This window comes from Pleurodeles waltl, chromosome 10, assembly GCF_031143425.1.
Source record: "Pleurodeles waltl isolate 20211129_DDA chromosome 10, aPleWal1.hap1.20221129, whole genome shotgun sequence".
In the NCBI taxonomy this organism is placed as follows: domain Eukaryota; kingdom Metazoa; phylum Chordata; class Amphibia; order Caudata; family Salamandridae; genus Pleurodeles; species Pleurodeles waltl.
The window spans coordinates 190,063,810-190,135,898 of record NC_090449.1 but is presented as its reverse complement, the minus strand read 5'-3'; positions in this window follow the sequence as shown (position 1 = coordinate 190,135,898).

Genomic DNA, 72,089 nt, shown 5'->3' with positions numbered 1-72,089 from the left:
TCTTCAATTGCTTTGGAAGAGCTGGAGAGAAGAGACACAGAAGAAACGGTAGCTGGTATAAGCAATTTTCCTGATGGTAAACAGCTTATTCTGGAGGAAGAGGAGGAAGAAGTGGAGGTACGTCCATCTTAGAGGAAACCCTGCATAGTTTGGGATTTTTTTGTTTTCCAGATGGAGAAAAAAATGTGAATGCCATGATAGTGACTTGTAATATCTGTCACAAAGTGCCTTCCAGAGGAAGAGAAAGGAAGTACAGCTGTGGAACTAGCAGCATATTCAAGCGTCTCAGTATGATGCATAGTACCCTATGATTGTGCAAATCATAAATGCACATAAATGTTAATTTTCTTTTTTCCTTTACTTTGCCTATTGCATTGTTCATGAGTTTTTTTACCTTCCGTTGCAAGTGACGTTATTTGCTCATGTTACTTAAAAAAATACAAAAATAATTTCAAAACTGTTTAAAAAGCACAAAAACACAAAACTCTTCCAAAAACACACAAAAAATGGTTCTTCTTAGAACCACCTTTTTCTATTACAAAAAAGGATGACTGAGTCACTGTAATAGTGCCTATTTAGAAGAATGAACAGCTGGATAAGTGCCTGTATGAGTGAGTAACTGGATGTTTGAGTCACTCTAGAAATGAGTAACCGGGTGTGTAAGTGGCTGTGTTGGTGAGTGAGTTAGTGCATCAGTTTGTGTATAGGTGAGTGGCTGGGTGCATGGTTGTCTGCATGGGTGACTCAGTGCCTGCATGACTGTGTGTATGTTTGACTGAATACATCTGTGAGAGGCTGTATGCTTGAGTGCCTGAATGGGTGAGTGATTTGGTGTGAGAGTGGTTGTACAAGAGACTGATGGGGTCCTTACGAGTTTGGCAGAGGGAAAACTCTATCCGCTAAATTTCTGACAGGGTGGCCACAGCTCACGCAATGGTCACTGTCTGCAAAGCAGACAGTGACAGTGTGACAGTGCCTGGTGCTGGGCAGGGGGGCCCCCTTGCACCTTTTCTCCACCAGCCTTTTTATGGCAGTGTTGCTGCCATGAAACGTCATGTGGAGAACGAAGTTGTAATCCCCAGGGCAGAGTTGCTTGCAGCGCTGCCATAGCAGTTTAGGATCTCTGCCACTTCCAGACTGCCGGAATTCAAGATCCTGGAAGAGCTGATGGTTTATTGGTGGTCCAACCTCCAGGGTTATAATGTGGCAGTCAGACCACCGTACTGGCAGCTGTCTAAACCGCCACACTCGTAATGACCCCCTGAATGTCTGCAAGAGTGCGTATATGGGTGACTAACTGGGTACTTGAGGGCTTGTATAGATAAATGACTGGCTAAGTGGCTGTGAGAGTGAGTGAATGACTGTGCAAATATCTGTATAGGTGAATGACTAAATATATGTATGAGTGGCTATATGACTGGCTGCCTGTGTGCATGGCTGAATGGGTGATACACTGGTTGCATGAATATCTGTATGCATAAGCCCCTGGTTGTATTGATGCCTGTATGAGTAAGTCATTGAGTGTGTTAGTACATCAATCAGTGTCTGAATGGGTGTATGTGTAGCTCTATAGATGTATGACTGGGTGTGTAAGTAGGTGCATGGCTGACTGAGTGGATGGATAAATGTGTACATGGGTGAGTAACTGGGTGCATTATTGTGTGTATGTCTGAGTGACTGCAGGATTACTGTCTGTATGCTAAACTGAGTACATTGTGAGTGGGACTATAGGTGAATGAGTGGTTTGATCAGTTATTGAATGGTGAGTATCTGGGTGTGAGAGTGGCTGTAGAAATGACTGAGTGGGTGAATGAAAGCCTGAATCGGTGACTGAGTGGCTGTACATGTGACTGCATGGGTGAGGGAGAGGGTGTGTAAGTGAGAATATGGATGAGTGTCTGAATATGTTAGTAACTGTTTGGGTGAGTGAATCAATGTATGAGTACCTGTATGGGTGAGTGAATGTATGTGTCAGTGGCTGAATCATTCAGTAAATTTCTCCATAGGTTGGTGTATAAGTGAGTCACTGGATGTTTGAGTTGCCTGTATGGGTGTGTGACAGTACATCAATGGCTGTCCAGTTGAATGACTGGGTCCATGACTGTCTGTATAGGCGAATAACTGGGTGAATGGGTGACTGGATGGGTAAGTGACCGGGTGCATAAGTGCTTATATGGGTGAGTCACAGTATTTATGACTGACTCTGTGGGTGACTCAGTGCCTCTGTAAGTGCCTGTAAAGACAGATCAGTGCATGCATGAGTGGCTGCATGGGTGATGCAATGGATGCATGAGTGACTATCTGGGTGACTAAATTCCTACCTCATTAAGTGTATGTGTGAGTGAATGGATGCATTTATAGCTGTATGTGTTAGTCGATGTTTACATAAAGTGTTTTTTGTCAGTGAGTGCCTGGGTGCATGAGTGGCTGTATGGATAATTGATAGGGATCACAAGTGGATGTATGGGTAAATGACTGGGTGTGTCAGTGACTACATGGCTGACATACTATGTATATGGTTGTGTGTGTAGGTGAGTAAATGTGAGCCTGAGTAGGTGTAATTGTGAATTACCTGATGTATAAGTGGGTGTGTAACTGAGTTACAGGGTGCATGAGTTCCTCTATGCATCAATAATAGTATTCATGACTACCTGTATGGTTGAATGAATGGATGTATAAATAACTATAGGAATGAGTGAAGTGGGTATATGAGTGGCTTAATGGTTTGAGAATAGATGCATGAGGGCCTCATTGGGTGAGTAAATATGTGTATGAGTACATGTAGTGGTGAGTTACTGTGTGCGTAATGATATGTATACATAATCTATTGATGAAGCAATATTTACTGGGTGAATGGGTGAGCATCTGGGTATATGAGTGCTTTTAAAAGCGACTAGTTGGTTGTATAAGTGCTAGCAATAGAGAGTGACTTGTTATGTAAGTAGCTGGGTGGCTGACTGGCTACATGAGTATATGTAGGGCTCAGTGACTTGGCATGTAACTGCCTCTATCAGTGAGTATCTGTCACTATGAGTGAATGGATATGTGATTGACTGAGTACATCACTACCTCTATTGGTTACTGTCTGCATAACTGAATAGCTGTATGGGTGAGGGAGTGCATGTCTGAGTATATAAATAGCTATTATAAGTTATTAAAGCAGCACAAGTTATTAAAGTAACATGTATTTGCTTACCTTTATCAGTGCTAAAAAAATTGTTCAAGCTGTATTAAAATGAAAAAGAGAGAAAAATAGTTAATGTTTTGTATAATAATAAATATACATATTAACATTTGCTAACCTGCAATATAAAATCCATAATTATTAACAAAACAGAAACATCTTTTTTGTCTGCAATATAGCAATAGCACAATACATATATACAGATTATGCTCCCCTGTCCACTATTCTCAGCTGCTATACTTCTATTATATAATAGAAGTGTGTATAGCTGCTCATCACTGATCAATGAGGGGAAAAACCATCATATGGACACAAAAAAAAAAAAAAGCACATAGTATGTTACTTAAAGTCACAAACTATGTATAACTATAACTCTCTACCACTTCTAACTACCATTTGTTACACTATAGTCACTGTACTGAGAAAAATAAAAAATCTACAATCCTATTAGTAATTATACCTCATACAAAACAGTTTTTTTTATAAAAGCAATATTAAGAACTTTATTCACAGTTAATTTTCCAATAGCTGTTCTTGACATCACCTTTGATAGGCCGAATTATATCTTGAACAATGATGAACATGCAAGGCTGTGTACTTATTTGTTTTCCTGAAAACTATCAGAATATATTTTAAGCAAAAAAAAAATGTATAAAATGTTTTTGAAGACGTCACCCTTGGTAGGCTGAATGATGTCTGAAGTAGTCAAAATCCATGTACAAAGAAAATTATATTTAATACTATCATACTCATGTGACTCAAACTTTGGTTGAAGAAACAGTAAATAAGAATTAGGAAGTTTGAAAAATAGTTTTTGTTTAAATTGAAGTGTATTATCATTGAATTCTGTCCATCGGTTTTGAGTCTTTAAATATACAGTATAATGTCCAGAGGTGATGTTTATCCCTTTATGGAAGATGACAACCAAAGTACAATATTTTGTACCAGAAATTGAAATTTGCTAGCTTTAAAGTTGGTCATTTCAGTATCCAATTTTGTCCCATCAGTTCTGCATCATTGTAACATTCCTATAATATATTTACCAGTCCTCTGTATAACCAATGTAGAGAATTCATTTGAATTGCAATTTGCACACATCATATTTTGATCCCTAATTTTTTATAATTTTTAAAAAAACACAATTTTGCAATCGGACAGAGTTAAGTACAGAATTCGCGCAGATTGAATTTCAATAGCAGATGTGAAAGAGCAAGTTTCAGACCCATGAGTCCATGTATAACTGAGTCCAAATATATCTTAAATTTTCACATTTTCTTCTTCTAAAATTCCAAAGATCACCATGATAAACTCCAGACATCCTATTGAGCAGTCAGAGTGAATACCACAGAGCCACTATATTTGTCTACGACTTCTCTAATTCCTGAAACACTTTGCATTAAAGTTCTGTTACAAGATAACCATTTAAGGCAGTTGAATAGTGCTGTACACAATGTGTTCTGTGGTTTTTCCTGGATTGCATTTACCACATGTGGGAGATGGAACATAACATTCAAAACAACATCAGCATAGCAGTTAACACCAGTAGTGTTATGAAACTGATAACCAACCATGTCTCCATCTTTTTCCACTTTCTGTTTCTTAACACCTTCTTCTTAGGCTGTGATTTCAGACGTTTGTATGATCTGTGTTGCTTCTCTTGTCAATTTCCACTCAGGACATAATACCTTTTTCTCATAAACAGGATATTGTCCTAAATAAGGAGCATATTTAGTTCTTAGTCTATTATACTCTCTGACTCAATTTGCATCTGCACTAACCTTCTCATCAAAATCAACCAGAAACAAACCATATAATGTTCAAACTCTTGACAATGCTACATATGACATTCCCTCTTTAAAAAATGTACTTCCAATATTTATAAATACAGCATCAACACTTAAATTTGAAGCTTGGGGAGAGTTACAGCATTTGCTACACAAACTGGAAACTGTTTTGTCTTACACACAAATCTTCAGCAAGCATAAACCATATAACACATTATCCGTTTTGTTTCTCACCATCAACCTGCTCAAACTTTATATCTAAGAATTTGACCTGATCACAATTACGAAAATTAATGAGATCAACAGCTTTACCAATAGCACCATTTAGCAATCCTTCTTCCATATTTAAATTACGTTTTAAAATTACTCTGCAGATTTTACAAACATGTAAATGTTTCTCTAGATCAGCAGCGTTGGGTACAGACATTTCCAAAGAGTCTAATTTATCTTGTAATTTTGCTCTCAAAACTACAGTTCCACCTTGATGTTCCATCTTATCAGTTGCCGTAATCTCCAAAATCTGTTCATTTTCAAGTTCAAGTAATTCCTCTTTAAATGTAGCACACTCTTGAGTAGTAGGCATCAATGACACTATCTGTTTCCCCTCTATCCAAAAGTTATACATTACTTCTGCTGACATCTTATTAGAAGGAAAAAACATTTTAATAAGTTGACTTTCCAAAATATTTTTTGCCACTTTTGTCAGAACTCCCACTCTGATGTCCTTTAAAATATTTCCATAGTCCATATCAGACACTTGACATATGATTTTGACAAATTATTTGTATTGCAAATACTGCTAAATGTTTACATTGCCAATGCTTCCCAATAGGTTTCAAGTCTCATCTTGTGAAAGAGTTTTGAAAACATGCTGTTCTTTTACTGGAGTAAGATGCAATAGGTCTACAAAAACAATCAAATGCTTTCCTCTGAACAAGACATCATATAGAGTTTTTAAAATCTTCTACAGTGGAAAGTGGACAAAGGCAAGCAATAGATTTCAAACCATGCTTACCTCATCTCATCAATAATCAAAAGTTTAATTTTCTTCAAACCTCTTGCTACCACATGACAAGCTTCACCTGATTTTCTAACTTCTGGTATTCCAGTTTATTGTCATGTTAAACTGGCAGCATTAAAGGTCTATATAGAGTAATTCCTTTGATATGTGCAGCTAATCCAGTAGATGCTGTTACCATACACAATACATTTGAATCTATAGTCTTTTGTAGATATGTAGATAAGTTGACAGAACTTTAATTAAAGAAGCTTTTTCCAGTGCCAACTTGACCAGTAAAATATAATAATATTAGCTTAAAAGATGACCAATTGCGTTCATTCTTATCATGTTGTAAGCCATGTTCTATTTTACTTTTTACTTTGATATAAGATTCCTGCTTAGCTATTGGAGTTTCATTAACAAGAATAGGTTTTCTAAGAGAATGTGGACTTGAAGGTGATGAGCTTTGGCTGCTTTGGGAGCTATCCTTAGCTAACTCAGCTGCAGTCATTTCTTCCTGTTAGATCTCATTGTTTAGTATTTTTAAGTAGTTATTAAACAGAGGACATTGAATACTATCTTTGACAACATTTAAATAATCTTCATAGAATTTGTAATCCCCAAGTAATTCCAATTCACTATACCAATGTTTGAACAACTGAAGGAGTGCTAAATGAAAAAAACTCTGTTTTTCCTGAGTTTGACAGGTCATTTACCAATGGTTAATTAAATGTTGTTTTTCATGTTTTACCAAGCATCCATCACAACCATAAACGACAAATGTACCTTCATCTATGTTCTCAGAGACATTCTTTTAAACCTGTAGTTTGAAGAATTTCATAAAGACATTTGTCCTCTATACTGTATGTGGACTTCTTCTTGGACAGTATGTATCCAACATATTTGATTTCACTATATCAGTACTTGCTGTGTCAAACTCTGCCAGATACTTCAATACTCTGTTTTTTTATGGTAGACAGACCAAGATTAACCCAAATAATTCCTTTAGATTTTGAGTACAAACTTAACCTGCCACAGGCTTCATAACTCCCAATTTCCTATGAGAAAGCATTTTCAAGTTAAATGATTACAATTTCTTGCTAAGAATCTTCTCTGCAGAAATCTCCTCCCACATCACCTTCATTTCACTCTTCTCAGATTTTGTGATGTATGATGTTACATATCGAGCCACAGCAATGGAGTTGCCTACAACAAATCGAATATTTATGTTAGCATTCCACATTTTAAAAATGACAGGATTGTAGTCATTAATATATTTGGAATCTTCACTTCTTTTTAAGTTATATCTGTTATTTGGTGATTTCTGAGTTACTGTATGTCTTACTGAAGAGAAAAAGCTGTTCACTCTTCCTTTTGAAATAACAAGTTGTCGAAAACCAAACCGACATTGTGTATAACAGTTTCCTTTTGATCTGTAGCTACGACAACAATACTTCCCACAAAACGCAAAACTTGTTCTCTGAGCCCTTTGTAAGCACTCTGTTTTGGTATAGCACATGTGACATACTGATCTATAAAAGACAAACAGAGTCATCACTTTCTTATCCAAACTTTGGTGCATCTTTTATCCATAGTAGCATGTGAATATGAGGATCACCTCTTGCCTGGTACTCTTTCTGTCAAAAAAGTCTGTTACTGCTCCAAGAGAAGGATTGCTTTTGTTGCATTTAAAGGCAAGGATATCTGTGGAATCTGTAATTAAAATATCTGCGAACATTAGCAGGATCTAATGAGTACAGTTCACCAGCTGTCTTCAAATTAACATCTTTCAGATTAGAGTTTGCTTCCCTCAAAAATTAAATGAGATCATCCCATGCATACTCTGCACAACTCAATGTCAAAAACCACGTTGGTGGTCCTAGGTTTGTCAGCATACATTTTACTTCTCCATGACAGCGGTACCAATATTCATTGGTACCACATTGCACACCATTAAATTAATTTGGTTATAATCCAACGTTTTCTTCAACTTTGTTAACAAACTCTCTTGCAGACATATTTTGAAGATAAACTCATTTTTTAAAGATATGCACTGTCTAAACCTTGAATCTTCTGAATATAATCTTGTTGACTGGTATTCAGCTTCCGGTATTTATACAGGCTGATCATCATACTGACCTCCTACTTCTGTAGGAAACAAGTTTGGGAAGCAATGAGTCTCCAAGCTTTTTTCCACGCACTCATCGGAGCTCCCTTTTCTTGCTTAATCTGGTAAAGATCTATAGCATCACCAATGATGTCAAAGCCCAGCTCACCTGAGTTCTTGTTCAGTTCTGATGGAGGTTGAAGACAATCCGACCCCACCCTGAAACTGCTTGCTCCAGCACACTAGTTTTTAAAACAGTGCACTAAGAACAGAAGCTCAAGGGAAGGGGGGAAGTGGATAAAATAAAAAAAAGAGAGACAACACCGTTCTTGCGTTTCCACTGTTGAAGTGCTGCACAAATCTGCGGCCCTTTCTGACTTCTGTAGAAACTGGTGCCTAATGAAACATAAACAAAGAACAGATAAGTGCAACCTATTCCTAAATGGGTTCCTGACTATCCCTTTATTTATTGGAAATTCTCTTCTAAAAGTACCTCTTGGATCCTGGTCTCTAGTTTCCAGGTTTGGAATGTGTTACTGCTCTGGGATGTGTTTTCTATTACTGTTAAGCTTCTAAAAAATTAAACAAATACCGTTATCAGAATTACCAATATCAAACATTCATCATAATATAACTAAAGCCTAAATTCCCAATAGCAGACTCACTTTTCGCATATTTCCAGAATCTTTTATAAAACAAATACTGTACTTTTACATCAAAATACAGCATGTAATTTGTGCAAGTCCTTGATTTACTGTTTTCCTTGCTGTCAATGGTTTCCACTGTTCGATTCCCAAAAGTTCCATGAAAAAAAACAATGTCCGCTTCACAAAGTCCTGCAAAATAATCCTGCAACAAAGAGCCTGAATCACAATGCTCGAGGAAGGCACTTCGCCTCAAACTGTCTATACACGAATCCAGAAATTGCCGTCAAAGCTCCCTCAGGTAATAAAAAGTTTTGCACTTACTTGTTGCTGGCAAGAGATACTGATCAGTCTAACCTTGTCTTCTTTCTCTTTTGCAGGTTACTCGTAGGAGAGAGGCTGAGGCAAGGAGGAACCGGAAACCGGAAGAAGGAAGAGCCAGCAGCTGCGCCAATTGAAGTCAAAGAAAGTCTGTAAAGAGCAGGAGTGCCAGCGCCAAGGGATCTGTTCTCAGGTAAGCGGGAGGTAGACGAGCACAAGCACTGGGTGAGGCTCGGGGGATGCCTTTTATAGACAGGGCTGGGTGTGGTTCGAAGAGCTGGGTGTGGTTTGAAGGGCTGGGTGTGGTCCTCACATGCTGCACATGTTCTTGGAAGGTGTGCAGAGCTGGGTGTGGTTTGAAGAGCTGGGTGTGGTCCTCACATGCTGCACATGTTCTTGAAAGGTGTGCAGAGTTTCAGTTATTATGCAAATGAGTTGGATTAACACATGGCCTAGGGAGGAGTGTTTTAAAGAAGCCTTGGTAAAAGCAAGGCCCAATGTGTAAACAAAACAGCACATTAAACAACATACACGGAAGCCTAGGGGGGGGGGAAGGTGAGATAACAAGAAAGGCTTTGAATAGTAAGTTTAAAAGGGAGCTATTACAGAACCCACTAGTGCAGTGAGAGGGGACATGCTCTTTGCTGTGTACAAACCCTAACAGTTGCCCCCCTCAAAGGCCCTCCTACAGGACGGGGTTTTCCTGGATTTTTTAAATAAAACCGTCTAATCAGCTGTGGGGCATGTACATATGATGCTGGTTCCCATGAATTCTCAGATTCATCATATCCTTTCCATTCTACTAAATAAAACAGACGTCCACTAATTCTTTTTGAGTCTTTTATGCTTTTCACTTCATATTCCAGATTTCCTTTAATTGGTATGGGTGGAGGTGGTGGTTCAGGTCGGGTTTTTGAGTTGTACGGCTTAAGCAAGGACACATGGAATGTAGTATGTACTGGATATTCTTTTGGTAAATCTAATTTTACTGTTACCGGGTTTACTATGGCAGTTATACTAAAGGGTCCAATGAAACGTGGTTGCAGCTTTCGGGATCCCTCTATGTTTAGGTTTTTTGTGGAGAGCCATACCTTGTCACCAATTTTATACATTGGGGCCTCAGACCTGTGTTTGTCTGCTTGTCTTTTCATGCTTTCCTTGTACTTTAATAAATGTTTCCTGGCTTTGTCTTGTATGTCACCTAACCTCGTTAGTCTATCCGTTACTGTAGGCAACAGGGAATCTTCTAACAAAATGGGTATAGCTCTTGGATGATACCCCTGCAAGAAATAGAATGGTGAGCAAAGTAGAGCTGAATGCTCAGTATTATTATAAACAAACTCTGCTACAGGAAGAGCTTCCAACCATTCACTAGAATAATCAGCCAATAAACAACGTAGCGTTTGAAGTAAGGTTTGGTTCAGTCGTTCAGTCTGTCCATCTGTCTCTGGGTGGAAAGCAGTGGATAAGGCCACATCTATTTTCAGTTTTTCACATAATTTTTTCCAAAATCTGGAGTTGAACTGGCTCCCTCGGTCTGACACCACTTTGCTTGGCAAACCATGTAAACGCACAATTTCCCTTATAAAAATATCGGCAAATTCTGCCGCCGTGGGTAATTTCCGTAATGGTACAAAATGTGCCATTTTAGATAAAAAATCCACTATAACCAACACTGTTGTGAAGGATTTTACAGGTGGTAAACCTACAATAAAGTCTACGCTCACAGTGTGCCAAGGTTGTTTGGGTGTTGGCATTGGTATTAACAAGCCGTCAGGAGCCTTATGAGAAGATTTATGTCTTGCACAAATTGGACAGGTAGTGACAAATTGCTTAATGTCCTTTCTTATAGTGTCCCACCAAAAGTGTTTTTGCACATTTTCCAGGGTTTTTACCCAACCAGGATGACCTGCCAACGGTGAGGCGTGATGCCAAATTATCACCTGTGTTTGTAATTCAGAGGTGGGCACTAACAGCATGTTGTCGTGATACAATAAACCTCGTTGTATTGTGTTATGGGAATCCTTTAACCAATCCTGAGGTGCTATTTGCATGTGTGCATTATATAGATCTGTGATGAAATCCTTCTGTTGTACTGGTGCCAACAACTTTTGGGGAGGAATAATGGGTTCTCCTATTTTATCTTGTTTCATGTCTGAGGTATGTCCGTATCTAGATAACACATCAGATTGAATTTGTTGTGCACCTGGTCTATAGGTTATAACAAAGTCAAATGTGCTAAAAAAAATTAACCAGCGCATCTGACGTGGTGTTAGTGCTTTAAGTGATCCAAAAAACTGTAGGTTCTTATGGTCAGAAAAGATTGTAACTGGGTACTTGGCTCCCATTAAATGGTGCCTCCATTCTGAAAAGGCTACTTTGATAGCTAGTAGTTCCCTTTCAGCCACAGTGTAGTTTTGTTCAGCTGGTAATAACTTTTTGGAATAGAAGGCTATAGGATGTAACTGGCCATCTACTGCATCTCGTTGAGAGAGTACTCCTCCTAAAGCTACTTGTGAAGCATCCGCTTCAACAAAAAAGGGCAAGTCAGGATCAGGATGTTTCAGAATTGGGGCTGAAGTGAACTTTTGTTTTAGGAGTTGAAAGGCGTGTGCCGCCTCATCAGTCCAAAGAAATCGTTGCCCTTTCCGCAACAAGGTAGTTATTGGGGCTGCAATGTCTGCAAAATGTGCAATAAACCTCCTATAAAAATTGGCGAAACCCAGAAATTTCTGAATATCTTTTACAGAGGATGGTTCTGGCCAATCAGCAATAGCACTGATTTTCTTTACATCCATAGTTATTCCTCGAGGTGACAGGCAGTATCCTAAAAAGTCCACCTTGTTGACATTAAAAGTACACTTTTCTAACTTAGCAAAAAGATGATTTTCTTTTAACTTTGATAATACTGCACGAACATGTTGGGTATGTTCTTCTGAGTTCTTAGAGTAAATGAGGATGTCGTCTATGTATACTATGACACAAACGTCCAGGAATTCGTGTAGGACCTCATTTATAAAGAACTGAAAGGCCGCAGGGGCATTACATAACCCAAAGGGCATTACTGTGTACTCAAATAAACCAAACTTTGTCTTGAAAGCTGTCTTCCACTCATCCCCCTCTTTTACTCGGACCAGGTGGTAAGCTCCCCGCAGATCTAGTTTAGTGTATACAGTAGAATGTCTTAATTGATCCAACAACACAGGTATTAGAGGAAGAGGATATTTATTCTTTATTGTAGCCTTATTTAGTCCTCTATAATCGATACACGCGCGCAGGGATTTATCCGGCTTCGGGATAAAAAAGAGTGGAGATGACACTGGAGATGTGGAATGACGGATGAACCCAGACTGTAGTAGGTCATCTAGGTAGGTTCTTAAGTATTTGGTTTCTTCGTCAGTCAAAGCATATACTCTGTTATTAGGTAAAGGGGCCCCTGGGATAAGATCTATACGGCAGTCATAAGACCGATGTGGGGGCAGCACACTAGCCTTTACTGGATCAAAGACGTCTTTAAAGTCAGAATATTCAGGAGGGAGACTTGGTTCATCTTGTGTAACACTAGCACAGTGTAATACTGTGCTCTGTTCTGTACCTGCTTCTTGATAGCAATTGGTTCTACAGAAAGAGGAATCCAAAGTAACAGTTCTATTCACCCAATCAATTTTTGGGTTATGAGTTGTTAACCAGGGTACCCCGAGAATCAAACCAAAATTAGGAGTATCTATCAGATCAAAGCTAATCACCTCTGTGTGCCCGTTCTGACAGACCATAACAAGTGGACTTGTTTGTTTTGTGATTAATCCAGAGGTCAATTCTGACCCATCCACTGCACATACTGCTTCTGGACAAGGCTTTAGGCACATAGGAAGTCCTAAGATTTCAGCTAACTTATTATCCACAAAATTTCCTGTCGCGCCTGAGTCCAGTAGGACAGGGAGAGAATGCCTCACTTGGGTAGTAACAATTAAAACGACCTGAATTATGAAATGTCTAGGTATGTGCGGTACCCTGAAGGCTGCAGCATTAGAGGTTTGATTAAGATGTTTTCTCGAACAAGTAACCTCTCCCCTTGTCGAGCTTAATCGTTTCCCGATTCAGTTGAGGAGGTGGAGGAAACAGCACCCTTTCGTGGAGTTTTAGGCTTTACTGGACATTCTCTGGCAAAGTGACCTGCCCTGCCACAATATAAACATAATTGAAATGTTCTCCTTCTTTCTTTTTCCTCTGATGTGAGTGGACCTCTGAGTGTCCCTATTTCCATAGGCTCTGGTTCAGGGAGTTTATTATCTGTGTCTTTCTTCTCGTGTCTAATAAAAGTTAACCGTGATTCCAGTTTGTATTTATCTCTCTTTCTTTCTCCTAGTCTATGTTCTAATTTCACAACTAAATCTACAAAGTCTGAATAGTCTTTTGGCAAATCAACGATATGAGCCAGCACGTCTTTTAACTCGTCTCTCAAACCTTTATAAAAAAGGGAGAAACGCTTTTCTTCTGGCCACTGTGTCTCGGTGAGTAAACGATTAAAACTAGTGAGATAGGTCAATAAATCCTTGTTACCTTGTTTAAGATTTAAAAGCTCATTATCACTTGCCTGCATGAAAGTGTGTTTTGCAAAAAGGCTGGTCATGGTACGTTTAAATTGATTCCAATTATGGAGGATGGGATCATCTCTATCCACGAAAGGAATTGACCAATTGGCTGCTGTGCCACCCAAATAAGACAAGACGAATGCCACTTTCGTATCATCAGTAGGGAACTGTTGTGGCTTACAAATGAAGTGTAATTGACATTGATTGATAAAAACATGGAATTTGTTACTATCTCCATGAAAACGTTCAGGTGCTGCTAAGGGCACAACATTAGGAACATTAACAGTAACCTCAACTGGGGAAGGCAAAGTTGTATGTTTTGATGGCGCCCCTGTCTCTGAGGAGGTTTTAAACAAAGGCGTAGAAGCTGTGTTCCTCTGAGATCCCCTAAATTTATACCTGCTTAAATCCTGTTTTAAAGAGGTATTCTCCATCTTTAATCTCTCTATTTCCTCTTGCATATGTTGCAAGATGCCAGACACTGATTCATTATGAGCCAAGTCCTCATTTAGGGCCTGCGCCATATCCGTGACGTCAATGCCCTCTATTTCTTCCCCGGTATTCATCGTCCACCAGAACTGAAATTATTTTTTAAGGCTTGTGCTTCTGTCAAAGCCCAGCTCACCTGAGTTCTTGTTCAGTTCTGATGGAGGTTGAAGACAATCCGACCCCACCCTGAAACTGCTTGCTCCAGCACACTAGTTTTTAAAACAGTGCACTAAGAACAGAAGCTCAAGGGAAGGGGGGAAGTGGATAAAATAAAAAAAGAGAGACAACACCGTTCTTGCGTTTCCACTGTTGAAGTGCTGCACAAATCTGCGGCCCTTTCTGACTTCTGTAGAAACTGGTGCCTAATGAAACATAAACAAAGAACAGATAAGTGCAACCTATTCCTAAATGGGTTCCTGACTATCCCTTTATTTATTGGAAATTCTCTTCTAAAAGTACCTCTTGGATCCTGGTCTCTAGTTTCCAGGTTTGGAATGTGTTACTGCTCTGGGATGTGTTTTCTATTACTGTTAAGCTTCTAAAAAATTAAACAAATACCGTTATCAGAATTACCAATATCAAACATTCATCATAATATAACTAAAGCCTAAATTCCCAATAGCAGACTCACTTTTCGCATATTTCCAGAATCTTTTATAAAACAAATACTGTACTTTTACATCAAAATACAGCATGTAATTTGTGCAAGTCCTTGATTTACTGTTTTCCTTGCTGTCAATGGTTTCCACTGTTCGATTCCCAAAAGTTCCATGAAAAAAAACAATGTCCGCTTCACAAAGTCCTGCAAAATAATCCTGCAACAAAGAGCCTGAATCACAATGCTCGAGGAAGGCACTTCGCCTCAAACTGTCTATACACGAATCCAGAAATTGCCGTCAAAGCTCCCTCAGGTAATAAAAAGTTTTGCACTTACTTGTTGCTGGCAAGAGATACTGATCAGTCTAACCTTGTCTTCTTTCTCTTTTGCAGGTTACTCGTAGGAGAGAGGCTGAGGCAAGGAGGAACCGGAAACCGGAAGAAGGAAGAGCCAGCAGCTGCGCCAATTGAAGTCAAAGAAAGTCTGTAAAGAGCAGGAGTGCCAGCGCCAAGGGATCTGTTCTCAGGTAAGCGGGAGGTAGACGAGCACAAGCACTGGGTGAGGCTCGGGGGATGCCTTTTATAGACAGGGCTGGGTGTGGTTCGAAGAGCTGGGTGTGGTTTGAAGGGCTGGGTGTGGTCCTCACATGCTGCACATGTTCTTGGAAGGTGTGCAGAGCTGGGTGTGGTTTGAAGAGCTGGGTGTGGTCCTCACATGCTGCACATGTTCTTGAAAGGTGTGCAGAGTTTCAGTTATTATGCAAATGAGTTGGATTAACACATGGCCTAGGGAGGAGTGTTTTAAAGAAGCCTTGGTAAAAGCAAGGCCCAATGTGTAAACAAAACAGCACATTAAACAACATACACGGAAGCCTAGGGGGGGGGAAGGTGAGATAACAAGAAAGGCTTTGAATAGTAAGTTTAAAAGGGAGCTATTACAGAACCCACTAGTGCAGTGAGAGGGGACATGCTCTTTGCTGTGTACAAACCCTAACAAATGACTTCTTTTGAATGTAATGGGTGGATGCTGTAGTGCTGATAGTTATTTTCAGAATGGCTTGAATCTACTTTGTCTATTTGTCCCATTCCAGCCAAACTCTCATCATTTTAATCAGTATTTTCAATATCATTCTGCACATCAGCATCTTTATAATAACCATTATTTTTTACCTGATTTAAAATGGCTTCTTTAGCTTTATAAAAATCAACCAACTCTTGCTAAATTATCTTATTCTAAGTAAGTACACCATTTACTAAAATTATGAGTGGTTCTTCATGATCTTTATCAACTCCTATGGTTTCAACATTTTTCGCATAATCTAATGGCAGATATGCTACTTTTTCTTTTAGGCCTTTAATCAACTCTGAGGATTGAAATACCTGTCTTTGGTTCCAAACGTACAATTGCTGAAAATGAATGTACAGATTGTATAAGGATAGATTAATACACAATTAAATCTTGTAGTTTTTCTGGAACCATTATAACTTCTAGACCATTAGATACTGTACTTACAAATAACTTGTCAGACTGACAAATCAAAACGTTCTTCTAGAAATAAATAAGCACCAAGTTCCTTCCACTTTTCCTTGTCTCCACCTTCACTTTTTGAAAACACATCTACATTTTGTACATGTATTTGACTGCGAGTGAATCTACAGCAAATGCAAACATAATTTGGCTTCGAACAACTAGTTTTATTGAATTTTGTAATCTTTTCCTGGAAGTTCTCAGTGCCAATTTCTGAACTCTCTTCTACAGTTTCTCTACCTACACATTCCTCATTCACATTACAATCCTCTTCAGTACCAAAGAACCAAAACTGAACAGTGTCACAAACTTTTTCTACCTCTTGTACAGTACCATGCAAAAGTACTCTATTCATCTCTCCTAAATATAGTGCTGGAGTCTTCATATAGTAAAGTCTCTGAGCAAAACTTCTCAACTTTGAATGGTGAACTGCTAGCATTTTAAAGTGATGAAAGGTGTTCTGGCACACTTTCCAAGATAAATATGCCAAATAACGTCCTTGTAAATGTGTTAGATTATTTAATTTGTGTGGATCAAAGCCTCGCAAAATAGAAATTTTTCTCTTAAGAGTCCTACTTGTAAATTCACCTACAAAAGCTCGTAATAAATCAATAGGTTGTTGCCGAATGATACAAATACTACTACAACTCCACTGGTAAACAGGGAGCTCTGTACATGTCCCTGAATGTCCATTGCTATGAATCTTTCATCCTCTCTAGTAACAATCTTTTCTTTTTCTATTGGACTCCCTTCCTTCATGTCATAACATTGACCAGTTGAATCCACTGCATGCACTAATGTATTCTCTTGCAAGTATGCTTCTACATTAAAGTAAGGTTCTGTGCTGAATGTATGCTTCCATTGTCCACTAAATATTTTACAAAAATTACTTTTATTAGCAAGTATTTTCCTTAGGCTGCATCTTTTCATACCCATTTTGTGCAAGCCTCTCATCCTCTTTATGATAAAAATGAAAACTTTCCTCCTCAAGTCAAATGCCTTTTCAACAACATCTTCAAACATTTTTTTTTGCTTCATTACTTTTGTTCTCCTCCAAAAAAATGTTACCCTCTTAAGAAGATTCTGAATTACTCTAGCATGAAATATTCTCACTCCAATTCTGTTGAACTGTTGTTGCCTTCAGATTGACTTTTCCACTTTCTTGTTTAAATTTGTCTGTCTATTCTCACCACTTTTTTTTGTTTCCACAACTGATTTACATCTTTCTCTTTCTTTTCTCCATTTTGGAAATAGTTCAGTTTGCCACACACAGCTTTTGAAAATGTTTTGGTTGGATTACCAGCAACTTCTTTGTGTTTACTGACATTTTCCACATGTTGTTTTTGTTTTTCATGAATTGCAAGTAGATAATAAAATGCTTACACTTTCTTTTTCTGTTGTATTTTGTTCAGCATTTCCCACTTCTCTTCCACTTTAGAAATATATCTGTGCAAATAAAACATTTTTTTTGAATTCCTTCAGTATAAAATACTCTCATTGTCAATTACAAAAATATTGTTTTGCGTATTTCAAAAAACAATGCAGAATGTTGAACATTCTGTGCATTCCACTTCCACATACATTTCAACATCATCACAATGGCAAACAATAACATACATTTTATTTTCACAAATACTCTAAACATTTTATATGTTAAGATAAAGTTGAACAACAATACACAAAGGGGGTCACTCTGACCCCGGCGGGCGGAGGTTGCCGCCCGCCTGGCGGGAACCGCCATTTGGCCGCCCCGCGGTCAAAAGACCGCTGGTGACATTCCAACTTTCCCGCTGGGCCGGCGGGCGCTACCCAAGGTAGCGCCCGCCGGCCCAGCGGGAAGGAGGCCTGCAACACTGAAGCCGGCTCCGAATGGAATTGCACCCGTCGCGCTTTTCACTGTATGCTAGGCAGACAGTGAAAAGCATGCTGGGGCCCTGTTAGGGGGCCCCTGCACTGCCCATGCCAGTGGCAGCGGCATGGGCAGTGCAGGGGCCACCAGAGGCCCCTAGACACCCGTTACCGCCAGCCTCTTCCTGGCAGTGACAACCGCCAGAAACAGGCTGGCGGTAAGGGGGTCAGGATCCCCATGGCGGCTCTGCTTGCAGCGCCGCCATGGCGGATTCGCCCAGCTGGGGGTAAACCGGCAGGAAACCGCCGGCCCCGGTTTTCTGACCGCGGCTTTACCGCCGTGGTCAGAATGGGCAAGGAAGCACCGCCAGCCTGTTGGCGGTGCTTCCGTCATTCGCGGCCCTGGCAGTCTTTGACCGCCAGGGTCGGAATGACCCCCAAAATTACCTACACTACATTACAGCATAGCCCCTAGAAATCTGCACCTATATATAATATAGTTTATATAATTGTTTATCTACTAATGAAGGATACATTTTGTCAATTAATGCACCTTTTCCCTCACACTGTCTTTGTGTTCTCTAATATATGCCAGAGGTAAAAATGGAAGTGATCATCTCAATTCTGTCCACAAATAGACAAAGACAGGGAACATGTTAATAAAACTGTTTCAGCATTTTAGAGACCATAACATGGGCTGCCTACAATAATAACCTCCACTTTGACATGGATGGCAAATGCAGAAGAGATGGATTGCACTTCACAGATGAAGGCAACAGAGTATGTCTAAGTAACTTAAAACTGTGCATTTGCTTATATATACACTAAACATATTCAGCCAGCAATCACAAAGGCTCTTCTTAGAGCCACCCTACATTCAAAATACCTTTTAAATTTAAAAGCAAGTCTCATTTTTTTTTAACAAACAATTAGATTTGCAACTCCGTGGCGGGTCAACAAACTAAAAGCACAATTCAATGCAAAACAACCAACATATTTATCATATATTTTTTTGTATTGTCTATATCCAACAGTACATTTTGCAATACATCACAGGAAATAAAATTGCCTACTATTACTCAATGGAGAACATTCACAGTGGTTTCTGATTGGGTGAAAAATTCTATAACTATGTCGGTGAGTGGGTCAATGAGTGTATGAGTGGGTCTGTCAGTGGGTATATCACTATATGAGAAGGTCTCCTAGTGGGTGCATAACTGTAACAGAGAGAACCTCAGCACCTATGTGACTATCAGAGTGGGTCTGTGATTGGGTGTGTTAGAGTCTCGGTAAGTCTGTGAATGGGTACCTCAGGTTCTGTGACTGGGTGGAAGAGGTTCTCGGTGGGTTTGTGAGTGGGTGAAGGAGTCTCTCAGTGCATCTATGTGTGGGTGTACAAGTATCTCAGTGGCTCTCTTAGTGGATATGTTACTATCTCAGTTGTTCTGTGAGTGCATATGTGAGTATCTTAGTGACTGTGTTAATGGGTACCCGAGGTTCTCAGTGGGTCTGTAAGATGGTACATGAGGTTCTCACTCAGTTTGTCACTAATGAAAAGAGTTTTCAAATAGGTCTCTGACTGGGTACACAACTATCTATGAGTGCCTAAGAATGAATGTACAAGTCTCTCTGTATGTTGTGACTGAATGTCAGAGTGTTTAAGTTGGTCTGTAAATAGGTTACTTTAGTTCAGAGTGGGTGTCTAAGTGGGTGCAAGAAACTCATCACTGGATGCATGACTCTCACAGTGAGTTTGTTGCTGCCTCCATTATTGTCTGAATCAGTCAGTCGGGACAAACACAAGGGTCCAAGTATGTCTTTGACGGCATACATCAGTGTCAGAATTTCAATCCGAGTGGCTGCCTCAGTGTCTCAGTGGGTCTGAGTCTATAAGTGTGAACATCAGTCTCTCACAGGGTCTCTAAGTGGGTGTGCCACTCTCTAAGTGCATCTCTGAACTGCTCTATCGGTGTTCAAATGGGTCTATGAGTGCCTAGATAATTATCTCAATGGGTATGTGACTGTCTGTGACTGGCTGTCATAGTCTGTGAGTGACTCTGTCAGTGAGCGTGTGAAGATTTCATTAGGTTTCTGCCTGGATGCACCAGGCTGTCATAGGATCTCTGAATGAGCCAATTAGTCTCTCAGTGGCTCTGTAAGTAACTGTGTGAATGGGTCTCAAAGTGGATTCATGAGATTTTTATTGGCTTTATGATTGAGTGGAATGCTCTTTGGGTACATGTGTGAGTGGGTGCCTAAGTGCCTCAATGTGTGTAGGAAAGTCCTGCTTTTTGCCCTGGTCACCCCCAAATGTTTTGAAAAGGTACTGGTGGTTACTGACTCTTGGCTGTGCCTTGGATACTGCTTACCAACCCTAGGGCCAGTGCTCTGTGACGAGGGGATATGCAAATAAGGTGAAATATAATTGGCAGCATCAACCTACCTATAAGTCCCTCGTATATGGTAGGACATGTAGGTGTAGGGACCCCAGCATAGGTAATGCACCCACAGGTGCACTGCTGTGGTGCCCAGTATCATTGTAAAGGCAGGCCTGCCTTGTTGGCGGCTTTTAAACTAAAGTTATATTCAAATTTGACTTTGGAATTAAAAGTTCTTTCAAAATGTTAAACTACCTTATTTTTACATATAAGGCTCCCCAAGGGTGTGCCCTATGTGCCCCTAGGGTTGGGTGCCATATACCTATAAGCAGGGACCATATATAAATTGTTCTAGAAGCCTTGGTGAAGTAAAATAGCCAAATGTGTTTTTCCCTCACTGTAGTGAATGGCCTCCATAGGCTAAAATGGGGGGGGGACTTTATTTTAATTAACAAAGTCCCCATAACTGCCAGGTACTTGAGTTTGGTATCAAATTAATTGTTGTAGTAAATCCCACAACTTACAATTGTTGGATTTAATATAACTAGTTCAGGTAAAGAGTTTGAAAATTCTACCTGAAAGTTGCCAACTTCAGCTCTGTAGTGCCCTTCTCTGATTGTCCAGCCTCTGGCAGCTTGGCTAGGTTGCCGTGATGAGGTGATAAGTGGTCTGGGCTGAACATCAAGGATGTGACTGGGGGAACAGATTTGCCTCAGCAGATGGTGAAATGGGATGGGGAGAGTAGGCAAACTAGTCTTCAAAGGCAGGGAAGGACATGTGGAGCAACTCAGGACCTCCCCTACTTCCTGCAACCCCAGACAATTAGGTGCCGTATTGATTAGATTAGGATAGGGCAGGAGAGGGGTGTGTTCAGGATTTTTAATCCCACCAGTGGGTGTGTTCAGCCAGATCTAACCTCCAAAAATCACTTTCAGCCATGTTGGATTTTTGAAGAATGTTGCTCCCTGGGATTGATTTTTGCCACACGTCCCAGGAAGTGGTCATCAAAGGGGGAAGGAGCCTGCCTGTGATTGGACAAGCAGGACCCCCCGACTTTCCACCCAAGAGCAAGGATAAATATGGCAGAGCTGCACCCACAACTAAGATTCCTACAAGGAAGAACATCAGAAGAAAAAGGACTACCCTGCTGGACCCCTGACCTGCACCTGGACAATGCACTCTGAAGGACTGCACCAGCTGCACCTCAGAGCTTCTGGAACCTTGGGGTGTGCTGTGGACTCCTAAATGACTTTCAAAGACCTTCAGCCACTTGAAAGACCGTGGCCTTGCAGTCCCCAGGACCTTGCACTGGGCATGTTGCCCCCTCCAGGACCAGTGTGCATTGTACCATCTTCCGGCTGAGGTTCCCTGTCCCCCTGAGGTGCCTGGCTATTTTTGACCTGATGCCCCTGCAGTGTTCTCTCCGTGTTGTTGCAGGAGTGAGGTGGGGCCTTGGACTTTGTGATGTGGCCCTATGGCCAACGAACATTGAGGACTGGGCAGTATCACTTGATTTGTAAATATGTATATACTTTTTGATTTGGATGCATGCCTTGCTACTAATTTATCTTATTACACTCTATTTACTCTATTGTAGTTGTCCTTGCATTATTCCTGAGGGGTGCGAGGTAAATATGTTATGTTGCTGCATCTGCTTCTGTGTATGGTGTTGGGGGTGTTTTGTGTGTGTGTCACTCTTTTTTTCCTCCCTCCCTCCCCTGTGTGCTAGGTGACTGTACTCACCCTGGTCGTCTTCACCGTCGTTGGTGTTCGTACTGGAGTAGCACATAGAAGAGCATTGGGAAGACATGCAGCTCGGGCTCCATGGCGGCGTGGTTGTTCCCTGAGTCTTCACAGGTAAGTCCTTTGATTTCTGAGCTCTGTTTCCGCCAGGCTTTTGATGTTGTTGGCACCACCCCAGAAAAGGTGGCGGATTGGCCTCTCATAATATGGTGAGCGAAACATTGTCTACCGCCTGGCTGTAGGCGTTTACCACCGTGGTGCCTGTTCATTCCGCCCTGGCAGTCGTTGTGTTGAAGTGGCTTTCTGTCTGAGCTGTTTCTGCCATGGTCATAATTTGGCAGTAATTACCGCCAGCCTGTTGGCGGTATTACTGCCACTTTATCACCGACCGCCAGGGTTGTAATTAGGGCCTTTGTCTCCTAAATTGAGCATTGTTGCTTATTGCCAAACTACCAAGAGTTGAGCTGGGTTTAATTTATTGAGACCTAATTGAACCTAGTGGGGATTAGTGGCCTATTGCTAAGTGTAGGTACTATCCTGCCCTTACCAAAAATCCACTTTCGAACATTTTTGGTGGCAGCGGTGGGATCCAGTACTTGTGTTCAGTGTCACTCTACGGTTTTAAGTAAAGCAAACTAACAATCCTTTAAACTGTCCTAGTGCAAAAATTGCTTTGGATTTTTAACTTGGATTAATTTCAATTATTCAATTTTTGTGATTTTTCTAAATTCTTGTTTCCAATTTTTGCTAATAATTTTTGTTGACACAAAACTAGGGAACCATGGAGCTTGATCTGGCTAGCCTACCCACAATTACAGTAGTCAAGCTTTGGAGTAGTGTACTGAGAGGGGGTTGCCTGCAGCGACTAACCCGAGGAAAAGTGTTTTGATTAAATCCCTGACAGCCTGGGCTGAGGCCCAAGAGGTAGACACAGAGGAAGCTCCAGGGGAGGAGGAAGTAGGGGAAGAATCCAGCTCCTACCACTCAGGGAAGGAGGGCATCTGAGCCTTGGTGAGGATGAAGAAGACCGGTCCTCAATGTACACAGTTACCAGGGCCATACCCAAAGCTAGTTGGAGTAAGGGTGGCCCTTCTGAAAAACAGAACCTGTCCCTTAGAGAAAGAGGGCTGGAGGCCCAGCTCGTATATATAGCTTTGGAGGCAGGAAAGCTGACCTTGGGAAAGAAAAAGTGAGCAAGGGAAGAGAAAAGAGATAGTGGCAGCGACAGAGAAGCCAAGATGTCCATGGGTGGAGGGTTTTGTCCCAGACTACCCAAGGATATGGTCCTGCCTATGTAGACAGGGATAATATAGATAAATGTCTGGAGGCCTTTGAGAATGTGCTCCAAATTAGGAGAGTTAAGTCTCAATACTGGGGTTCACTTTTATGGGAGTTGGTCCGCAACTCTGGGAGGGATAGGCTTTTGACCGTAAATGGGGAGGAGGCAAATTCATACCCTAGTATGAAGAGGTACTTAACTAAAACGTTTGGTCTGATCCGAGAACACTATAGGCTTAAGTTTAGGGACACCCAGAAGACAGCTGCCCAGTCCTGGGTTGATTTTGTGGACATCTCAGTTAAGACACTAGAGGGCTCGATACAAGGCAATAAGATAAATATCTTTGAGGGGCTTTGCAATTTGATTATGAGGAAGAACTTTCTGACTAATTGTGCCCAAGAGAAGCTCCATCAGTATCTAGTTGACTGTAAGTTGACTAACCCCAGGGAGCTGGCTAAGGCAGCAGATGACTGGTTAAGAACTAGGGTTAACTAGAAACCCCTAAGGGGTGACCAGAGAAAGGAAGGACATGGTTCTTCTCAGTGAAAGAACCAGAGGAAAGATGATACAAATACCAAGGAATCCTCACAAGAGTCCCCAAAGCCTTCTCAGGGTGGGGGAGCCCCGAGCCATGCCACTTCAAAGGGGAAGTGGTACCAGGGGAAGAATTATGATCCTGTTAAGGCAGAAAGGGTTCAGGAGCTTGCTAAGGCCAGCAAGTGTTTTGGGTGTCATCAACCTGGACACAAGAGAGGGGATGCTATCTGCTCCAAGAATCCCCCCAATGGTCGACAGTCCCATGAGATTGCTAGTGTAGATGTGGAGGTGGGAGTTGTCCCAGGGCTGTTATCAGGGTACACAGAGGTCACATTAGTATCCATGGGTGGGGTGGACATTGCAACTGTGGCCCCCTTACCTCCCAGCATGGAGATATATAGGCAGAGGCCTAATGTCAATGGGACTGAGGTGGAAGCTCTAAGAGATACAAGAGCCAGTGTGACAATGGTCACAGAAAAGCTGGTTTCTCCAGAGCAGGTCTTAGCTAGTGTCTTCCACCAAGTGATTTATGCAGATAGCTAACTCCATCCCATAGCCATTGTGAGCCAGGAATGGGGAGTGTGATTGTCCCTAAGAAGGTGGAAGTAGCTCCTTCTGTCCCGGTAGAATGTCTGCTGGGAAATGATCTGAAAGCGTCTGAATGGTCAGAGGTGGAAAGAAGGATCCTTGTGCAGATGCTGGACCTCCATGAATGGGTGTGTGCTGTGACCAGGTCTCAGGCAGCACAATAGGGAAGTGCTGGACACTTGGACCCTGGTGCAATGGGCCAAACCTCCAAGAAGAAGAGAAAGGGCACTGGGTCTGTCTTCCCAACCCCACCAAGTACACAGAGTCAGTAGGAATCCAAACCGGAGAAGGAGGATCTGACTTCTGGGGAAGGGACCCTTCCCCTGCAAGCCCTGCCTCACTTGGAAGAATGATAAGGGGCAGGTGGACCCACCAGAAAGGAACTGTGCCAGGGACGAAGAGAGTGTCCCACTCTTGAGTGCTTGAGGCAGACTCCTGCAAGGCAAGACCAAGGGGATACCACTGGGCCCTACAAGGTTTATTGGGAGGATGGAGTTCTCTATACAGAGGCAAGAGACCCCACACCAGGAGCAACCAGTAGAGTGGTGGTCCCCTAGAAGTATTGAAAATTTCTTCTAATATTAGGGCATGATATTGCCTTAGATTGACATTTGGAGCAGACCAAGACCTGAAACAGGCTAGTCAACCATTTCTATAGACCCGCATGTCAGAGAAAGTCAATAGGTTTTGCAGCTCCTGTGTCACCTGCCAGACCAGTGGTAAGGCAGGGGGCAAGCCAAAGGCTCCCTTGGTATCACTGCCAGTGGTTGGAACTTCCTTTGAGAGGGTGGGGATTGACATATTTTGTGCCCTAGACCCACCAACTGCCTAAGGCAACCATTACATTTTGGTGGTTGTGGACAATGCCACCAGGTACCCTGGGGCACTACCCCTCAGGACAGTCATTGCTCCCACAGTGGCTAGGGCCCTACTTGATGTGTTAACCAGTGTAGGATTCCCAAATGAGGTGGACTCAGATAAGGGCACCAATTTTATGTCAGCCTATCTGAAAGCAATGTGGGATGAGTGTGGTGTTACCTATAAGTTCACCAACCCTTATAATCCCCAGACCATTAGTCTAGTGGAAAGATTTAACAAGACCCTGAAGGGCATGATCATGGGTTTGTCTGACAAGCTCAGGAGATGGGATTTTCTCCTCCCAAGCCTGCTGTTTGCATACAGGGACGTACCACAAAGAGGGTTGAATTCAGCCCTTTTGAGTTACTGTTTGGGAAGCCTGTAAGAGGCCCATTGTGCTTGGTGAGAGAGTCTTGGGAGGAGGTGGTGGTCCCCGGGGCTGCAGGGGGCCACGACTTTGGAATTAAAAATACATCCAAAGTCTCAAACTACCTTATGTTTGCATATGTCACCCTTACGATCTGCCCTGGGTGCCTCAAGGGCTAAGTGTAGTGTAAATATAAGCAGGGATTTTTTAAAAGATGTTGTATAAGCCCTGTTGAGGCAAAAACAGTCACAGTAGTTTTTCCCCATTGTAGTCAATGAGCTTGATAGGATAACATTGGGAGACTTTCTTTTAAAATAATAAACTCTTATTACTGACATAGAGAAGCTAAATATAGCAAGTTTGGTACCAAATTAATATTTATAATGAATTCAACCACTTGCTAATGTTGAATTTAATATAACCACCACAGGGAAAGAGTTTTAGAACTCTTTCTGAAAGTTACCAAATTCAGCCTAATTGGTCAGTCTCTAGCATCCTAAGCCAGGCTAACTTGATATGGTATGAAGTGGCCTGGGCTCAGAAAAAGGACACATCTGATGGGCAGCAGATGGCAGAGCAGGATCAAGGAAGAGTAGCCAAACTGGTCTGCAAAGGAGGGAAAGCCACTTGGGCCAGAAACTGGACCGCCCCCATTACCTGCTCCTCCAGACAGATTAGATTAGGAGAGAGGCTGGAAAGGGCATGTTTAGAGAGGCTTGGCCACATCAGTGGGTGGACTCCGCCAGATGTAACCTCTAAGGATGGCTTTTTGCCATCCTTGGATTTTTAGAGAATGTTGCTTTCTGGGATTGAATTTTCCCACACTTCAATGGAAGTGTCACCGAAGAGGGTGGTGGCCTGCACCCCGCTGGACAGGAGCACCATCCTACTTCCCACCCCAGGAGCAAGGTTAAATATGGCAGAGCTACCCCACAATTCAGGTTCCTCCTGGAAGAAGATACTGGACGAGAAAAACTGCCCTGCTGGGCACCTGGCCTGTACCTTGACATTGCACTCACAAGGGCTTCACCAGCTGCACACTTTGAGTTTCAACAAGAAAATGACTTTGCCTTGCTTCTGAAACTCCGTAAGTGGACTCTCTGTAAGCTACAGCGACAGAGGAGCTGACCAGAGGCCCCTGCATCAAGTCCTGCAAGAAGAGCTTAGCCGACCTGCGTCTAGTGGCCATTTGAAGATTCTGACCAGATGCATTCTGGGAACTGTGGTCCCAACTTTCCAAGGGGAAACTCAGAGCTTCTGGAACCTTGGATCAGGTTTGCAGGCACTTCAAGGACCTAAAAAGGACTTTTGGAAGAAGCCCCTGATGGTTGGAGAAGTTTGTAGCAACTTTGAAAAAAAGCTCCATAAGTGGACAGACCCAAAGTCGGGAGGCAATCTGGCTACCTTCAACCGCGACCTGGCCTGACTTTCATGTTCGTCCCGCTGAAAGCTCTGGAGCTCCAGACTTCAAAGATTTAATCAGGGGCTCAGGGAAGGGCAATCCAACAACAACGCATTGAAATCAGGTTGCTAAGGACGTCAAGGAAGAATGGCTCTGGAAGTATCTAATTGTGAAGATGAAACTTTGGGCAGTCAGCTCAGTGTATCTGAGCAGGGCTCCATCGTGGTAGGCATTAAATTGACTTTGCCCAGGTTGAGGGAGACCAGATGTCACTGGTTGGCACTGTTGTTTTTTAGCACTAAAAAGCATTTTTTTCATTTTCTCTTTTAGAATTTATATCATCAGGTTCTCTAAATTGAATCTTGGTCATTTTGGTGTTGTTTTAAAAATAAAAATATTTCCTAGTTTTAGACAAATATCTATTCTGAAATAACGGTGTCATTTTAGAGGAGTAGATGCTCAAACAAAGGATTGAAGTTCTCGGAGAACCAGGACTTTCGTGGTGAGGAAGATATGTAGGTTGTGGGCGGCGATGGGATGCACTATATCTGTGCAGCTGGCATGGGCTGAGCGGGCGTTAATTAGCATGCTCATCACAATTTTGAAACACAAATCTGTCATTTCCAAGCAATTTATCCTTTTGTCCAATAATAATCACCCTTTACTTTTCTCTGACTCTGGTATACACAAAGAGAGATTGAAGAACACTGAATTATTCAAACTGTTATGCATTCTGGGCAAGATTTGCCGTAGATGTTAAAGGAAAATATGATTTAGCAGAGAAACCAAAGGCAAGTGAATTTATCACATTAATTGAACTAGCATTCCTGAGAATTAGGCTGTCTCATCGCATGTTTGCGCAGTTGTGATAACAGTACTCTTTTTATTCATTAGCTTCCGAAAAATAATGTTCATAATAACATTCACATCTCCTGCATATAAAGATGCAATACAAAATCCATTGTTTGTGCTGTTGGCTTTAGCCCTATTAAATACATGTTTTTCTTGTTTTTAGGAAAACAGTGTGCAGTTACAAATATTTCGTTTTTTGTGCGCTTCTCCTGTATATTTCACTGCATATCGTCCTGAATTCATTTAGTTTAAATGACCAGTGAAAGCATGAACTGTTTTTCAGCGATATTCCTTCCTCGGTAAAATAAGGGAAAGCATAGAGAATTGACAAATCTAGATGCCATTTGAATTCAAATAGCATGTTTATAGAATGCTGTATATTAAGTAGCGCAATTTCACGCTGAGAACCTATTTCTTTATCCTGGATAACTAGCAAAACAGTTAGGCATGCAAGGAAATAGATCAATTACAGAGTGCTTTATTCACTGAAAATTTTAACACTTAGAAACTCAGCTTTCTATTTGCTGCCAATATAGTGTCCATAAATAACCTCAGCAGGGTCCAAAATATTACTGAACTTGTCTTCGGAAAACATAAAATAAAAGTTTAATGTTCTGTGAGAGATTTAATTCTAACGTTAATGTTGTTCAATTTATCAAAGTCGAAAAAACAGATTTGCTAAACTACTGAGATTTTATTTTCTATATTAACAAGCTAGTTAAATGTGCATTGCATGTAGATAATTAACCAGAATGAAATGTAAGATACAAATATTATTTCTCAAGAACAATGTTTGAAAACATTTGCCATTGTCCACCGATTTATTTCCTTTTTAGTTTTTTAGTCAGGCTTTGTTCATATGTAAAAGTACTGTGTTTTCATACCTGCGAGTTGGGAAGAAAGACATTGCTTACCTGGTGAAACATTCAAAAAGAACATTAGGCATATTACATGAAGTGCCTGGAACTCACAATTCAGGACAAATAAAAATTGCAAATTTGGTATCACTTCAAGGCTGCAAACAGATAAGCATGTGGTATTCAAAGATACCAAGCTGTTTAGTCTTGAGAGGAAGTCAAGCAAAACCTTCCTCTAGGGAATCAGGCGGTCTTTCTGATTATTTGCCTTTTTCCATACCCACCGTGCCACTAGGTAGTTATAGTTTAGACTAAGGGCCTCATTATGCGTTTGGAGAGTGGCAGAGGCCGCCCGACAAACTCTTTGGGTCGGAAGACCGCCAGTTCGGTTTTCCGCGCGCTGGCCCCGTGGGAAACTCATAATTGGGCCAGCATTTCTGCCCGCTGGCCCTGTGGGAAACTGCCCACAACATTGACGCCGGCTCGAAATCGAGCCGGTGGCAATGTTGTGGTGCGTCAAGTGGGACAGCACCCTTCGCGCTTTTCACTGCTTATAATTTAGACAGGGAAAAGCGTGATGGGGCTGCCCATGGGGGCTCCTACACTGACCATGCCAAGTGCATGGCCAGTGCAGGGGCCCCTATGGGGCCCCCGGCACCCCGTCTCCGCTAGCCATTGCATGGCAGTGGAACCACTGGACAGAATTACACCAAATTAGGCATAAAGCTAGCTTTCAGTAAGTGCATTGTCTTTTTTGGTTATATGGTGTAAATCCGTCCAGTAGTTTAGGAGAAATTAAAGGAAATCCAAATTTGTATATCTAGCAACAACTTCACAAATAGTAACAAGCTTGTGCAAGGCAATACACAGCTCTGATTGGCTGCCAACACTTCAAACCAGGAAGCGTTGGCAGCCATTTTGGAACTCAGCTTCAGTCAAGTTTCACAAAAAAGGATTAAAAAAAAGACAAGGGGGCAGGATAGAGTCACCCTGACCTCTTAGTCTGGTGAGGGGTTTCAGTAGGACCCCCCACCCCGGAGCAAAGCAAACATATTTTTTAACTTTTTCCCCATGAATTTGTGATGACATTGCCCATGACGTGCACAGTGTTTTCATCAGACATTGTACTGCAAATATCACATTGCTATTATCAATGATGTTATCAAAGATGTCATGAGTGCCATATATTGTGGGATAATTAACTAGTGGTGCCGGTGCCCACAGAGTGTGTGACTAGAAGTGACACTGGTGTCTCCTCACACTGCTTGTTGTTGTTGCTGCCGTGGGGCTGAGTGAAAGAAAAGGGCAACAGAAATCAGAAAGGAAGAATTGACGGAAGTGAAACACAAGGAAAGGGAAAACAAAGTGCAAAAATCATGAAAAGTTAAGAAAAGAAAAAAAACATAAAATACACACACAGAAAGACACACACTGATACAAATAAGTAAATGAGGAGTGGATGAGTGAAATGCGGAAGACTGGCACAGATTAAAAGAGATTTAAAATAGGCCCAGCACCATACATAGAACAACAGCAGAGAAGGCAAGTAAAACAAAATGGCAGTGCCCATATGAAACATGGGGAGCTGTTCACACTGAATGTGCTACCAGACCTATGGGTCTTTAGGGCCTACTTTAGGGGTAACATACATATATTAAAAAGGAAGATTTAGACATGGCAAAAGGGATATTTTGTCTGATTAAAGTGACAGTATGAAACTGTACTAGTGGCTGCTTTAACAGGCCTGGGGTATATTTTTAAAGCGTTACTTTTGTAGGTGGTACAGTGTGTGCTGTAGGCTCACTAGTAGCATTTATTTACAGGCCCTGGGTACATTTAGTATTTACTAGGGATGTACAAGTAGATTAAAGTTACCAATCCATTTACCATGTTTAAGGAGGGAGCAGAACACTTTTGCACTGGTTAGCAGTGGGAAAGTGCACAGAGTCCGATTGCCCAAAAAACGGATTCAGAAACAGGAGTGTTTAAGGCAGTACATTGTGAGGATGACCAGACCAAGGATGTCAGGTCTAGCAACAACTATAAAATTAAAAGTTACACACCAGGGCTGACAAATAACAAAACTTGTAATCCAAAATACCAATGAAAACACTAATTCATCATAGAAAACCATAGCACATAAACCAATAAACGTAAATCAGCAAAATCTCCCATATGTAAAATAAGTCTTTTAAAATAGCATTACCCTTCACTAAAAGAATTAGAATAGTGATACTTACAGTTTGCTCGCTGATGCAAGTAAATCAACTTTTGAGTCAACAATAAAAAGCCCAACAAAAAGCAATAAGAAATAGCACTAGGAAACCCCAAATATAAAATAATATATAAATAAAAAGTGGTTAGGATTTAGCCACCTTAATTTCCTCAACTAAAAAATATATCCAAACATAGAAACTATCCAGCATTCCAAAGGAACCATGAAAGACTCATGAGTAAGAACCACGCCATGAAACTAAAAAAATAAAATAGAAACATTAAAAATATTGGTCAAAATAGAACCCACATAAATTCTGTAAAAAGAATACATCCAAAAAATAGGAAATATGTGACTCTCCAACTGACAAGTATGCAATAAAATAAACATACTCACACCCAAAATACACACACCCACAAATATAAAACCATCTCAACATAACATAACCAAATAAATAAAAAGCTCCACATTACCTACAATAAGAAGTTACACAACACAAGCTAGACTTAAGCTTTACAACATTATACTAAACTACTATCTACCAGTAAACAACACAAGAATCTCGAAACAACAAAACAGTCAATCACTAAGACGCTTACTTACATATTTCCACCCTTCAAACTCTTAACTTAAAAATAGAGTAAATTAAGTATTGCTTTATAAGTTGAGCGTTAGCAGACCACCATGACCAACTTCTCCCAAAAACAGTGAACAAAGACGTTACAAAAAAAATCACAGAAGAAAATGTGACTAATAAAAATGAAAAAATACTTTTTAAAATGAAAATAAATTCATATAAAACTTGTATTACAAATGTATTATACATCTGTTTCCAAAATTTAAAAGTGATAATTGAATGTATAAATTGTAACAAAGCCTATTCTAGCCTATTCTAGAATAAATGTAACATATTTAACATAAATAATAGTACTGCCTAATGAAAATAACATGTCTAGAAAATAAATGTGTCTACAACCAACTTAAGAGTGAATAAAGTTATAGATGTGAAAAAGAATCATAATATATGTTGACAAAATGCAAACTATATTTAAATTGAATAAATGTTACATATAAAATTATGTGAATAAAGCATATATTAGGTTTTACTATTTAATTTACAGCAATATTTTAATGAAAACACTTGTAACACAAGTTATTGTTGGTTTCTCTATTAGTATAACATTATATTTTGTTAATAATTGTGAAGATGTCAAAGAAAAAATAAAGTTTGTTAATAATAAAAATGCATTAAATCAAAAGGTCATATTTTCTATTCCAACTCCAAAATAAACCATAAAGAAGAAGGTGTTGTACACAGTTGAGATACATTTACTTTTTCCAGTCCAAACTATAGCATATTTGGGAATTTGTTGATCAAAAGGCGATTATAATTACTATTCCCACTCCAAAATTAACCATCTAGGGGAAAGTGTTGAACCCAGAAGTCATCATGTGTACTAATACCTCTCCAAACTAAACCATATTCGGAAAGGTATTAGACAACAAAAGGGTCCTAATTACTGTTTCCATCTACAAAGAAGCCATTTAGGAGAAGGTCTTGGACACAGAAAGGGGTATATTTACTCTTCCCACTCAAAACTAAACCACAATTGGGAATGTGTTGGACACCAAAAGGGTAATAATTACTAATCCCATTCCAAAATAAACCATAAAGGAGAAGATTGGACACAGCAGGGAAAAAATGAACTATTCCCACTCCAAACTGTAGCACATTGGGAAAGTTGTTAAACACCAAAAGAGTCATATCTACAATTCCTACTCCAAATAAACCATCTATGGGAAGGTGTTGGACACAGAAGGGTATACATTTCCCGTTCCATCCTTTACCACATTAGGAAATGTATAGGATACAAAGGGCCTAATTAAGAGTTTGGCGGATGGGAAAGCCCATCTACCAAACACCTGGCAGGGTGATCGTTTCCTTTGTGGCGACCATCCCGCCAGAGGTATTAAGAGTTTCCCACTAGGTTGGTGGGCAGAAACCTCAGCTTCCACCCACCAGCCGAGCGGGAAACAGGCTACAGCATTGTCTCTTGCTCTTAATCGAGCCGGTGGCAATGCTGTAGCCCACAGGGTGCACCAGCACCCTCGCAATTTTCACTGTCTACAAAGCAGACAGTGAAAATTGTGACAGTGCTGGGCACTGGCCTAATTACGAGTGTTGCATTCCTCGGACCACCACACTCACGATGGCTGTCTGACCGCCGTGGTTGTGGTGTTCCGACCACCATATTATATTATATAACCACTGTTAGGCCGAGACAAAAAAAGGTACCCACAAAATCCCTTAGCAAGGGTTCTTCAGATGATATTAACTCTGTGATTTTGGCAACACAATATTTGGATTCTATTGTAAGATCCGAAATGAGGGCACTAATTATGAGAATAGAACAGGTTGAGCGATCAGTTTCTGCCTGTTTGGAATGTTTTAAGGGGAGGACAGTCGCAACTCAGCTGTCTGTTGCATGAGATATAGAAGTTTTAGAAGGAGAATCTGCCTTACCCCACCCAGAAGATAACATAAGTTGGAGGGCAATAATTTAGGATCCATTACAAATTCCCCCTGATCTGTTACCAGCACAATACAGGGGATGTTATAGCTTTTCTGTCTCACAGTCCCTCCTGCCTCAGCAAATGGCTGCCCCATAAGTAAGATCGCATCATCTCCTAACGTTCCCACTCTACATTTGAGTGGGCAAGAATCTTAGGGCCTCTTAAGAAATAAGTCTGCATTGGGTGGGGAAACATACTGGTTTAACTGATGTTTTATTTTCAGATTTCAAGATGGTCAGGACAGTTAAATGGGTTAGACAAGGGAGGAAAACTATGGAGAGGGACTGTTTTATGTTGTTGTTTAAATCCCCACGAGTAGTTGAAATGGTCCTACCTCAGTTAAATTCCCCAACGGTATTAAATAATTGTATTATGGCACTTCCCCTGGATTTCATTTCTCAACCCTTTATGTTGCAGGGGTTCTGAGGGGCAAAGAATATTTTGAATTTTAGCTCTTCACAGGGTCCTTTGTTTACTGTCCCCATAATGAATAGATTTATCTGTTTGGCTTCCATTGATGATGTTGATTTACTGTATTCTAATTTGGTCTCAGGCTCCTTGGAGTCTAACAGCACCATTCTTAAGTTCCATTACGGGGGCTGCATGTAACCTGCATGCAAATTTTCAATTATGTAGCCTACAATTGGACCCATTTTCTAAAAAAGGAACATCTTCATTTTCAGAGAGCTGGAATGCGCCTAATGATTGTAAGGGTCCTGGGAAGTTAAAGATTGCTTTTTGAAATATAGTTGGCTTAAAAAGTAAATTACAGATTGCTGAATGGTTTGAGTTTCTTGCAGGATTCCAACTATTGTGCCTTTCAGAGACCTGGCAAGTACATCCTATGCATTTAAATTGTTGTAAAACATTTCATACCTCAGCTACCCCATCCACCTTCGGGAGAGCAAAAGGGAGCCTTTGCACTTATGTGGCTATTTGTAATCTTCTCACTGAGGTTCATTTGGCAGTATCTAATGTGTGCTTCCAGATTATTACTGCCAAGGTGTCGGCCAAGCTTCTTCTAGCTGTGGTGAACTTTTATAATGATCTCAATGCATATGTAGTACACATGAACAATTGGATTTTGAACTTACATCATTGCTCTAGAGACCTAGGGCCAGATTTAAGAAAGGTGGCACTGCACGCAGTGCAGCGGCACTTTTCTTGTGCCCCTTAGCGCCACCCTAATCACACCATGTGTGTATTATATCTAAGATATGGTGCGGCATGGCGGTATTTAGGGAACTAGCATCAACATTTTGGATGCTAGTTCGAAGCTTTGCAAGATTAGTGTCAAAGCCATTGAGGACCATTGTAAGCAATGGTGTGCCTCCTTTTAACGCCTTCTCTGAGCAGGTTTTAAAAGAGATGAAAACAATGATGCAAAAATATCTCACAGATTTCTTTCTGCTGTTTTTCAGCTCCCCTAAAGAGGGAACGCCCCTTTGCATACATAGGGCCTGATTCTAACTTTGGAGGACGGTGTTAAACCGTCCCAAAAGTGGCGGATATACCACCTACCGTATTACGAGTCCATTATATCCTATGGAACTCGTAATACGGTAGGTGGTATATCCGCCACTTTTGGGACGGTTTAACACCGTCCTCCAAAGTTAGAATCAGGCCCATAATGCCTGGCGCAGGCATGATGTAGCACAAAGGGTTACAAAGTGGCGCAATGCATGCATTGAGACACTTTATAAATGTGGCACAGCGATTTTGTCCTTTTTGGGCCACATTAGCATAATAAATAATGCTATGGTGGCGCAAGGGGGCACTAGGGGCTCTTAAATATACCCCCTAATGTGGATTTGATAACTTTGTGTGGTGGTGATTTTAACTTTAATTTGTGTCAGTCTTAATTGGCTAAAATCTGTTGGCTTTTTAATGATTATGACAGGGCACTATCACATTTTACTCACTCCGTGTATAATGATCTCTGTATGAGTTAGACTTCGGTATTGAATATTGTTGTTCACCTGTCCCATTCACTAGTACTTTTAATGGTGGGCGGGCCAATTCAGCCATAAATTGTGTGCTATTTCCAGTGAGTTGCTCTGGGATAATACAGGAGTTTATCAATCATGGGATTGCCAAAAGTGACCATTACCCCCATAGTTTCTTTGTAGTGTGGTTTGATAAAGATATTTTGCCATGGAGTTGCAAACCACATATCATGGACAATTGAAACCACTGGCATAAAGGGCTGTAAACTACGGTGGATCTAGAATGACACAGCTAAATTCTTTAAATATCTGGGTGCTACCAAAGGAGATGCAATTACTACTTTTCTAGACAAGACAGCTGTCCAGGAGGACATTATTGGGGCTTTTATTTAAATCACGGAAGGAGTTAAAAGTGGCTTTCTTGCGCATACTAAAAATCATCCTGGTTTGAATCACTATGCTCGCAGGTTCATAAGAGGTTAAAATAAGCCTTGCAAAAGGTGCACAGGTGCAGGCGAGGGGCAGATCCTCAGAAGAGAATATAAGAAAGCTTTGGTACAGAGAAAAATACATTTACAAGATGAGGCTTGGGAGTCTCTCTATGAAGCTAGCCTGACAGGAGATTATAGGGCGTTTTGGCGAGCGGTAAGTGGCCCTTTCCTGAAAGCAGAAGATTCCTCTAGGGTAAGGATTGCCACTAAGGAGTCCAAATGGGTTGATTACTTTTCAGGCATTTATAAGAACTCTGGAGGGATATCACCCCATTTGGCTACTGATAATCTTCCCCTCGTAAACCACCTTTGAGTTTAAGTGAGATCCTATTTACAGTGGAGGCAATTACACTAGCACTGGAATCTAGTAAAAGTGGAAGGCCCCAGGCCCAGATTCCATCACAGTAGATCTTTACAATGCCAATATTCCCTTGTGGGCACCGTTGGTAACTTTAGCTTTGGGAGCACGTGCCAACTTTGGGTTTTTAACTACCTGGTGTGTATCACTTATTGTTCTAGTTTATAAGAAGCGGGATCGTCTTAATCTTGCTTGTTATCACCCAATATCTTTATTGGATTTATTGGTGAAGGTTGTGGGATGTGTGTTATTGACTAGATCTTCCCTGAGCTTCAGTATTGGTTTTGACCTGGTATTGGTACGATTGAACAGGGTCTTAACTTGGCCATAATTGTAGGGAAATACATGCAGATTAAAAATAGCAACCTTTATTTGGCCTTTGTAGATTTCTCATCTGCTTTTGATTGTGTGGTTCACGATGAATTACACGTATAAACATGGATATTGGAGTGTACCCCCCCTTAGTTGATTTTTGGAGGCATTTGTATGCAGATACTACAGCTAGTGTTAGATACGGGATTAAGGGAGAGTGCTTGAGCAAGTTCTGAATAGAGAAAACTGTCAGGGAAGGTTGTGTTTTAGCACCTTTTTTCTTTACTTTATATTTTATTGATTTAGGGGAGGCTTTGACTGAGTACTATTTTGACCTACTTTTTGTCGGGTGCCACTGAATTCCGGTCCTCTTCTGTGTGGATGATGCTGTACCAATGGCCCACACTCCCATTGGTTTACATCATATGATAAACACCTTTGCAAAGTTTATGGGTAATCTGGGGTTTTCTATCAGCAAGGGGAAAACTTTTGTTATTAAGTGTGGCAAAGGACCTGTAAAATGCAGTAATCCATTTATTGAATGCTCCAGTATTGAGTCTAACAAAACCTTTGCATATTTAGGCACAATGTTTGATCAGAGGGTTGGAGGAGGCTGGCTTGGTTTGTAGAGGGTACCTATGGTACTCACATCTTATTAGTGAAATGTAGGCAGTGTCTAGAAGCCAGGCTCTCTAGAGGTAGCCGTGGATGAGCAGCCAAGGCTTATCTAGGAGACATGCAAGCTCATGCAATACCACTGTAGTCACACTGTACTCACACACATTAAAGAAAATACTCAGTGTTACAAAAAATAAAGGTACTTTATTTTGGTGACACAAATACTAAAAATACTAAAGAGACTATACACCCTTAAGAGATAAGTAATACACAAATGATATACACTAGTATGCAGAAATAGGCATAAAAACAGTTAGAAAACAGTGCAATTTGTGAAAATCCCAATAGTTAGAAATGGGCCAAGGGGGAACACAAACCATATACTAAGAAAGTGAAATGTGAAAGTCGGACTCCCACCTAGACAAGTGTAGTGTGTAGAGGGGAGCTGGGAGTACCAGAGAACCCCAAAGGTAAGTACTAGAACCCACCGCAGTGACCAGGAAAGCACGAGTACATCACAGTAACTTTCCCAGAACACACACAAGAACAAGAAGAAGAATCATGCAAACACCAGAAGAGACTGCAAGACACCAACAGTGGATTCCTGGACAAGAAGACCTGTGGAAGAAGGGGACCAATTCCAAGAAGCACAGAAGAGTCCAGAAAGAGCAGGAGCCCCTACTTACCCGGATAAAGTTGCAAAAGGAGATCCACCAGTGAAGAACAGTCAGTATTGCACCCAAGAAGATGAAGTTGGGTTCCTGGAGGATGCAAGTAATGTCCCACTCTGGATGGAGGATTGCAGTCTGATTTGCATCGTCGGAGTCTGCCAACAAGCCTTGGCACACACAAAGCTCGCATTTAGCGGGAAATGGCACTGCCTGGGACCAGGAAGGACCAAGTGGACTCTAACCAGGAGGGGGAGTCCGAGGGGGCCCTCAGCAACTCAGAAAGCCCACAGAAGACAGACAGTGCACACAGGAGTCCCACAGCACTGGGGCAAAGAAGTTGGAAAAGTGACCCACGCAGTACTACGACAAAGGCTCCCACGCAGCTACAGAACCACTCAGTAAGCTGTGTGTCGCAAGCTAGAGTGCTGGTGGTCGGTGCTACAAGACACACAAAGGACTTGGAGGAAGGATGCCAACAGGCCTTGGCAGCTGCAAAGCATGCAGTGGATGGGGGTACTGTCTTGCGTGGGGAGGCAAGCTCTTACCTCCACCAAAGTTGTACAGTTGGAAGAGAGGACCATCTGGACCCCTTTAGTCCACTACGCATGATGGAGGATCCTCGCAGCTCAGAAGGAGAGGGGATCCACGCAGCCAGTCATCATTCCTGTTGGTGCCTGCAGAAGCAGGGGAGTGATTTTTTCACCCCAAGGGAGACTCCTTCGCTCTTCTGATGCAGGCTGAAGGCGGGCTTGTCTTCAGAGGATGCGCTGCTGGGAAACAGTGTTGCAGAAGGCGTCTTCTTTTTTGCACCTTGTGGAGGTCCTGGAGGGTCCAGATATAGGGGGTCATTCCAACCCGGTTCGGTGTTAAAGCTGCGGGAAAACCGCCAACAGGCTGGCGGTAAAAAAAATGGAAACCGCCAACAGAGACCGCCACTTCAACACACCGCCCGCCACGGCGGGAAAAACAAACAGCGCGGCGGTCACCGCCAACAGACAGGCGGGAGTCAATGTACCGCCCACCCTATCACAACCCACCAATCCGCCACCATTTCCGGGGCGGTAGCCCCGCCGATAAAAACACGGCAGAAACAGCCATTCAAAAGGAAATCGCTCACCTCCATACACCCCACGAGGAATCTGGACAGCATGGAACCCGAACTACACATCCTCCCAGCGATTGTCTTCCTGCTCCTCTACCAGGAGCATGAACGCCGGCGCAGAAGACTACGGTGAGTACTGCACCTCCGACACAGGGGAGGCAAAAAATTACGGGGACACACATACGCCACACACCCACCCCCACCCTCACCCACTACAACACACACATCAATGCATAGCAACACATCACAGTTACCCCCCCAAACCCCCCAGAAGAATGCAAAGACAAAAGGAAATGATCATAAAAAGTCGAATATATTGTATTACTGGCTTAAAAATATATCACACATCTAAAACTTTTATATACATAAATTGTCAAGTCCGATATTTGTAGTAGTCATTGTTAGTAGACCACTGGGCCCAAATCACATGGGCAAAGCCCACACAGGATACCTGACTCCAACGGAGAGAACACTGCAGGGGCATCAGATAGGAAAACTACAGGCACCTCAGGGGGAAGGGAAGGGGGGGCACCTCAGCCAGATGAGTCCACGACGCCAGATCCACGAGGGGCCTCCATGCCCACTGTTCCATCCTGGGGAGTGCAAAGCCACAGTCTCTCAAGTCTCTACAGTGGGTGGGTTGCCCACTGTGCAATCCTGGGGAGTGCAAAGCCACAGTCTCTCAAGTCTCTACAGTGGGTGGGTTGCCCACTCTGCCATCCTGGGGAGTGCAAAGCCACAGTCTCTCAAGTGGATAACAGTCTCCACTGGTTCTGGAGGGATACTGGTGCCCAGAGTGCTTCATGCAGCCCTGCCCAACACAGATGCGGGCCTGCCCCTTCTGCCAATGGGCCAGCGGTGCTCGAGATGAAGGGCCCAGTTCAGCGGTGCTTGAGATGAAGGGCCCAGTTCAGCGGTGCTTGAGATGAAGGGCCCAGTTCAGCGGTGCTTGAGACGGCGGTGCCCTGTTCAGCGGTGCTTGAGATGGCGGTGCCCAGTTCAGCGGTGCTTGAGACGGCGGTGCCCAGTGCAGCGGTGCTTGAGCTGAAGGGCCCAGTTCAGCGGTGCTTGAGACGGCATTGCCCAGTTCAGCGGTGCTTGAGATGAAGGGCCCAGTTCAGCGGTGCTTGAGATGAAGGGCCCAGTTCAGCGGTGCTTGAGATGGCGGTGCCCACCGCAGCGGTGCTTGAGATGAAGGGCCCTGTTCAGCGGTGCATCGGATGAGTGTCCAGGTCAGCGGATCCGGCCATGGCATGGAGGTCATTCGCCACCTGACCTGTGGCTGGCGGTGCCTTCCTGCCCATCTGTCGTGTGGCCTGCGGGGCCCTCCTGGGCTGCAGTACCGGGCCTGTGGGTGTCCTCCTGCCCACCTGGGATGGGGCTGGCAGGGCCCTCCTGGCCAGCTGGCCTGCTGGCGGACTTGTCGGGCGTGCTGCCCTTCCCACCCTTCCCTGTTCGCCTGTGGCCCTTTCCCACCTTTGGGGGTGTGCCAGGTGGCACCACACTTCCTGCCGAAGCCATGGTAGGAATTTTGGTCCCTGGTGTCTTCGGCCTCTCGCGCCGGCCACTGGCAATCTTCGGATGCTTTACCGGGGGTGGGCTGGCCGTGCCTTGGCTCCTTACTGAACTGGCTGCCCTTGAGGGTGGGGGACTCCACAGTCCATGGCAAACTGTCTTTACAGGGCCCGGTTTTGTGGTGGCTGAGGTGCTGACTGGAGTCCTATGAGATGGACGGGGTGGGGGAGTTGTTGGAAAGAGGTCAAGTTTGGAAAGGAAAAGCAATTTAGGAATAGAGGGACGGGTAGGTGTAGTGGGTATGGGAGTGGAGGAAGAGGTTGTGGTTGTAGGAGTATTCAGTCTGGTGTCTTTGGGTGCAGGTGCTTGGGCTGGATGCTGTCGTGAGGTGGATGGCTGTTGGGTGGGTGGCTGCCTGCGTTTGTGTAGCTTGGAAGAGGGGGTCACAGACACAGTGGGAGAGGACACAGGGGACGGGTAAATGGTAGTGGGGGTGGTGAGTACACGTGTGCGGGGTGTTCTGGTGGGTGTGCTGGTGATGCACGTAGTGGCTGAAGATGTTGTGCATGCAGGTGTGAGTGGAGATGTGACAGGGAGGGAGGAGGGAGACGAGGAGGAGGGGGACACAGTGGAGGCAGTGGGTGTTGGTATGTCTGTATGTGGATGTTGCTTGTGTGAATGCTTGTGTGATGTGTGGTGCTTATGTCTGGATGAGCTTCCCTTGGGTGTTGAGGTGTGTGCACGCTGGTCTGATGGTGTGTCTGGGATAGGCAGAGGTACAGGTGATAGGGTATGGGTGGAGGAAGTTGGAGGGAGGAGGCTAGAGACAGGGACAATTGCTGCCATCAGTGCTGAGTCCAGAGTGTTGAACGATCGCTGATGGGCAGCCTGACCAGAATGAATGCCCTCCAGGTATGCATTACTCTGGTGCACCTCCCTTTCTACACCCTGGATGGCATTCAAAAGGGTAGACTGCCCAACAATGAGCGTCCTCAGGAGGTCAATGACCTCCTCACTGAGGGCAGCAGGGGTGACAGGGGCAGGGCCTGAGGTGCCTGGGGCGAAGGAGATGCCCACCTTCCTGGGTGAGCGGGCACGGGGCAAAACGCTGAGGGGCTGCTGGGAGGGCGATGCTGGTGCGCCGGGTGGCGGCTGTACCTGTTGTTGCGGGGGGCAGGGATGTTGCCGCCACCACAAGGGAGCTCCCTTCAGAGGGCGAGTCGCTGTCACTAATGTCTGCACGGGTCCCCGCTGTGGAGCTCCCCTCGCCCTCCGTCCCACTGGTGTATTCGGACTCTGTTGCATGGCCCTCCAGGGCCATGTGGGATGCAGCTCCCTCGTGCTCCGATGCCACTTCTCCTCCGCCTGATGATGCTATTGCACACATGAACAGGAAGACCACAAAAAGGGGGGGGAGAAATAAAGACATGTTGAGTGCATGCATTGGCAACACCGTTGGCGGAGAGGACAGACACAGAAGCACCCTGCACTACGCCGCGCACTTGGGGTCCACTACTCAATCCGTGGGACATGGCCTACAAGCCTATGGACGACAACTGCAAACATAGATGACACAGGGCCATGAATAGCTGTACTTGGCACCCTACAGAGGTGGGGGGCGGGGGTACAGGGCCATGCCTTACGGAGGGGCCTAGCCTACAGAAATCGCCCTGGTCTAGGGATACCCACAGCCCTCCTCCCCCACCCAGACACCTCCACTCACGCGCCCATCCAAATCGGGGTAGGCTACCGCCAGGATCCTGGACATCAGGGGGGTCAAAGTATGACTGGCACCCCTCCCACGTTGGGAGGCCATCCCCAACTGAGCCTCCGCCGTCTTCCTGCTCCAGCGTCGGATGCCCTCCCATCTCTTCCGGCAGTGGGTGCCCCGTCTCTGGTGGACCCCCAGGGCCCGGACGTTCTTGGCGATGGCACGCCAAATGTCTATCTCGTGGTGGGCGCTGACCTATGTGAAATGTACAGGGGGAGAAAAATAGTCATCACCTTCTGCACCCTCAATGTGAGTGGCCCACCATCCCTACCCTTGCCATGTGGCACATCCTGTCATCCGTCGTCTGATGCATGCCTCATTCTCTACCCTCCCCACCATCTTTCATCCACCCGACTCAACACAGGCATTGGCCACAAAGCATTTTCCCAGAGTACTTACCTGTTGGTCTGGAGGACCGTAGAGTAGCGCATACTGGGGGAGGACCCCCTCCACGAGTTTCTCCAATTCTTGAGCAGTGAAGGCAGGGGCCCTTTCCCCAGTCGCATGAGCCATTGTCTCTTCCAGACCGAGGTCACAGCAGTACTTGCAGTGTAGGTCCTTTCCTGTCGAAGATCAGGTATCAAGTGATTAAGCAGATAGAAAATGGCAGTCACGCCCGTGGCGGTGCATACCGCTGCGGTGAGTACCGCGACCGCCGGCGCACATCGTCATTGGCTCCTGAGACCCATAGGGTTCAATGTTAACCAATGCTGCTTAGCGCCGCGGTCTTCGACCGCCTACCGCCACGGTGTGCCACGCCAGCGCATTTACCTCACATCCCATTGTCGCACTTCACAGGTCAGGCAGCCGCCATTTCAAGGGCCCACATGGCTTAATTTCTACTGCGTCACACATACCTAGGCCTTGCATCGACACTCATACAAGTAATACAATGCATTGGGAATCGTGTTATGTGCAAGCTGTGGGAACGTACCTGTGGGTTGATTGACTCTGTGCTCGCTGTTGTCCTTCATAGGCACCGTGTGCTGGGACATGCGAGGAGATGGAGGAATCTTCCCGTGTACAGACCGCTGGTGGACCTGTCGACAATGGAGGAAAGACATGTCATACTGACATACAGGCTTGACCGAGCCACTATACAGGAATTGTGTGCCCAGCTAGAGCCAGACCTGATGTCACCAATCCGCCAACCCACAGGGATCCCCCCTCTAGTGCAGGTTCTGTCAGTACTCCATTTCCTAGCAAGTGGGTCTTTTCAAACAACAGTGGCCATATCATCAGGGATGTCCCAGCCCATGTTTTCCAAGGTGTTCTCCAGAGTGTTGTCTGCCCTGCTGAAACACATGCAGTGTTACATCGTCTTCCCTGAGGTGGGGGATTTGGCTACAGTGAAGGGTGATTTCTATGCCCTTGGACATATTCCCAACATCATTGGTGCCATTGATGGGACACATGTTGCTTTGGTCCCCCCCAGCAGGAGTGAACAGGTGTACAGGAACAGGAAGAGTTATCATTCCATGAATGTCCAGATGGTCTGTTTGGCTGACCAGTACATCTCCCATGTTAATGCCAAGTTCCCTGGCTCAGTGCATGACGCGTACATCATGCGGAATAGCAGCATCCCTTACGTGATGGGTCAACTCCAGAGGCACCGTGTGTGGCTAATTGGTGACTCTGGTTACCCCAACCTGTCATGGCTACTGACCCCAGTGAGGAATCCCAGGACAAGGGCAGAGGAACGGTATAATGAGGCCCATGGGCGTACTAGGAGGGTGATCGAGCGGACCTTCGGCCTCCTGAAGGCCAGGTTTAGGTGCCTCCATATGACAGGTGGATCCCTAATGTACTCACCAAAGAAGGCGTGCCAGATCATCGTGGCCTGCTGTATGCTTCACAACCTGGCTTTGCGACGCCAGGTGCCTTTTCTGCAGGAGGATGGTCCAGATGGTGGTGTTGTAGCAGCTGTGGAGCCTGTGGAGAGTGAAGAGGAGGAAGGCGAAGAGGACGACATAGAGAACCGGAACACAGTAATACAGCAGTATTTCCAATGACACACAGGTAAGGATCGACACCGGCATATTACATTTACTTAAAGAGTACTACCTCTCTACTGTCTGACCTTTCCCCCCGGTGTATGGTAACTGAGTTGTGACTTTCCCTTCCGATTTCAGAGATGTGGGCCCCACTGCGTGACATCTGTATAAAATCACAGCCAGACTCCAGATTGTTTTGTGCAATAAGTGTGTTTATTAGAGTGCCCTAAATTGGTGGGTGGTTGCAAATCGGTGAGGGGTGATGGTGGAGGATTGTCCATGGCAGAGTCCAGACTATCAGTATCACAGGTGCATTGTCAAAGTGGAGCAGGGGCAGTTTAAGGGTGGACAGGGTGACAATGTGGGACAGTGGGATGACAATCAGGGAGGTATCCTTTGCTGGCGGGGGTCTTGGCATCTTACTCTGTCTTCTTCCTGGATCTCAGGGACCGCTTGCGGGGTGGTTCTCCTTCTGCAGGGGGTGGGGTTCTGGTGGCCTGTTGGTCTTGTGTCGGGGCCTCCTGTCCACTAGCGCCGGCGGAGGTGGCAGGCATTTCTTGGTCCATGCTAGTGACAGGGGCCCTTTGTGGTGCCACAGTGTCCCGCAATGTGGTGACTACCTGATTCAGAGCCACTACGATGGTGCCCATGGCGGAACTGATGTTTCTTAGTTCCTCCCTGAACCCCATATATTGTTGCTCCTGCAGAAGCTGGATCTCCTGAAACCTGCCCAGGACCGTGGCCATCATCTCCTGGGAGTGGTGGTAGGCTCCCATGATGGAGGAAAGGGCCTCGTGGAGAGTGGGTTCCCTGGGCCTGTCCCCCCCCTGTCGCATAGCAGCCCTCCCAGTTCCCCTGTTTCCCTGGGCCTCTGTCCCCTGGACCGTGTGCCCACTACCACTGCCCCCAGGTCCCCGTTGTTGTTGGGGTGGTGGGTTAACCTGGGTGCCCTGTAGTGGTGGACACACCGCTGATTGACGTGTCCTGAGGACAGAGATATGGGCCCGCTGGGTGGGTGCTGTGCTGGTGTTCCCAGAGGGGGGAAGGACTGCTGTGGCCTATGGCTGTCTGAGGGGAACCGACTGTCCCGAGGTCCACGATGGGCCGGGCTGGTCATCTAGATCAAGGGAGACAGAGCTGCTGTCATCACTGTGGGCCTCTTCTGGGGGTGGAGTGGACATTTGTGGACCCTCCTGCGCGGTGACGTGGCGTTCGGGTCCTGCAGGGGTATAAAAGTATGGTTATCGCTTCTGTGTGTGCCATAGCGTGCAATGGGTGGGTGCCCGTGTACCCCTGTGCTTGCATTCCTGTGTGGGGGCTTTTGTGACGGTGGTTTGGGGGGGATGGTTATGTGCAGTGGGCATGCTTCGGTGATGGGTGTCCATGCTTTGTGGTCGCATGCCGGGCTTGGTGTTGGGATGGGTGGGTTGTGATGGTGAGACATTTGCAAGGATTGTCTGTGATGGGGGTGAGGGTGAGGGTGGGGGTTTGAGTTGTCATGCAGGTGGGGTGGGGGGATGAAGTAGTTAAGATTTGACTTACCAGAGTCCATTCCTCCGCCTACTCCTGCAAGGCCCTCAGGATGCAGGATCGGCAAGACCTGCTCCTCCCATGTTGTCAATTCTGGGGGAGGAGGTGGGGGTCCGCCGCCAGTCCGCTGCACCGCGATGTTGTGCCTGGATACCATGGAACGCACCTTCCCCCGTAGGTCGTTCCACCGCTTCCTGATGTCATCCCGATTTCTTGGGTGCTGTCCCACAGCGTTGACCCTGTCCACTATTCTGCTCCATAGCTCCATCTTCCTGGCAATGGTGGTGTGCTGCACCTGTGTCCCGAATAGTTGTGGCTCTACCCGTACAATTTCCTCCACCATGACCCTGAGTTCAGCGTCAGAAAACCTGGGGTGTCTTTGCGGTGCCATGGGGTGGTGTGGGTGATGTGTGGGGTGGATTGTGTGGTGCTAAGTGTGGTGATGTGTATTGGTGTGTAGTTTGAAGTGCGTGGTAATATTGCTGGGTGACAGTGAATTGCGCGTCTGTGTGCTCGGATCTCTTTTCTCTGTGCATGTTCACGAATCTCTAGTAGTGGGGGTTTGTAGGTGATGTGGGTGTGTGTTTTATATTGTATTGGGTGTGTGGGAGTGTTGTTTGTATGTGTATCAGGTGTGTTTATTTCAAATTGTCCTCTGTGGTTGTGTTTTGGAGATGTGTGTGTATTTTGAGCGCAGCGGTGTGTACCGCCAATGGAATTCCGCGGTTAAAAGACCGCCACGTGGATTCGTGGGTCGTAATGGCATGGGTGTATTTCTGTTGGCGTGACGGTGGAGGTTTGGTCATCGCCAGTTTCTCGCTGGCCTTTGGTGTGGCGGACTTTTGGGGATGTCTGTTGTGGGTCAGAATGACCGTGGCGGTTTACCGCGGCCGCGGCGGTGTTATGGCGGTCTTCTGCGCGGCGGTAAGTGCCTTTTACCGCCGAGGTTGGAATGACCGCCATAGTTTCTTCAGTGAGAAGTCGAAATGGAGAATCAGAGGATTCCTGCAAGAATTTACTGATGATTTCTTAAACCTGTACTATGTTTTTAATCTTTTTTGCATTGATGTATATTTTCTGATACACAATTAATTTATATTTGTACTTTTGTGGATTATGGCTTTTAATATTTAACACATGAAATCAAATAAAGCTTGACTTGAGTTATGTATAATACTGACAATATTTTGATGATGAATGGGTCTTTTTAATATTTGAGAAAATAAAGAATGGAGCAGCAATTTACATTTGTAGCTAAAATAAAGATGTTTATCATTTGTCCTTATTGAAGGTCAAAATGTTACAAAATGGCCACTGTCGAAGGTATACAATTGGCATTGAATGTATGTCCTTTTTTGATGTTTAGCACTTGAATAATCACATGGTGCATTTATGTGTAGGATCTGCTAATGTAATAAATTTATATACAGACACACACTTATAACCTAGTGGTGGTCACCACTAGGAAGTTATAGTTAGGATCATGTTTCTATGGAAAGAACTTTTTTTTGACTTGCCTATATCGTTGGCATTGTTTGATGAATCATCACACAATTTTCTAAAAAAAAAGTGTTGCAGTGATTCTTATTGCACACTGAAAGTTTTTGGGTGATGGGTCAAGCGCGGGCCGAGACAAAGGGGGCGGTAAAAAAAGTAGCATTTTCTATGTTAATTCCCATAGGACCTTTAGACACAATTACTGCCCAAACTGCTGGTTGGAATTACACCAAAGTTGGCAGAAAGCTAGGTTTCAGTACGCAGGTTCTTTTGCTTATTTGGTGTAAATCAGTTCAGTAGTTTTTGAGAAACTTAAGGAAATCCAAATTTGTACATCTCAAGTATTCAAGAAAAAAGATGAGCTTGTGCAGGGAAATGCACAGCTCTTATTGGCTGGCAACACTTTAATCAGGAAGTGTTGGCAGACATCTTGGGACTCAGCTTGAGCCAAGTCCCACTAAAAATATAAAACAAAAAAAGACATGGGGCTAGGGGAGGGACACTCTGACCCGTTAGGTCTGGTGGTGGGGTCCAAGAGGGACCCCTCAGAGCAAAAAAGCATTTTTCGTCAAATTTTTACCACAAAATGATGATATTAGTGAATTTGTGGCAAAAAAAAAAACTAAGTGCGGGCCTTCCACGCTTGTTTTTTAATAAGCCCCCGGGTTGGCCAGTACCATGGGGCATTCATAATTGTGCCTGCTCCTCTCACAGTCCTGAGGACCACCGTCTCCCTGGGGTGATTTTTGTCATATATGCAGGGGGGCCCGTGGCTCTCCTCGCCCCTGGGGACCATAGCCTTCCTGGGGCAAAATGCTTTAATTGTGTGGGGGAGGCCTGTTGTCCTCCCCGGTAGTCCTGGGCCCCACCACCTCCCCTGGGATTCAAGCCATTGGCTTGTTGGGGGCCACCCCACCCCCGCAGCCCAACAGCCTGCCAACTCCATGGGCCTTTATTTATAATTACTGCGGGGGGACCAGCCCTGGGTACCACGACCTCCCCGGGGATATCTTTTTATTGTGTGCGGGGGCCGCAATGCCCCCCCCCCCCCACACACATGCTGCCCGGGGACAACCACTTCCCTGGGACAAAGATTTTAAAAAGTGAAGGTGGTCTGTTTTGAACCCCTGTAGCCCTGGGGACCACCCGCCATGGCTATCACTTTGGAGGTGGGCTGTGTGATCCCCTCAAGGAGCCACTGATTGCCCTGTGGACCACATCCCTCCAGGGCCAGCTCCTGCTATGTCCTGGGGTGCCTATCCCTGGGACAAAGCTGTTTGATTTGGCTTGGCTGCTGCTTTGACAGCAGCAGCAAAGTCACATCAAACACTCTGGTTTCTGAAAGCAGGACCTGTCAAACAGGTCCTGATGTCAGAAAGCAGATTTATCATCAATGATCCCTGCACACATTTTTGTGTGCAGGGAACAAAGATAAAAGCATTGCACCATCGAACAGGGAGCTGCCGTTAAAAGCAGCTGCCTGCTTACTGGAGCAATGGGACCACGGGAGAGGCCTTGAGGCTCCCCCCTGCTGTCCCAGATAGCCCCTAAAGAACATATAATAAAATAAATTAAAAAATGGTCAGGGACCATAGGGGTGGCCTTAAGGCTCCTCCTGCGGTCTCAGATAGCCCACAAAGGGCAAAAAAAAACATATTCAGAAAATAAAGAATAGCTTGTGTAAAGGTCACAGATCTTCACAATGAGCATTGAGGGTTGAAGTCCAGGTGTGTCCCTGGTTATATCCCTCCTTTTTTTCAATTTCATATTTTTAAGATTCACACTGAACAGTAATCCTACTGTTTTTCATTGACAGATACCTTTTTCGGCACAATTTGTGCAGAAGTATCTCATTAAAACTACATAATCCATCAAATCCTAAAAAAAGTTATATCTCCCTCTCACTCTCTTTCTCTCTCTCTCTTTTAATTTCTTTCTCCCACTCACTCAACCTTACGTACCCACTCACAGACCCACTCAGACACTCATGCACCCACACACAGACAAACTAAGACCCACAGACCCACTTGCAGCCGCATGAAGCCACTCACAGACCTGCGCAAACACTGACACACTCACTAATACACTGATGCCCGCACTCTCATACCCAGACCGAGACTCTCACAGCCACTTTCACCCCCAGATACACCCACTTACACCTATTCTCACACCCAGAGAGATAGGCTGCAACCAACTCTTGCTGCATATGGTGCATAGTAGGGTTGGGTGGTTAGGGGTTGGCGCCAGGGACTGGCTGCAGGCCAGTCTTGTGGGCAACCCCTGCTGTGCATGGGCGAAGGCCATGCATGGTGCAAGGTTGGTGCTTATACGAAGTTGGCCAACTGCTGCTGCGCAGGGTGGATGGCCTGCATGGCAGTAGTTGGATTAACATATTGCAATGAAAATTACTATATGTTAAAAAAAACATAGAAATTCACTGAAAAAACAAAGGTTACAGGGACATTATAGTTAGGTTCACATTCTAAATGTAAAAAACCATAGAAATTTACCAGTTACAGTTAGAGTTACCTCAAGAAACTATAACTTGGGCCCTAAGGTAACTATAACTCGCACCCTCGCCATGCACTGCTAATTACCCCACAAATTACAGCAATGATGACATCTTTCATAACATCATTGATAATATCAATGTAATATTTGCAGTAAAATTTTCACTGAAAAAACTGTGTATGAGGGGCATGAGCTATAGTTACTTGAGGTTACTCTGGTGAATTTTTATGGGTTTTTTCAGTTAAAAAAATAAAAAAATAAAAAAATAAAAATATATATATATATATGGGTTATACTTTCGTCATAAATGCATGAAAGAAAAACAATCTGGGGCAAAGTGTTGGACACAGTAAGGGCATATTTACTACTTCTACTGCAAACTAAACCACAGTATGGAAGCTGTTGCACACCATTAGAGTCATAATTATTATTCCCACTCCAAAATAAGATAAGAAGCATAGGGGAAAGGTGTTGAACACAGAAAGGGTCATATTTATCATTCCTATTTCAAATTAAACCACATTAGGGAAGGTGTTGCACATCAAAAGAGTCATAATTACTATTTTAATCCAAAATTAGCAAACTGGGGGAATGCGTTAAACTCAGAATATGACATATTTACCATTTGCACCCTTACCTAAACCACACTACGGAAGGTGTTGGACACATGAATTGTTAAAAATGCAAGAACTTATTAAAATAGTGTATTGGGAAACTCTACATTATTATTATCATATATAAAGAAGATTAATATTAAATGAAAAATTACATTTCAAAAGAATATTTGCTCTCAATTAACATTTGATAAAATTAACAAAGCAATATGATAATTTTAAAATTCTCCTCACCATTTTCCCCTATAAAAGCAGCATCCCAACACTCAATATCTTAAATTTGAAAAAAATAACATATTAATAATACTGCTAAAATAGTTGTGAAAAATATAACACGTGATATTCCATAAAACAAATAAAATCAGCATAATTAAAACCTAACAGTGATAACAAATATTGTTAATAATGATATTTTTAACAACAGTATATTTGACAACAAAATTAAAAACATACCTAAAAGCAATAGTCACACCTGTGAGGGTATGGTCCACGATATTTCCTCCAATCCAATATTCTTGTGACAATGTACTTGTATCACGATGTAAAAAACTTGAGGGCATATTTATACTCTGTTTGTGCTGAATTACTGTCAATTGTTTTGACGCAAATTTAACTCCATATTTATATTTTGGCACTAGACATGTCTAGTGCCAAAATATTGGAGTTAAAGTCATTTTTTAGATGTGTGAACCTACCTTGCGTCAATGAGATGCATGGTAGGCATTCCCACACAAAACATGACTCTAAGGCCCTAGCACCTTATTTATTCTCCCGTGCACCATTTTTGCATGCCTAAATAATGACGCTAAGCATGCTTAGTGCCATTATTTAACGCCTGGGTCAAGGCAGGCATTAGGGGGCCTGTGGGCCAATTTCCATGGTGGAACACCAAGGAATAAGTCCCTAGGTTGCCTCCCCAGGCCCCAGGGACACCCCCACCCACCCCGGGACAGCGGAGGATTGGGGACCCATCCCAGGTAAGTATAGGTAAGTAGAGGTAAGTATTTTGTGTTATTTTTTTAAATACCATTGGGGGCTCTGAAATGGACCCCCCTACATTGGCACTAGGTGCAATGGCCTTGCTCAGGGGACCCTTGTCCCCTGTGCTGGCCTTGGGGTAGTGGGCATGACTCCTGTCTTTTATAAGAAAGGAGTCAAGTGGTACAGTAGGTTTTGCGTCAAGAAATGACACTAAGCAGGTTAGAGTATTTTTTATTGAATTTAACCATCCTAATGTAATATTTTTGTGCAAACCCCCCTTCTTCCATACCGCCACCCCCACCCAACTAATGTCAATTTTATTTTCACTAGCCCACCCTTTGCGCCGGATTGCGCCATTCCATTATTATGGCACCGGGCTGGAATTCTGGAATGGCGCAAGCCGACACTATATTTTTTGACACGAAATGGCATTAGCACAGTTTTGCATCAGAAAGTAAAAACCAAGGCCTTAATATTTTGAACAGTCACTACAGATTTTGATGCTTTCTGCACCAAAATCCTCATGCTCCATTATTCTCTTGGGCTTTTGCTCTCCATAAGGTTTGTGCAAAGTTTATCACATAGTGTGTAATTGTAACAGCTCGTTTGCTAAAGGAAAGAAATTCAGAAGGCATTTGTAATTGTGATGTATATAGGGATATACCACTACATTCCGTTTACAGTCGTTCATCTGCAAAACTATTTGCACCCAAAATAATCCACAATACTTTTTTAGGTGTATTTTGGAAATTGTGATTTTCACAATAATTGGGTACACTAGTTAGAGAATTTTAGGTGTTGCTATGCCTCCTTCAACTGACTCACACAGGTCTCCTAATCACACAAAAGGAATTAATAAAAAAACTAGCAGGGGAAGTTCTGGCTCTACTCCTTTATTTATCTTCATTTTTAAATGTATGTTTGGCTAGATAATTACTGTATTAGCCAACCTATGGCAAAGATCCATTGCTCATTGTATTTAATGAAATACCAGGGAGGTTTTAAAATTAATATGTGGTTATGGCATGTCCAGATTCATTGTTGAAAGCTTTAAAAAAAGTGGTGTTGACGTTGGCAACTCCCTATATCAAATTAAGGACATATTGCCAGGTCTATACAAAAGTATCCAGTTGTTTTGATGATCATGACTTCACACGCGCTACTTTCTAAGTATTACAGACATTTTAAAATAGCTTTCTGACAAAAAGGAAGTGATTCAACATGTTAGAGAGCAGTATTATTTAACAAATGCTTACTTTATACCATGTGCGTCTTCTTCCGTCTAGCAATAAAAAAAGACAAAAAAATGATTGAGTAAATTAGTAATTTTATAAAATATTCACCTCCTTCAAAACTCTTTCTTGTGCACTGTGAAATTCTCAAAGGAAGATATGTACAAACTGTAGTTCAAAAGTTTCTCTTTGTATGGTCGGCTTGGAAAGTGTCCTCGTTTTAAACGGTTTGGCCCAGATTTATGGTGGCCTACAACCATACCAACCCCATATTAATGTCATTTATTTACGCAAATGTGGTGTTGGAAGGGCAAAAACGCTGCGCCATGTTTACATTATGGCATTGCGTCACTTTGTAACCCCTTGCGCCACATTATGCCTGCACCAGGCATAATGTATGCAAGGGGGCATTCCGACGCTAGGGGGTGCCATACAAATGGCACAAAGGAAACTATGAGATTATTTTGCACCATTTTTATACACATTTTTTAATGCCTGATAAGTGCAGGCATTAAAAAAAGGCTCCGATTGTGTTGGGCCTCTGGGTGCATTCTGACACTAGTCCTCGAAAGTGCCGGACTTGCATAAAAAATTATGCCGCTAGTCCCCCTGATTACCGCCATGGTGCACCGTATTTTAATAATGGTGCACAAATGGTGGAGTTAGGGAGGCGATAAGGGGGGCAAGAAAAGTAGCTCTGCACTAGGTGCAGCGTTACTTTCCATAAATCTGGGCCTCTGTTTATACTGTTCAGATTTTCATGATTGGAGATACATGGGACAGCACCAAAGAAAATAAGTTTGTTCTAGAAAGGCAATCAATAAATAACACTGTTACTTACATAGTAAAATTATCTTTCAATATATTCTTGTAAAGATTAGATGTATGGTTTCCCTGCCTGAGAGTCATAACAACAAATCCTTGATAGTCAGTGTATATTTTTAAGACAGGGCCGAGCGAAATAAACAACAAAAATAGCACCTCTAAACTAGAAAGTTTTTAATATTTGCCAAGCTCCACATTACCCAAGCGAATCTGGCAGTTGAAATCGTTTTTTTCTCCATAACCCAGCAACACAGGACATTTTTGTGTACTAAATTGCTTTGTTTAATGTGAACGTTTAATCCTTGTGTTTTTGTATGAATTCTTTAGGTTTAGTCAAAGCACCGACTCTTAGGTTTCGACCGCCGAGAGAGATATTTGTATCCTCCTAAAACAGAATACAGTGAGAAAAATGTAAATGATGGGCAGCTCCCTCTTCAATAGTGAACTCCAAAAGAACTACCCTCTTTGGATCATTTCATTAATAAAGTGAGATCTGCAGTTGCAGTGAAGTGATCAATGAGGCAATATTAATTTCTTATATTTTACGTTTAATAGAAAATAAGGACTGCAGAAGTTCCATTCATTAGCGACACATAGCTGCATAGCTGTAGTTGTACAGATGCAATACCCCTTCAATAGACATATAGGGCCAGATTAACTAAAAAGTGGCAAGCCCACAGCAACACCCATTGCATGCCCCTTCCAAGTAAAGCGCTGTGTGTGAAGGGGCCATATTTACAAGGTGGCGTTAAGTCACAAAAAGTGGCTTAACACCACCTTGTAAATACGGTGCAGAGCACTGCACCACCAGAGCGCCATGAAAAGTGACGCTCTTGTGGCGCTATGGGCTCATAAATATGCCCCACAGGGGCTAAAGTCTGTATTTCTCAACCTCAGAAAATTGATGGGTAAAAGAAGCAACTGTAAACTGTTTCACAAATGTCATTTTAGATATCAATGGTGTTCTGAAATATTATGACACCGGTGCAGTAACTGACATATAAGGTCTGTGTAGCAATCAAGAAGCAGAGGACCCACTGGTGAACTATTGAGGGCTTCGTCTTATTGAATCACAGTTACGTGACAGGCAATTTCTGCCTGGGAACATCAATATATGTCCAGAGCTTAGAATCATACATATCCCTTCTGGTCAGTCTTGGTTCATCTGGTCTTCCCCTCATTTGATAGTCTGTTCCTCCCCATTCTCCTGGAGGCTGCCTGGTGACCAGATGTCCTCAAAGGGAAACCCCAAGGACCTGGTTACTAGAGTTGGGATAGAACAGTTACATGTGTCACCACCACCACCACCAAAAAGGTGCACTTGTTTCCCAGTTACCAACATTTTCAATGGGCTTGTAATATAATGTCATAAGCAGGGTCTGGCAGTAGTGCAAACAGGTACAGGATATGCCTGAAGGCTATATCCTGAGGGAGGATTGATCTGGTTATGGTAAAGTCCATACCCAGCGGACCATGGATTTAGTAGCTCAAGGCAGATGAGGTAAAGCCACCCCTTAACTGACTGAAGGAACACAGATTAAGAAATATTCTTGTTGGGGTTGTCTACTTCACTCAGTCACAACTTTGCAGAGTACCGAAGGATAGTACAACTTTCCAATAACATTTAATAAAAAAAGAAGCTAATGGAAAATAATGCTGGTTTACACAAATCACGAAATAATATATTTTTTACAGCATAAAGATACCCTTTAACAATTATAAATTTGTTACATGAAAACGAACACAGCACAGGTGAAACCACAAATAGCATCACTGATAATTTCAGTGGTGACACTAAGGAACAATACAGTATTTGTGGGAATTTTCATGCCATTGTGTAATTTTTCATCCTGCTCCAGCAATTGTAGGAATTTGGTGACTCCACATTACTGTTTTAATACAGAGTTCCAGCCAAATTCCACTGATACAATTGCCACATGGTGGAATTTTTTCCCATTCAAGCAACACAACAGGAACAACATGAGGCTCAAACAACGATTGAGATTTGGCATTCCTCTAGCGGGACTTACGGTTGCTAGGATTCTATGTCAGGACCGGAGGCTCAGATTATGCTTCTCTTTCCATGCTTTATTATTAAACAGCAGCCAATGAACATCATGGAAAGTAAAAATCTACATGACCCAATACTAGTCATGACACGTGATCAACCATAGAGAAGGAAGCCTATAAAGTGTTGAATCACACCAAGCCACTCTCTCTTTCTTTGCTGCTTCGCAGCCAGATAAGTGTGATTTTTTCTTACTATTGTGATTTATAACGTGTTGGGAGCGGGCTTTTCCCCTCCTTATAAGCGCCCATTGGAGGGCTTTTGTTACGTGGAGTGGGACCAAAGGGAGCAGGACTCGCGCTCTTTTGCGCAGTCCTTTCATGCCGAGAGATATTTCTTCTATTTAAAAAATGCTTTATTTTACGACCCGCGCTCTGCGTGAGTGCGTTTTTATGGGGCCCACGTCGCTTCTTATCCTCTGTACTCGCCGTCCTCGCCGCGTGTAGAGCAGCAGACGCGCGTACGTTTACTCCGTTCGTTCCTTGCCAGGCAGCTTAATTTCCCTTTGTTGTCTTTCCCGAGGCTCCGCCTGTTAACGCTCGCCCAGAGCGTTTATTTAGAAATGTATTTCACGCTCAACGGAGCGTTTATTTAGAAATGTATTTCACGCTCGACGGAGCGTTTATTATATTTACCTTCTCCCCTGGTGACGGCCGTCAGCGCTCGTGCCGGAGCGCTCTCTAGGCTTCCCCTGTCATCTTCCTCCTCCGGGGCTCCTAAATTCCATCACACGCTCGGAGCGCTTCTTAGAGAAATTGTTCACGCTCGTCCGAGCGCTGAACAAATTAGTTTACTTATCTTCCCGGGGTACTGGCCTCTCAGCGCTCATATCGGAGCGCTTTTAGAACGTTTATTTATTTATTTAATTACTCTTTGTTCTCATTGAGGGCATTATTGAGGCTCTGCCTCAGAGGCAATCAGCGCATTTGCGCTATTAGACTCCTCGTCAAGAGGATATTATTATTAGAGGCTCTGCCTCAGGTATATTAAGTGCTACAGCGCTTTAAGCCCCTCTGATTTATATCTCCTCCGGCTCAGCTCCCACTACGCCCCAGTGCTTGGACACTGGGGTTGAAACTATTTTTATTCAGGCTGGGCCTGGTTCAAGGGCATTTAAACCTTTCAGGGCAGCTCCCTCCACATCTAAAAAGTTGACGTTTGATTTCTGCCCTGATTTATTATTTTATTGGTGAGACTGCTCCTCGTGAGCTACCTTTTTGCTGTTTTCAGTATGGCTGGCTATGATGACCAAGCCGAGGACTTGTACTATATTGATGATACTGCTGGCTCTTTTGACCAGGATTTGGTGTATGCTCTAGACGCAGGGGTGCGTCATTCAGTTCATCAGGCCTTGGTTCAGGCCATTCAGCCCATCAAGCATCACCTCTTGGGCTTGGTTGATCAACAAGCTTGGACAGCACCAGTGGGCACACCTTCCTTGGAAGATCCTTCCTTTGCAGCAGGCCCGCAATCGGCAAAACAGCCTCCTAATCCGCATGCTGCGGATTTCCAATTCCTTTTAAGAAATATGGCTAGGGAACATGATTACAATGCGGGATTGCAAAAGAAAGCTGTGGATGATCCAGCTTCTTCTTCTTCATCTGACCACTCTTCCGAGCAGGAGGACGCGCCTCCTCGTAAACGCAAGAAGAAAGCCCACCACAAGTAGGTCTCTACCCCTAAGGTGTTGACTTTCGAGCCTGAAGACATTGTGCATCCCAGATCCTCTCTGTGGTTACCACCTCCTGAGGTGGCAGACTATGTTGAAGCACATATCAGACACGGATTTGATAAGGATATCCGATCTAGTGTCCCAGACCTGATTTTCCCTCCAAGGTTACAGAGACTCCAGAGTTAGATCCTACCCTTGTTACGTTCCTCAAGAAATCGGCTAAGGATCCTAAGAAGGGTATCGATCGCACTTGGCGCGGATGTCAAGATAAACTTTTAGACATTTCCGGACCTCTAACTAAGATTCTGGAATTGGCCTTCCAAGCCAAGGAATCGGGTGACCCTATTAACCCGGATATTCTGGTAGGCTGGGCTCAGAGAGCTCTATGTTTCTTTGGCAATGCTAATTGCGCTATTTCATCTTAACGACGCAGATCGGTTTTGATGAAACTGGCGGTTCTCGCTGCATTGCAATCGGGCCCCGTGGCCCAGGGTTTACTATTTGGTTCAGCCTTCATGAAAGAACTTGCTAAGTTCGTATCCACCTACGCCAGTCTGGACAAGGCTCAAGGATCCATCCGGAGAGTGCTGCGTCCACTTTTTCGAGGGGCCGGACGCTACAGAGGGCGTGCCTTCGGCCGTTTCAATCAGCAAGGCCCCCATCATGGATCCTTCCAGCAAGGAAGAGGGGGTTATCAAGGTTACGACTCCTCCTCGTCTACCTTCTACCCGTCAAGACCTAGGTATGGTCGAGGCAGATTCCGCAGAGGAAGAGCCAAAGGACAACAATCTTTCTCCCAGGAGTCGGGAGCCACAGGTGAGATTGGTCTTGAGTTCAGAAGTAATTTTGGGGGGCAGAACTCAGAAGTTTTTGGAGAATTGGCATCTAATCTCTTCGGATGCTTGGGTCTTGAAGACCGTACAGGGGTTCAAGCTAGAATTTTACGAGACCCCTTATCAAACATGCCTTCCCAGACAGGGATATTTTTCCCATCAAGAGCACAGTCTTATTTCCGCAGAAATTGCAGCCCTGATCAAAAAGGGTGCCGTGATCAGAGCTCTTCTTCACCCTTCAGGTTTTGTCAGTCCAGTGTTTCTTGGAGACAAGAAAGGGGGCAGCTCGCGCCTAGTTCTAAATTTAAAAGACTTCAACGTTTTTTTGCTATATCGTCATTTCAAAATGGAGGGTATCCATTTACTAAGAGATGTTCTCTAAGAGGGAGACTGGTTAGTTTGCTTAGATCTAAAAGATGCTTACTTGACCATCCCTATTTTTCCCCCACATCGGAGGTTCCTTCAGTTCTGTTGGGAGACCGATTATTACAAGTACAAGGTCCTTCCCTTTGGCCTGTCCTCCGCCCCTTGGTGTTTCACGAAGGTTATGCATCCAGTAGTAGAATTCCTTCGCTCCCAAGGGGTCAGGCTGATTGTATACCTAGACAACATCTTGATCATGGCTCAAGATCGAGACCTCCTGTTAGACCACCTCAATTGGTCGGTGTCTCTTCTTCAGAGTCTGGGTTTCATAATCAATGCCCAAAAATCCGTTCTGGTCCCCTCCCATCAGATAGACTTTCTGGGGTTCCAGATAGACTCATTACGGTCTCTCCTGATTCTTCCTTCTGGGAAGATCCGGTCAATCAAGAGAGAATTGAAGTCTCTATTATCCAGACAGACTGTTTCCTTGAGAGCGATTGCTCGCATGGTGGGCCTGCTATCTTCTTCGATTCAGGCGATTTTCCCGGGTCCTTTGCATTACCGAGCCCTTCAACGTTTGAAGATTTCTCATCTTCAGAAGGGACTCAGTTATGCAGACCAAGTTCCCTTGTCGGAGGAGTCCCGTGCGGAGATGCATTGGTGGCTCGATCATATGGAAGCCTGGAAGGGCAGAGCCATATTCAACTCTCTCCCAGATGTAGTGTTAGAGTCCGACGCCAGTCGTTGGGGCTGGGGAGCCCGGTGCGGCTCAGTGTCCACAGGAGGCACTTGGTCCAGCTTGGAGTTGAGTCTCCACATAAATTGCTTGGAACTCCTAGCAGGCTCTTTTGCAATCAAGAGTCTTTCGCCCATCAAAGCGAATTGTTGCATTCTTCTTCGAATGGACAATATCTCGGCAGTGAGATATGTCAACAAGTTGGGGGGAACTCGTTCCCGCATCCTGGCGGAAATAGCCAAGGAATTCTGGCACTTTTGTCTTCAGCACAGGATTTCTGTGGTGGCGGAGTACCTCCCTGGGGCCAGCGAATTGGTGGCCGATTGGAACTCTCGTTACCTGAGAGACTTCAGCGATTGGAGGTTACATCCCAGAGTTTTCCGAACTCTGTCTGCGAAGTGGGGTCCTTTTTCGATAGATCTGTTTGCATCTCGTCTCAATCGGCAGATGAAACGTTTTTTCAGTTGGAGGCCAGATCCAGAGGCATCAAAGACGGATGCGTTCCTTCAGGACTGGTCTCAGGAGCTGATTTATGCATTTCCTCCCTTCCTGATGATTCCCAGGGTTTAGGCCCAAATCAGGCGTCAGCAAGCGGAGTTAGTTCTAGTGACACCCCTTTGGAGATCGCAAGCTTGGTTCCCGATAGCAATGGAACTGAGTTGCGACCATCCGATCCTTCTTCCTTTCCGGGAGAATCTCCTCCAGGACCCTCAGGGCTTGTTACATCCATTGATTCTGGCAGGCAAGCTATCCCTGATGGCATGGCGTCTTTCAGGCAAAGATGGGTCATCCCAGGACTTTCGCAGGAGTCTTCCGACTTCATTGCAGGTTCCTGGTCCTCCAGTACTCACAAGAGGTACGCTTCGGCATGGAAGCAATGGAGTGATTGGTGTAGTTCTAGGAGTGCAGCTCCTTCTTCAGCAGGTAGCTGTCTGGTCCTGAATTTCCTTTCCTCCCTAGCAGCGTCAGATTTGGCTTATCGTTCTATCAATAATTATAGGTCCGCTATTTCAGCAGGACATTTACCAGTAGAAGGTAAACCCATCGGTGAGTCTCCTATTGTATGTAAATTAATGAGGGGTATCAGGTTAGCTAATCCTCCTCGCCCCCGTTATTCATCCCTTTGGGATGTTAATGTTGTTCTTAGATTTTTAGAATCCTGGCCTGCTAATATATTTTTGTCTAGGAAACAGTTATCTGCTAAACTCACCATGTTATTGTGTTTAATATCATGTAAGAGAGTGTCAGATGTTAGAGCTCTAGATTTAGCGGGGAGAGTGTTTTCTCCTGAAGGAGTCTCTTTCGCCATTTTGCGTAGGACTAAGTGCAATTTGAAGTCAGTGACTTACCCTTGTTTTGTGGACAACCCCAAGCTTTGTGTGGTACAATTTCTTAAGCTTACGAGGTAAGTACAGAAGAATTTAGTTCTGATATGGGGGGTCAATTACTCATGTCTTTAGTTAAACCATATCACCCTGTTTCCTCAGCCACGCTCGCTAGATGGATGCGTTGGTTGCTGGGTGAAGCAGGTGTCGATGTTTCTAAGTTTGGAGCGCATTCTGCCAGAGGAGCTATAGCATCAAAGTCTTTGGTTTTAGGTTCTCGTCTGGAGGACATTTTAAAGGCAGCAGGTTGGTCTTCGCCTTCTACATTTACAACCTTTTATTGTAAACCTATTGTTGATATAGCATCTGTAGTTGTGAATCAGCTTTGAACAAGCATAATCTGAGCCCCCGGTCCTGACATGGAATAAAAAAAATTCTAGCATTCGCGCTAAGAATTTTTCAGTTCTATTAAGGACACGGAGGCGAGGATTATCCCACCGCACTGTATATATATGATGTTGGAATATCATGGTATTTGTTGATATTATGTGCAATTTACTGTACGTCAGTGCTATCCCACCCTATTGTTTAGTAATATAAGTATTTCTTATGTTATTCAGTTTTTATGGCCTGGATTTTTTCATTTTTTCTAGGAAATGATGAGAAGTAATGCGATCTATCGCAATTTCGTTCTTCTTCCAGTCAAGGGGGATGCCAGTTCGTCTGCTTTCGAGATTCCGTTTACAAGTTTTGGGATTAAGACTTTGGGGGTGATTTTAACCTTGGCGGACGGCGGAGGCCGTCCGCCAAGGTACCGCGGCCAAATGACCGCACCGCGGTCAAAAGACCGCGGCGGCCATTCAAACATTTCCTCTGGGCCGGCGGGCGCTCTCCAAAAGAGCGCCCGCCGGCCCAGAGGAAATGCCCCTGCAACGAGGACGCCGGCTCAGAATTGAGCCGGCGTAGTTGCAGGGGTGCGACGGGTGCAGTTTGCACCCTTTGCGTATTTCAGTGTCTGCATTGCAGACACTGAAATACACAGTGGGGCCCTCTTACAGGGGCCCCTGCAGTGCCCATGCCATTGGCATGGGTACTGCAGGGGCCCCCAGGGGCCCCGCGGCACCCCCTACCGCCATCCTGTTCCTGGCGGGAGACCCGCCAGGAACAGGATGGCGGTAGGGGGTGTCAGAATCCCCATGGCGGCGGAGCGCGCTCCGCCGCCATGGAGGATTCCCCCGAGCAGCGGGAAGTCGGCGGGAGACCGCCGACTTTCCGCTTCTGACTGCGGCTGAACCGCCGCGGTCAGAATGCTCGTGGGAGCACCGCCAGCCTGTTGGCGGTGCTCCCGTGGTCGGTGGCCCTGGCGGCCACCGGCCGCCAGGGTCAGAATGACCCCCTTTGTTTTTTTCTGTTGCAAATTTTGGTGTTTGATTTTGATTTTGAATTTTGAATTTTGGACAAAGAAAGAGGAGTGGCTTGGTGTGATTCAACACTTTATAGGCTTCCTTCTCTATGGTTGATCACGTGTCATGACTAGTATTGGGTCATGTAGTTTTTTACTTTCCATAATGTTCATTGGCTGCTGTTTAATAATAAAGCATGGAAAGAGAAGCATAATCCTCGCCTCCGTGTCCTTAATAGAATTGAAAAATTCTTAGCGCAAATGCTAGAATTTTTTTTATTCCTTCTGATGCAATTTTCTAAAGCAAGCTGTCACAGTCAGAGGGCTGCTTCTCATGTAGATCTTGTATTCAAGAAGTGCAAAATCAAGATTAAGTAATTTGTTGAGTATGTATTCTATCTCAACCAAAGGGTCAGGTATTTTTTTTTAGTGTAAAAGGCATTTTGTTATTTACATTTTTTTTCAACAGGAAGAAAGTGGCACAGAGTCTCAAACTTCCTTTTCCTGCCCAAAAGAATCCTTCCAAAGCTTCTTCCATCCCTTGGTCACATTTCATTTAGAGTTTGAGGGGAAAGGATCACTCTCTTCTTTGTCTGCAATCCCTGCTGCATATATCATTAAATAATAAGGTTTTTTTTGTGAGAAGTCAAGTAAGTTAAAGAACTTTCAGATAAGTAAGTTGTTTAATGGAGGGTATGCACCCATATTTCTTTACCTTTTTTATTTTTTTGTAAATTTCTACATTTTATTTTGCGTGGCCTGCAGTTGCAGTAGGAACTCATTTTGCATTCACATCTTTAGACTTTTTTTATTGAATGACACTTAAAAATGTAGGTGTACAAAAGTAGTCAGCGAGTAGGAATCCACAATGGTATGAATCAGGTAGTACAGGACACATCACATTGCGTAGTTCTCAACACTGGAAAGAATCATTAACAATTCAAATATCACATTACTTGAAATTAGAATAATAGGGGTAGTTCCACAAAGACTAAGGTGGTTATTCTAACTTTGGAGGAGTGTTAATCCGTCCCAAAAGTGACGGTAAAGTGACGGATATACCACCAGCTGTATTACGAGTTCCATAGGATATAATGGACTCGTAATACGGCTGGTGGTAAATCCGTCACTTTTCCGTCACTTTTGGGACGGATTAACACCTCCTCCAAAGTTAGAATAACCCCCTTAATGATGTAAAAGTACAGTGCTGTATATTATCAACCATCTGTGTCCGCCTCATCTTCACTTGATATGATTTCAGGAGCTAGAAAATGATCACATAGCCCCCGCCACATGTCAATGTCTTTCTGTAACTTCCCAACAGTACTACTGGTCTTCATATGAATCTCCTGAGCTATCGACCACTCAGTGACATCTTCCTTACTCAGTGAATCAACAGTGGTGTCCTCTGACCCATCCAAGTTATAAGAACCCACCTTTTAGCAAAGACCAATGCCAATTGCATGAATCTGTGGGACATTTTTCTCTCTTCGGGTCTATACTCAGCAGATAAAACTGCTGTGTTAAGGTTCCTGGCAGTATTGTAGTATGCGTGAGCTTAGTGACAAAGTCCAAAAGTCATACACTAATGGGCAACCCTAGGCCAAATGCAAACAATCTCCCTTTCCATGTTACATCAAGGACAGAAGGATGAGTGGTCACGGGTTATATATGTGAGATGCAGGAAGTTTAAATGTACCAACTTAGGAAGCGTATTCCTGAAAATCTTGCAGGTCAAAGCCCACACCCTTTCCCAGTCCTTGTCCTTAAGTGGGTCGCCCAGGACCTTGTCCCAAGGCTCCCATGCCTGTGATGTCCCTTGTATTGCCTCCAATAGATTTATTTAAGAATGACACTAAGGGCCAGATTACAGACCCGGCTGCCTATCCACCGCTCACTATGTTTAACATGGATGTGAAAATCTTGTGCAAGATGATTGCCTTTTGTCTGTCGTGGATAGGTAGACGGGTCTGTCACATCTCCATCAGGCTTAGGTATCAGGCATATCGCTCCTTCCTTCATGGTTGGGGTAAAATTTCATTGTCTTGGGCTTCAAGGAACTCTTCCACAGGTCCCAACATGAGTGCAGCTGAGTAAGTCTGATAAAACACCAGCAGGAACCCATTCCCTCCAGGAGCCTTGTGTCTGGGAAGTAGCCAGAGGGCTGCCTGCAATTCCTCTAGGGTATAGTTGATTTCCAATTCTAGGCCCACCTCCTCTGTCACCCCAGGGGGAACGAGTCCCCTCAGGAAGGACTGATACCCCACTGTTGTAATCTCTGTGTCTCTTTTACACTCTCAATGTGTGGTTTAAAAGTGTTTACTTCTGCCTCTTGTGTAACCCATAACATACCATTGTGGGCCCTCAAGTGGACAACAGGAACCACAGCCATCCTCCTTTGCAATTTCCAGGCCAGTAGCCTACCACGTTTATCACCTTCCCTATGGAAGTGTTGTCTGTGGTGCTTCGATGTATAGCTAATCCAACCTGTCCCAGATTTCTGCTATGCGTGGCTACATTGACACAACCTCGCCTCTCTCTCTGTGGCACCTCCAAGGTCAAATAACCAGTCTGTACTTCCACCAAGTCAGCCACCCTGTCACCAAGCTCCCTCCCCAGTTGTCTTCTCACCCCACATATTAATCCCATACATTAGCACTGCATAACTGCCTTCATTGCCTCCCAGTCAGTGCCTCTGTTGGTTGTGCTCCCCCAGTCATGTTCCATGAACTCTGACAATTTTTGTTACAGAGTCTCTCTGCCCTCTGCATCAGTAGGAATATCTTCTGATAACATCCAGTGATGGTGTCTTCTCCTCACTGCCCCCACCTCAGCTCACAGCTAACAGGTGTATGATCCAAGAGGAACCTAACCAGGTGGGATACAGACACACCCTCATTCATCTGAATCCAAGCTATGAGTACTCAGTACAGTCTGCTGTAGGTATTGTGCATGAGGGAACAACACGTGTACACTCAACCCTGTGGGCACTGTTACCTCCAAATATCTTCTAAACCCAGATTGTGCATCACCGTGCTCAATGCAACAGTCATTCTAGGTTTGGTGCCCAGGCAGTCTGGCAGCCTATCCAACTCTCCACTGAGCACACAATTAAAACTCCCCATCCAAAGTAGCACGTCGAGATCATGATGAAGCAGCTCTTTCACCCTGTAGAAGAACTCACAAAAGTCTGTGTTAGGCGCATAAATGTTGACAACAGAGATCTCCTACCCATACAGCAGTCCCTGGCACATAGCAGCCCTCGACATCCGCCTCTTAATTAATCAGTGAGAAGGTTTCCCTAGGAGTCACCCAAATAAGTACCCCTCTATCATATGTAGAGAAGGGAGCATGGTAGATATGTCCCTTCCATTTCTTAGTGAGTTAACAAGCCTCCATATCATTGGGATATGTTTCTTATAGACAAGCTATTTGGACCTTGTGGTATTTTAAAAAAAGATAACACTCTGTAACGTTTTGCATAATTAACCATGCTCCTTACATTCCATGTAAAAAATCAGTAACTATGTCACATGCAGTCCTGTAAAGGAGGACAATCCACACCCCATTTTAAGCCGTCCGTTATCTTCCAATACACCAAAAACAGAATACAACAAACAAAACCCCAACTAACAACAACCCCCTACCCACGGATCCATATAGGACCAACATAAGCCTACATACATACACCTCATGAAATGCCCAAACCTACACTTCCACCCATAACCCATCCAACTGGGAGAGGTTCCTGACACCCAGACCCTTCCCACCCAGCCCTGTCCCAGGCTAGCCAAAGTGGGGGCGAAAGACAGAATGAAAGTTCGGAGAAGAGAGGTCGGAGGAAGGTCAGCGGAGGTCAGATGGAGGAGGAGGATTCATAATGTCAGATCAGAACAGCGAAGTGGGTAAGAGGAAAGGAAAGAGGTAGTGTCATTCAGCTCCCAGCCCACTCATAGCGATGTCCTGATGGAACTACCCTCCATAGTCCTTTGGGCCAGCGGCAGGAATCACTTCACCAATGAGAGGCTTTACCCAGTGTCTTGCCCCCATTCTGCACTAGTACTGCAGGTGTGCATGCCCTATGACTCACACTGAGTTGGGGAACTGCACGTTTCTTGCTTGGGTCCCCCTGCACTGCAGTAGAGTCAGTGCCCTTCTTCACCTATCTACTGTCCTCTTTACAAGTGGGGCCTCCCCCAAGCAGCATGCCCACTCATAACTGTCACAGAAGGGCACAGCCATTAAACCCATTGGCATGCTCACCTCATTTCCAGTCACCACTGATCTGGCTGGGGAGCTCCTGGCCTGTCCACCCATGGGAGGAGCCACAGGAGTTAGAGCAAAGCAGATGAAGCCCAGTGGAGTAAGCGGACCTCAGGTGTACGGACTGCAAGTCGCAAGATGAACCTGGATGCCTCCCATCAGTTCCACATCACCCGTAGGACCGGCCCACCAATATCCGTGCATTCAGCCTACCATGGCGCCCAATCACTGGCAGGGGTGGGCGGGAGTGAGTAGCCCTCCCACTGCACTCCAGGCCTCAAGATTCACCAGGTGAGTCACAGCGCGGGTCAACCCCTCGCTTGATAGGCCGCAGTGGCAATCAGCTGCAAACCGTGCCCCTCCTCTAGGTTCCAACAGGGACAGGCTGCAACTCTTATTCTTTCTCCTGACCCAGGAAAATCAGGATTTTCTTTGTCCTGTATTATGGGCTGGGAACACACCCAGGATATTGTTTCTCAAAGCCCACTTCCATAGGACTTTGAGGCAGGATTAGGTAGGATTTGGCGGGACAGGATCTAAGCTTTGTTACGTCCTGCCTGCCTTCATGCTTAGCTGATATTTTTAGATTTTTTCTACGTGCAAAAAAATTGAACAGTTTTGAGAAGGCTGGGGTCCTGGTTTTAAAGTACCTTTGCTCCATTTTTCTGTATGTTGTTTTTTAATTTTGCACTATTTTGTAAATTTTACAGTCTGGGGCCTCGCCAGCCCATGGCACAGGCCAGCCATGCTAGGCATTGGGTGCATACAAAAAATGTGTTTCTTGCATTTTAAGTTTTTCTGCAAAGTGTTAAAGTTTATTTTGGTGGAGTAATATTTGATGCCATGGAATGTTTGTGGCTCGAGAATTTTTAAAGTTGACTAAATGTTTGTTTTTTGGCATTGCTGAATTAAAGGTATTGGTTTCCTATTTGTTGACCATGCCTCCTTTCTTTGCTGACCAAGGGGCCATTTTGTGTGGCAAGTGTCTGTGTGTTTGCCATAGGCCACCATTTTGTGTTTTTTTCTGGTCCTACTTTGTTCTCAAAGCCACATGGCAAAGTGGACATTTAGACTACCCATTACACCTTTGCCATAGGTCTCCACATTGTCTTTGTTGTCCATGCCTTCTTGCTTGCTGTTGTGAACATATGACAGGCTGACATTTCATGTAGCCTGTGTGCTTTTGCCATAGACCTACATTCTTTTTTTTTTTTTTTTTTGTCCATGCTTTCACCCTTGGTGGCCATGTGGCAGGGCAGATATTTGTGTAGCCAGTGTGCTTTGCTTTTGCCACAGGCCTGCATGGGTTCCTTGTTGTCCATGCCTTCATGCTTGTTGTTCTTAAAATGAGACATTTTGTGTAGCCAATGTGTAACTGTAAATCCTTTTCATCCACTTTTCAAAGCCATTATCCAGGGTCAATGATAGAAGAGGCCTATGCCGTTTTAGTTTTTGTTAATTTATTTCTTTTTTCCCGATATGATATTAATATGCTTGAGGATGATTCTAGTACAGCTTAAGTGTTTTGTCTGTTTTTCCCTGCATCTCCTTGCCTTCCATAGGATTTCTCATAGTCTCTTGGGAGACACCAGCAATTATTTTTTTCAATTACTTGATTTTTCCCTGTACTCATACCTAGCATAGGGGTCTCATAGGCCATCGGCACACACACTCAACATTTTTGTAAGAGTTATTCCATTTTCTCCTTCATCCCCTGTCTGTCATAAATATCTTATAAACACACACCATCAATAATTTTTAAGGATTAGTCTATTTTTCCTAGCTTGCCATAGGTGTCTCATTTGCTATAGGTGCACAGCAGCAATAATATGTTTAGGAATTATTCTGTTTTTCCTTCTGTCTGCCACCAGCATCTCATAGGACTTAGAGTAAACTTGTCAATCTGTATGTTATTGAAATATTATATTTTTTCATGTTTTGAATGGATACACTATTGTTTATTGTTTGTGTTGACCACACTAAATTATATTCTCTGTAGATTCAAAATGCAAATGGCATGTTTCACTGAAATTGCTTCTTGTGTGATTGCTTTTATTTGCTCAAGAGACATCACACACAGTACTCTCAGGAAGAAGGCCGGCAGTGACACCCCCTGAATCCTCCTCTGCTTCTGCTTGTATAGCTAAGTGGAAACTTCCAGAGCTGAGAAAGAACTTGAAGATAACCCCAAAAGAAGAGTATTCCTGCCCAGAAAATGGCCAGTGAGGAGTTTGACAGAAAAGGAGATTGCACCATTGCCATGCCACCCTCCACCTATTTCAGGAAATGTGATGTATGTGCTGCACCCACCTTTGGGCTGCAAAAGGCTAAGAGCAGCACTCCCACATCAGCAGCATCACCATAGCCTAATGCTAAGCTGGAGCCTCTGTCTCTTTGCGAAGCTGGCACTGCAGTCATGGCCACGAGCAGTGAGTCTGAACTGGATTGTCTCAGCCGCAAAACACTCAGTTGTCACATGAAAGTTGTCAGCAGGAGCCACAGCCTGCAACACTTATTCCTGAAGAAGGAGCCGAATATGAGGTTGAGCCTCCTGCTGAGTGAGATGTTGGTTTTCAACTATAGGCATCACGATCTAAAGCAAGAAAAACAAAGGGGACTCCATTATCTTTTTCAATCCCCTCTTCTGTTGATTTGAACATGGAGTGGAACCTGGTTGAGACCGAGACCACTTTGATAGACAAGGGATAAGCAAAGTTCCTGAAAGCCTTAGAATTAAGGAAAGTGACAGAGATGGCAACAAGCCAGTGATTGTCACTATGGAGGGTGACTCAGAGGACACTGAAATTACCCCTCCTTTTCAACCTGCTTATAGGGAAGTGGGTCCACCACCACTGCTGGCTTTCATATCTGTAAAACCCTGTGGAAACCTATATCCACCACTAACACATTCATGGAACGTCGTGCAGAGAGGCAAATTACATAGCCACCACTTACCTTAAGTTCTTCAGGCATTGGCAGTGGCACACTAACAGGTTTTTCTCCCCAGTTTGAGATTTCTTTACGATTTGAAGGCTGGAGGATAACATTGCAATATGCTTAATTTGCCCTGCCAGTATTTGTTGAGGTAAGCCACATTCACTCTATGGTACAGGAGGTCAAATGTTCCATCTGAAAAAATACCAAAGAATACGGTGGGAGGAGCATCCTAAAAGAGAGCCGCTGGAGGTGATGAGAGAGAGGGAAAGCAGATCAATGATAGAAGAAGAAGGTGGTCTTGAGGAAGAAGAAGATTACAGCATTAAATAAAGCAGCCCGCCCCTTGGAGTGTGCCAGCATCACCCACATCAGAAACCTCCAAATGACACAAGACTAGGATGCAGACACCACCACATATAGTGATTCTGGCACAGACGCACATAGAGCCCGATTCACAAAGTAAACTTAGATCAAAAGTCTAAATTTAAACCTAAAGTCCAACTTTACTCATAGTAAAGTTAGACTTTTGGTCTAACTTTAAACTTTTGGTCTAAGTTTAGACCAAAAGTTTAAACTTAGACCAAAAGTCTAACTTTAGTCATAGTAAAGTTAGGCTTTTGGTCTAAGTTTAGATTTTTGATCTAAACTTAGACCAAAAGTCTAACTTTACTCGTAGTAAAGTTAGACTTTTGGTCTAAACTTAGACTTCTGTCCTAAGTTTACCTTTGTGAATTGTGCTCATTGAGTCTACCAGCTCCTGGTTCTTTCCAGATATCACCTGTGCCAGTGGCACCAAAAGAGAAAAAAAAACAAGAATCTATTATTGTCATATTTAGGCAGGAGAGGACCTATGAATGCAACCACCCAATGGCACATTTGTACAATGGGAAGCTGGCTAAAATGCTAGTGTTGAACCACTTCCCTTTTTTGTGGAAGGAGTGGAATTTTTAGAATTTGTGATAGTCATCCTCCTGAGATGGAAGGTCCCCATTTGGACCTATTTTGAAAGAATTGCTGTTGCAGTGATCCATCATCATGTGGTGTAATAGGTTGGCCACGTTACACAGACGTGTACTGTTCAGACTATCCACCTGATGACAGACATGTGCACCAGCTGTAAAGTAACTGATTACATGTGTATTAATGTACACAGCATCTCATTTGTGGGAGTTAGACAACAAGTTAGACAACAAGTCTGCGAGTCTCAAAACTGAAGAAAGTTTTAAGGGCATTCGATGACATGTAACAGTAGTGATGTTCCCCATGGAGAAATCTCATACAGCTGTAAACATCTTGGAAGAGTTTAACAGCAGGGTGCTGAATGGCTTAAACCGAGATGTTTCAGAATTTGATTTGTTGCCATGAACAATGGCAGGGCTGTAGTCAAGGCCATGACAGATGGTGGATACTTCAGGGTGCTGTGTTTGGTGCATTATTCCAACCTCATTGTGCAGGACTTTTTGAAAAAGAAAATATCGTTAGCAACATAGCGGCCACCTGCCAAAGAATCTGCTCTCCTTTCAGGCATTCTTTTAATCCTTGGAATCAGTTGAGAATCATTCAGAGTGCTAATGAAGTACTGGTTAAAACCCTCAATCAGGGGGTTCAAACACATTGGAACTTGACCTACTATACGCTGCAATGTCTGTTCGAACAGTAAAGACTGATCACCGACTATGTCCTGAAAAGAGGAGGGGATGAGCATGACAATGAGGTGGAAAATGGTGGCTAGTTAAGTGCCTGAAACAACTACTACTTCCTTTTGAGGTTTTCTCGAGGTAAATCAGCAAAAATGACAGCAATATGAGCCAAACAATCCTTTTGTTATATGTGCTATTGCACCTGTTACAGAAGGTGGCTCAATCGTTCATCAGCATGAAGAAAGACACATAAGAGTTTTTCAGAGCTTAATCCTTTGCTTGGTTATTAATCTAAGGTAGCAAAGAGAGTCCATGCCTCCAAATAGTACATATGTGCCACATAACTTGATCCACGGTACGAAAACATACTGGTCACTTCCATTCCTTTTCAGAAAAAGATGTTTCGGTTTATAAGACGTGGATTCTCAATCACGTGACAGACATGGAAGAAGAACGTCTGGAAGTTAGAAGCTCGGGCAGAAGTTCTGGTTTGCAGCCTTCAACCTCCAGAGAGGGCAGTGCTGTTGTTTCACAGCCAACACCATAATTACCAGCAAAATCTTCAACATCAGTGACAGATGAATCCAACCCAAACCTCTGCCTCATACTACAAGATTACACTGTTCCTCAAGTAGCACAGGATGAGGGTAATTTGTCAGACTCAAGTGTGGTAGCTGATCAAGCGCTGGGTGAACTCTCTGTGTTTGAGGATGACATCTACTTCCCTGACTAAGTAGCCCAAACAGAACTTGCATAAATCTTGTTGAACTGCTTTGGAAAAAAAACTATGTACATATATATATATATATATAGATGTACATCACTTAAGTAACATGAAGACAGTGCCTACCATATGTATTCTACTTTTTTCATATAATTAATAATTGTACAAGAATGTCTTGTATGTGGCTTCATTGGGAAAGGAGATACAATGAATAGAAAAAAAAACAGCAGCACACTTGAAACAGGTACCTATCTCACCAATGAATGATATATTGAGTGATTGATGATTTATGCGGTGCCTGGGATGGTGTTGTAGGTACTTTATTATCCAGATTTCTAATGTTTGAAACCAAGAGGATAAATCTGCCCTTGCTTTCACATTTCATTATAATTATTTACATAGTCATTTTGTGAA